Raw genomic sequence first — 69,641 nt, forward strand, 5'->3', positions numbered from 1 at the left:
CCCCAACTGCAACTCTGTCTGCGTTCATTCCGTTGGCTTTTGAGAGTGTGTACAGAACTTTACAGCCCTCCCAGGAAGGCAAGTGTGTATTTGTGTGTTTGTTATGATACACTATGAATCCAAATTTATCTCCATTCTCTCAGAACTGATAAGTTAGCCTTCAGCATCTTGGCATCTTTATTCAAAGTCACTGGTGAAAAAGATTAGATTGATAAGGACTTCCCTGATGGTCCAATGGTTGGGATTTCCCCTTCCAGTGCAGGAGATGTGGATTCAATCTCTGACTGCTAGGATCTCACATGCTTCCTTGCCAGGGGACCAAAACATGGAACAGAGGCAATATTGTAACAAATTCAATAAAGACTTTCTAAATGGCCCACATCAAAAAAAAAAATCTTTAAAAATTAGATAGATACTGCTTAGATAAGTGTAAAAACATAGACACACACACATATATATGACATGTTGAAGTCCTAACTTCCAGTACCTTAGAGGGAGAGTTTATTTGCAGATAAGGTAGTTGAAGATGTAATTAGTTAACACAAGATCATGCTGGAGCAGAGTGGACCCCTAATCCAATGTGACCACTGACCTTACAAGAAGGGGACATTTGGACAGATACAGATGACCACAGAGGGGAGATGACCTTAAGGGACCTGGGGGAAGCCAGCAACTTGCAAGCCAGGGGAAGCCTGAGGCTACTGGAAGGAAACCAGGAGAAAGGTCTGCAACTGATCCTTCCCGCAGAGCCTTCAGAGGGAGAATGGCCCTGCCCACAACTCACCTCTGGGCTCCTGGCCTCCAGGACAGAAAGGGAATATATTTCTGCTGTTCCCAGCCACCCAGTTTGTAGTCCTTTGTTACAGAAGGTCTGTTGTTGTTCAGTTGCCCAGTCTTGTCCGACTCTCTGAGACCCCATGGACTGCAGCACACCAGGCTTCCCGGTCCTTCACTATCTCCCAGAGTTTGCTAAAACTCATGTCCATTGAGTCAATGATGCCATCCAACCATCTCATCCTCTGTCATCCTGTTCTCCTCCTGCCTTCAATCTTTCCCAGCATCAGGGTCTTTTCCAATGAGTTGATTGTTCGCAGCAGGTGGCCAAAGTATTGGAGCTTCAGCTTCAGCATCAGTCCTTCCGGTGAATATTCAGGGTTGATTTCCTTTAGGATTGATTGGATTGATCAGCAAAAAGATGTAACACAGAAGCTGTAGAAAACGAATTTATGTACATATTTCATAGGGTCCTTATAAGAGGGAGTTACAAAGGTCGGTCAGAGAGAAATGAGAGGATGTCAAGCTGCTGGTTTTGAAGATGAAAAAAGAGATCATGAGCCTTTAAAAAATAAACATAGGGGGACTTGCCTGGTGGTCCAGTGGCTAAGACTCCAAGCTCCCAATGCAGAGGGCCTGAGTTCAGTCCCTGGTCAGGGAACTAGGTCTCTCATGCTGCAACTAAGATCTGGCGCAGCCAAATGAGTAAATAAATAAATGTTGTAAAACATAAGTGTGGGGACTTCCCTGGTGGTCCAGTGGTTAGGACTCCAAGCTTCCACTGCAGGGGGCACGAGTTCCATCCCTAGTTGGGAAACTAAGACCCCACATACCTCATCACATGGTTGAGAAAAAAAAAAAAAAAAAGACCTTGTCTACCTTCCCCTACTGTGGTCTCCATCTGTATAGGCCGGGTTGCCCATACCAGCATCCCAACTGGCCTAGCCCTGCCCAGGGCTCTTACACAGTCATCAGTGTGATTAACAAAACATAAAGCAGGGCACAGGTCTGCTCAAACCCAAGCTGATGTCTTTCCATCAATATTTTTGGGGTAGGAGGAACATTTTAATTTTTTTTTTTTTTTTGCTGTGCCATGAGGAATGTGGGATCTTAGTTCACTGACCTGGGATCAAAACCGTGCTCCCTGCATTGGGAAGGGAAGTCCCTCAACTTTTTTAATTTTAATTTTTTGAAAAGAAAAACATTTGGGAATTCCCTAGTGTCCAGTGGTTAGGACTCTTCATTGTCACTGCTGAGGGCCTGGGTTCAATCCCTGATTGGGGAACTAAGATCCCACAAGCCATGTGTCGTGGCTAAAACAAAGAGAAAGAAAGGAAAAACATTTAGTTTTACTCATAAATGACCACAGTTCATAAAAATGGGATGTGAGAAATCACTAGGGACCACAGGAGTATCCAGACTTTGGAATGAGATTGAGCCCAGCCACTCCCATCTCTTGTTCCAGGCCTACTTTTCTTTACAACCTAAAGAAAAAAACTTGGGGCAACATACATGAGACATAAATTTTACCAATTTAACCATTTTTAAGTGTTTATTTAGTGACACTTAAGTATATTCACACTGTTGTGCAACCATCCCCACCATCATCTGCAGAACTTTCTCATCTTCTCAAACTGAAACTCTGTCCCAGTGAAACACTGACTCCCTATCCCTTCCCCCAGCCCCTGGCCCCACCATCTCCTTCCTGTCTCTGTGGATCTGACTTCTCTAGGGACCTCCAGTGAGTGGAATCAGACAGTGTGTGTCCTTCTGGTTTATTTCACTGAGCATCACGTCCTCAAAGTCCATCCAGGTTGTAGCAGGTGTCAGAATCTCCTTCCTTTTGAAGGCTGAGTAATATTCCACTGCGTGGACGGACCACATTTTGCTTATTCATTCATCCATCAATAGACATTTGGGTTGTTGCCACATTTTAGCTATTGTGGATACAGCTGTTGTTAAACATGCATGTTGCTTTGCTTTTTAAAACTGATGTCGTTCACATACCAGAATATTCACTCTTTAATATGTACAATTCAGTGGTTTTCACAGAATCGTGAAATCATCACTACTACATAATTTTCAAACACTTCCATCACCCCAAAGAACAACCTCATCCCCCTTAGCAGTCACTCCCCTCCACCAGGTCCTGGCACCCACAAATCCACGCCCTGTGTCTGTAAATCTGCCTGTTCTGGACGTTTCCCATCAGTGGAATCACAACTGTGTCCTCCTTCTGTGTCTGCTCCTCTCACTGAGCATCGTGTCCCCAGGGTCCATCCATGTAGTAGTCAGTGTCAGGGCTTCACTCCTTCTTATGCCTGAATCCATGACCTGCAGGTGCCCGGGTCACTGCCCTAGAATCTATTGCTCCAGCCTCACTGGTTTCCTGCCTGATCCTCCATCATGAATCCAAGCCCCACACTTTACCCTTTACCCTCACACCTGGGAACCTGCCCATCCTTATTCAGATCTCGGTTCTCTACCACCTCCTTGGAATAATTCTCCCTGATGATCATTTCAATAAAAGAACTGACCCCTTAGACAAACCTAGTCTTGGTCTGATTCTATGGGGTTTCTTGGGGTTTCATGCCTTTTGCCATTTGGGGGCTATTTTACAACTATGGAGAAGGCAATGGCACCCCACTCCAGTACTCTTGCTTGGAAAATCCCATGTACGGAGGAGCCTGGTAGGCTGCAGTCCATGGGGTCGCTAAAAGTCAGACATGACTGAACGACTTCACTTTCGCATTTCACTTTCATGCATTGGAGAAGGAAATGGCAACCCACTCTGGTGTTCTTGCCTGGAGAATCCCAGGGATGGCAGAGCCTGGCGGGCTGCTGTCTATGGGGTCGCACAGAGTCAGACACGACTGAAGCGACTTAGCAGCAGCAGCAGCATGTTGTAGAAAATGGATGCTTATGGCAATGATTCTTTTTGTTTTTGTTATTTATTTATTAATATTTTTGGTCACATTACACGGCTTTTGGGATCTCAGTTCCCTGACCAGGGATTGAACCCGGGACCATGGCAGTGAAAGTGCAGAGTCCTAACCACTACACTACCAGGAAATTCCTTGGCAATCATTCATTAAAAAAAAAATTTGTTGTTATTCAGTCACTAAGTCATGTCCGACTCTTTGCAACCACATAGACTACAGTACACCAGGCTTCCCTGTCCTTCACCATCTCCTGGAGTTTGCTCAAACTCATGTTCATTGAGCCAGTGATGCTATCCAATCATCTCATCCTCTGCTGCCCACTTCTCCTGTCCTCAACGTTTCCCAGAATCAGGGTCTTTTCCAATGAGTTGGCTCTTAGTATCACGTGGCCAAAGTATTAGAACTTTAGCTTCAACATCAGTCCTTCCAATGAATATTCAGGGTTGATTTCCTTTAGGATTGACTGGTTTGATCTCCTTGCTGTCCAGGGGACTCTCAATAGTCTTCTCCAGCACCACAGTTCGAAAGTATAAATTCTTTGGCTCTCAGCCTTCTTTAAGGTCCAACTTTCACATCTATACATGACTACTAGAAAAATCATAATTTGACTATATGGACCTTTGTCGGCATATTTTTAAATTTTTCTTCCCCAATTCATTTATTTTCTTATTTTTATTAATTTACTCTTTGGCCACACAGCATGTGGGATCTTAGTTCCCAGACCAGGGATCAAACCCGTACCCCTTACAGTGGAAGCACAGAGTCTTAATCACTGCACTGCCAGGAAAGTCCCTGGGAATGATTCTTGTCAAGAGAGATACAAATTAATTGTGCTCAATCATGTCTTGCTTCTGTCTGTAATTCATCCAAGCGTTGCTCACCTGTCTCTATGTGAGTGTTCTTTGGATTTTCCTTTGAACCCATTGTAACACCTTGCTGGTTCCCTCATTAATGAATGAATGAAATAAAATCTTTTGACCTGTGTTCATTTAAAAAAAAAAAAAAAGGGGCCCCAGGCCCCCATCACTGTCTATTCAGTTTCTCTGGTAACTGTCTTCAGTGAATCACTGATAATTTTCTGAAATTCTTTATGTATGTGTCTATTTGCTTATTATCAGTATTCTCCACTTGAATGTGAGCTGGAGATTGGGAACTTGGCCCATGGGAGGCGCCAAGGGCTAGCTAAGTGGGTTTCCAGGCAGACCAACCACTGAGCAGAACATTCTAGAATTGTCAGGGTGTCCACATTAGGCTCAGTGACACCCCTGGGTTTTAGGACCTGCCTACAACCCCGCCATTTTCAAAAGAGAAATGCTTACCCTAGCTTTCTTTCCCAGAACTTCTTCTAGAAATATCAGCTAGGATTCCCAAGGCTTGTGTGCAAACTTCTTCAACACCTCAATCTGTGAGCTTCCTGGGCCCAGTGACAGACCCCAGTGACATCCCCAACAGCCAGGGAATGCCCCTCATCCACTCCCTCTTGGATCTTGGTTGAGAGAACAGTCAATGCCTAAAAACATAATCTAACTCGGAAAAGAATTTGACAAAGAATATATACATGTATATGTATGGGCTTCCCCGGTGGCTCAGTGGTAAAGAATCCACCTGCAATGAAGGAGACACAGGAGACGTAAGTTTGATCACTGGGTCAGGAAGATCCCCTGGAGGAGGGCATAACAACCCACTCCAATATTCTTGCCTGGAGAATCCCATAGACAGGGGAGCCTAGTGGACCAAGTCCACAGGGTCACAAAGAATTGGACACAACTGAAGCAACTGAGCATGCATACATGTGTGTAACTGAGTTACTTTATTGTACACTTGAAACTAACACAATATCGTTAAGCAACTGTGCTCCAACATTAAAAAACAAACAAACAAACAAAAACAACTAAAGACATTTGATCCAAGTTGCCAAGTGCCTTCCTTGTTTGCTGGCTGCTTTGTAAGCCTGTGAAAGAGATATGGTGCTTGCCACCATTGGTGTATTGAGGCCCAGGGGATGGAAGCAGATATTCATGTAAATGGAAATTAAAAGAAAGCTAGAGCAGCAATACTCATATCAGACAAAAATAGACTTTAAAATAAGGGCCGTTGTAAAAGACAAAGAAGGACAGTATATAGTGATCAAGGAATCAATCAAGAAGAAAATATAACAATTGTAAATATATATGCATTCAACATAGGAGCGCTTCAGTATATATTTGCCATATGTATGGCAAATATCAACAACCATAAAGGGAGAAATGACAGTAACATAATAGTAGTTAGTAGTGGGGGACTTTAACATCCCACTTTCATCAATGGACAGGTCATCCAGACAGAAAATTAATAAGGAAACACAGGCCTTAAACAACACACTAGACCAGGTGGACTTAATTAATATTAATAGAGTGTTCCATCCAAAAGTAGCAGAAAACACATTCTTCTCAAGTGCACATGGAACATTCTCCAGGATTGACCACATGCTGGGTCACAAAGCAAGCCTTGGTAAATTTAAGAAAATTGATATATCAAGCATCTTTTCTGATCACAACACTATGAAATTAGAAATAAGTTACAAGGAAAAAAAATATCAAAAAAACACAAACATGTGGAAATTAACAATATGTTACTAAACTGAGCCCCAGAGTGGGAGGGTTCAACCTGGGCTGCAGAATCAGAACAAGAGGATTGGTCTTAAGAAATGCCAGCTTTGGGACTTCCCTGGTGGTCCAGTGGTTAAGAATCTGCCTTGTAATGCAGAGGACACTGGTATGATCCTTGGTCTGGGAAGATCCCATATGCCTCAGGGTCACGAAACCCATGCACCACAGCTACTGAGCCAGCTCTCTAGAGCCCATGAACTGCAACTACTGAGCCCATGTGCTGCAACTACTGAAGCCTGAGCACCTAGAACCTATGTGTCCCAACAAGTGGAGCCACTACAATGAGAAGCCCACACACTGCAACAAAGAGTAGCCCCTGCTTGCCACAACTAGAGGAAGCCCAGGTGCAGCAGTGCAAACCCACCATGCCCTCCCCCCAGATAAGAATTATAAATAAATAAATCTTTTTTTAAAAGAATTCTGTCAGCTTCAAAATACTCCTCTATCAAAAAATAAAGCCATTGTAAACCAACTCTACTTCCATAAAAAAGTAATTATATATATACATATATATATAATATTTACTGAGATATAATTCACATGCTAAACAATTCACCCTTTTAAAGTACATAATTCAGTGGTTTCCAGCATAGTCACAGAGTTGTAAAATCATGGCCACTCTACTTCCAGAACATTTTCATCACCCCCAAAAGAAACTTCATTTCTATTGGTATTCGTTCCCCACCCAATTCTCCCCAACACCTCCCAGCTCCAGGCATCCACTAACCCATATTCTGTCTCTGTATTTGCCTGTTCTGGATATTTTGTATAAATGGAATTATACACTGTGTGGCCTTTTGTGTCTGGTTTGTTTCACTGAGCATTCTATTTTCAAGGTTCATTCACACTGTAGCCTATGTCAGTGCTTCACTCCTTTTTAAGGCTGAATAATATTCTATTGTATGGATGGACCACATTTGATTTATCCATTCATCAGTTGATGGACATCTGGACTGTTTCTACCTTTGGCTATTAGCAATAATGCTGTTATAGATATTCTCATTTTTCTTGGATAGAGACACCTAGGAGTGGAATTGTTGAATGGTATGGTGGCTGTCTCTTTCACCACTTGAGAAACTGCCAAACTCTTTTCCACAGCAGCTGTAATATTTTACGTCCCCACCAGCTACAAATGAGGGTTCCAGTTTCTCCCCCATCCTCATCAATGCTTGTTCTGGTCTGTCTTTTTGATTCAAGCCACCCTAGCAGGGGCGAAGTGGTGTCTCCCTGTGGTTTTCATTTGCATTTCCCTGATGACTAGTGATGTTGGGTAACTTTTCATGAGCTTGATTGGTTGTTTATATATATATATATATATATATATATATATATTTTTTTTTAGAAATGTCTATTTAAATCCTTTACCTATTAAAAAAATGGTAGTGTTTTTATTGTTGAGTTTAAGAGTTCTTTATATATCATATAAATAGTAGACCCTTATCAGATCTACGATTTGCAAATGTTTTCTCCCATTCTGTGGGTTTTTCTTTCACTTTCTCGATGGTGTTCTTTCAAACACATAGGTTCAAAATACTTTAGACATAATTTTTGTTTTATTATAAGTCATAAGTGCAGGATACAAAATTCAAAAGATCAAAGAGAGTAAACAGGAGCTGTCTCAGTCTGCTCCCCATCCCAAAGGCAACCGGTGTTGATGGTCAAAAGAATTATCTGTTCAAATGTTATATAACTTTGCAGCCTAGCCATTGTAACTGTAATTCAAGCTCCTCTGCTCAAATGCTGTGTGTATTTGGTAAGTTTGCCAAGTTTACCCTCTCTGGGTCTTCAATGTCTTCATCGTGTACATCAGGGATGATAATTCCGGGGTCCACAGATGGACTAAAATTGCACACAAAAGTGGAATTCAGAAAAGGAGAGCTGGTATTACAACTCACCCTAGACCAAATCTATTTTGAGGCAAGTTTCAAGTATTTAACAATTTTTATATTGCTTTATTGCTATGATGGAGTTGGTCCTGATACATTCCAAGAATCCTTTAGCCAAGCATCTTAAGTAGGGGTCTGCCAATGAGATTAAAAAAAAAAATGCCTTGAGTGTGTGTGAAGTTTTCACCTTGGGAGATGTGGGTCTCACCTCTATCCTGGCCAAGAACAGGGCATGAGGGGTCAGGGTATGGCCCAAATAAAAGTAATAATAACAACAATAACAACATAATCCCATCTGTCCTGTGTTGAGGACCTCCCACCAGCAGGTACCATGCTGTTTAAGTATGTTACATGTACCATCTTGATTCTCCTTTGTTACAACCCCAGGAAGTCTCTACCATTACTTTTTTTTTTTTTTTACCATTACTTTTTAAATTTTTAAAATAAAATTTCTTTTTAAGTTTTATTATTATTTTTGGCCATGTTGTGGCATTTGAGGGAATCTTAGTTCCCTGACCAGGGATCAAACTTGTGCCCCACTGTAGTGGAAGCTTGAAGTCTTAACCACTGGACCACCAGGGAAGTCTCTCTATGATTATTCTTTACAGATGACTCTGAGGATCAGAGAGGTTAAGTAGTCTGCCCAAGGTCACACAGCAACTCAATCTTTTATACTTTATTAGGTTTTTCAACTAGTATCTGATTGGGTATCTTTTTGGCGGGCAGGGGAGGGGTGGGACTGAGGAGTGGGGGTTAGGACAAAGCTTTACCCACCTTCCTCTCTTTTCATTGCAGGGGTAGGAATGGGCACAGGGTACGCCATCCTGGCATCTCCTCAAGGACTTGCCTGCAGACCCTCTGGCAGGGTCCAGAGCCAGATGAAGCTGGATCCAACATCCTTGGGCTCTCTCCCTCTCTGGGTCTCAATTTCCTCAAATGTAAAATGGAAATCACATAATCCCTGCTCTTTCCTGGGGCCTGATAAGGATTAGATTCAATGCCAATCTTACATGTAAGTTCTCTTGCCCCTTCTGAGTCAGGTTATCAACTGCTGAGAAGAGTACCAGATATCTGAGGCTGGGTGGTACAGAAGGGACACTGAGTCACCCTTCTCTGGCTGAGTGGGTGGAGCTTGCAGGATGGCAAATAAGACCATTTAGGACGAAGGTCTGAGCTTCGAGTATCTACAGAGCCCAGGTACTATCCTGAGACCTGCAAATTGTGTTTCTGCTTGGCCCTTTTCCTCGCAGGGTGGATGAGAGGGTGGTTTAAAGAAGGAAGAGGGCTTATTCCCAGGCAGGGTCGTTAGAGCAAAGTCCCTGGGTTCCGCCCTCACTCTGGATGGTTGTGGCCCCTCCCTCAGTCCCTTTCCACCTACCCAGGGGCTGGTTTCAGGCTGCAAGTCCTGGGACTGTCACTTCCCTTCTGGGGACCTCCAGGGTTTCCCCTTAAAGACAAAGTATTATTACAAAAGCCCATTCACCCCGTTTGGGAGTGGAGAAGCAGTGAGGTGCAGAAAGTTGGGGTGGAGAAGGGGAAAGCTTTGAAGTCAGAGAAGGACAGATGTGCGTTTCACTAACGGCAGTGGAAGTTTCCTGCCTGTAAGGTAATGGTGGTAAAAAATTATAATAACAAGAATAATGACCATGGTCATGGCATTAGATGTTGGAATGGAAGTAAACAGGACCCCGGACAGAGCCAGCCACCTGAGAAGCGCTCAGTAAACGACCGCTGTGGAGCAGGTGCCAGCCCTCTCCGACCGAGGCAATGAGGAAGGGGGAAACTGAGGCGCAGAGCCCCCGCCAGGCGGCTGATCGCACCAGCCAGCCCTCCTCGGGTGCCTACTGTGTGCAGCGGGCAGCCGGCCTGGCCGGGTCAGTCTGTTCTCACCGCTCGTCCCCCTCCTCCCCCTCCCCCGTCCCCCCGCCGGACCTCTCCCACGACGGGGGAGGAAGTGGGAGAAATGGACAGGGGAAAAAAAAAAAAAGTTGGGCTGAGCCAATGCCTCCCCACTCTCCACCTCCGCCCCTCCGGAGCCACGCAGACCCTTGCGGGAGCGGACCGCAGAACCCAGGCGTCCGGGGCCGGGGCCGCGTCCCGCCCAGTGGCCCGCAGTTGGGTGGGGGAACTTGGAAAGCCGGGAAAACAACAGCCCAGCCCGCCCCTCGCCAACCCCTTCCCCCGCTACGCCCCTTGGCGCAGCGGGCGGAGGCGACTCCTTTATATAATCGCGGGCGAGCAGGTTGGCTGTTTCATTTAGGGACCCGGGAGCCCAGCGGACCCGAGCCATCAGCCGAAAGCCCGCCCCCGGGTCCCCTTCCGCAGCTGGGCAAACTGAGGCCCCCGGAGAGAGCGGGCGCCAGGCCCGCCGTCCCCACCCCTTCGCCCCCTACCCACCCCCAGCAGCCAGGGCAGGCGCGACCCACGCCCGCGTCGGTCCTCGCAGTGCGCACAGCCCTCCCCGCCCCCGCTGCCATCCTGCCACGCCCCAGGCGTCGGGGGCAAAGCCCGCGCCCCCCCGCACCCGCCTCCGCGCAGAGGCTGGGGGCCTGTTTATCTGGAGGCCCCCACCCCCCCTCCACCCCGGGGGGCCCGCTCCCCCCGCGCCCCGGGGAGCTCTGGGGCCAGATAAGCTGGCAGGCTGGCACGGCGCCGCGCAGCGGGGCGGAGAGGTCAGAGGAGGGGGGGGGGCGCGCCGGGGGCGGGCTGGACCCCCCCCCAACTTGACAAAACCTAATAACAGCCCGGTCTCCCCGGCGCAGCGGGCGAAGCCCCACGGGAGGGCAGAGACGTGGCAAGAGGGGACCTGCCGAGCCTGTTCTGGCCTCTGAGGCCGGGGTGGGGGGGGCGGGCTGGGCGTGGGGGGGGCCGGCGGCTGCGGCACCTTTAAGACAAGGGAGGACCCCTCTTGCCCTCGGAGAAACCAGGAAGGGAGTCGCGAGCATCATACGGGGCTTTGGCTGTACTGTACAGTTACTGTAGGGGCAGTGACGCCGCCGCCGGAGCGAGGGAGCGACGAGGGGAGAGCCAGCGAGGGGAGAGCGAGACGCGGACCCCAGAGGCGAGCGGCCAAGGAACCTAGTCCGAACTCCGGGCCCCGGCCCCGCGCGCCCCGGCCCCGGCCCGGCCCCGGCCCGGCCCCGCGAGGTAAGTCAGCGCCCGACGCGGCCCCCAGCGCGGGGTGCAGGGCGGGGACGGGCCGGGGGCACTGCGCCCACCGCTGCTCTCTCGGGAAGGGGCGATCCCCCGAGCCGGGGACGTTCCGCAAGTTTCAGAGGAGGGGGTGGTTGGCAGCTGCCCGGAGGCGGGAGGCGCCCTGGATCCCGAGCTCGGGGAGGGGGCGCCGCCCGGGAGGGGGTTTTGGGGGCGAAGTGCACGGGTTTGTGCGGCAGCCCCCCCGCCTCTGTGCATGATTTTTGGGGGCTCCCAGGCGCGCGGGGAGAGGGGGAGGGGAAGCGGGGCTGCATTGAGGGTGGGGGGAGCCGGCGTGGGGAGATAGGGGGCGCGTCGCGTGCTAAGTTTGCAGCTGGGTACTGGGGGCGCTCTTGCCCCCCGGGGGCCTATTCGGTGTTGCGTGCATACGTTGGAGTTGGCCAGGATTGAGCTCCATGGGGGATGGGGGGGAGGGGGCTGAAAAAACAGGGAGGGGGGCTTTGCAAAGGAGGGGGAAGGGGTGGGGTGTCCGGGTGGGCGGGCGCGGCCGCTGGGGCCTCTGGGCTTCGTAGTTCCCCCGCGCTTGTGGCTGGCAGGTGGCAGGCGGCTACGACTACTAGTTCCAGGGTGCCCTGCGCCCGCAGCCCGCCGCGGTCCGCGGGTAGGGGCGGTGCGGAGGAGGGGCGGTGAGCGGCGGGCTGGCGAGCCAATGACCGCGGGCCGATAGCGCGGCGCGGCTCGAGGGCGGGCCCTGCCGGTCCGGGGGCGGGGCCTGCAGCCGGGCTCCCCTTGCCGGGGGCCGGTGGCGGTCCCCGGCTTCCGGCTGCGCGGCCCGCGGGCCGGCCCCCTCCCCGCCCCGGGGCCCCTCCCCGCCTGGTTGTGTAACCGTCCCCAGCCCCCCTCCCCTCAGCCCCCCGCCCCCCGGGGGGGGGGTCACCCACCCGGCGCTCCCCGGGGAGGGCGGCGGCCCGGGCGGCCGCGAGGCGCAGGCGAGCCCGGGGATGCGCGGCCTAGTGCAGGCTGGGCCCGGGCGTGGGGGAGGCGGGCGGGCGGACCCAGATCCGGGGTAATTTGCATCGCCCTCCCCCCAGCCCGGGTGGGGATTGGCCGCCGGCGGCGGGGGGTGGCGCGGGGCCAGGCTCACTGCCGCCTCCCGGCCCCTCGGAGGGAGCCAGCCCAGCCGCAGCCGCCGCCACCGCCGCCGCCGGGGCCGGGCCCCCTCGCTGCTGCCCCGGGAAGGAGGTAGGAGCACCCCGCGCTGGCGGCGCGGTGGGGGCCGACGGGCCGGGGCGGGGGCTGCGCGCTGCGGCCGGGGCGGGGGAGGGGGCCGCTTCCTGCCCCCGCCCGGGCCTGACTCAGCCTTGGGCGGGGGGACCGGCCTGGCCCCTTGCCCTGCCCGCGCGGCCGTCCGGCCCTGGCCTCGGGTGAGGGGACAGAGAGCACCCCTCTCCCCCGCCCGCGCCCCCAAAGCGCGTGACCCCGTCTCCTCTGGCCCGGACACCCCTCCTTCCCCTTGACGCCACCACCACGTGCGAACCCTGAGCTCGAGCAGAGGAGGGGGTAAGCTGGTGGGATCCGGCCCCCTCCCTCGCCCTCCCTACCTCCCTCCGTGGCCTAAGAACTGGCCCCCTCCCCCAGCCCCGGGCCTGGGAACCAGGCAGGGGCCAAAGCTGAGCGCTGGGGCCGGTGCACCCCCCTGGGCCCAGGCCTTTGCGGGTCCTGGGAGGCACTGTCCGCGCCGGCTGGCCGGTGGTGGGGGAGTCCAGTGGCCCGCAGCAAGATACTGCTGTCCAACCGGGCCTGGGCACCCAGTGGGCGCCTGCTGAATGTTTGGGGAAGGTAGCCAGCACTTGGCGGGGTGGCAGGGGGAGGCAGGCAACTCCTCTCTTCCCCTAGCCAGGCGGCGGAAGTGAGAGAGGTGTTGGTGCCCCTCCACCGGGTGTGCCCACCTGGCTCACCCATGGGTGGCGAGCTTGGTTTGCACCCCCCCACCCACCCACTGCCTCCCAGAGCAGGGCTGGAGCAGGCCCGGCCGGAGAGGGCGTCCAGGATTCCGTGTCAGCGCCCCCCCACCCCAAACAGGGCCAGGGCGTAACCCCGAGTGCGCCGCTCCCACACTGGGGGGGCCCTCCCCAGGGTCAGTGGATCATTTCCTACTGGGGAGTCCAGGCTGGGCTCTGCTGCTGCCCAGACCCCCAAGGCTCCAGGCTGTGGGCATTCTCCCCCGTGGGCCACCCGCAGTGGGGCCCTTAGATCACCCAGGCCTGGCACTTATCGGCTGGGCTCGGGGCTCTGTTTACCGCCAGCCATCGCTGTGGAGACGGGAGCCTGGGGGAGAAGGGGGGGGGCAGGAGCTGGTGGCTGGAAGAGCGAAGCCCTGGGATCCGCATGCCTAATGAAGGAAAGAGGAGCCATCGGGGACACTGAAATTTTAATTCGTGGGTCACTTTGGGGGGGTATTTATTATTCAGTCCTGATTGGCTGCGTTGTGGCCAGTCAGCACCCTGGCCCCGGGCGGGGAGCCACACAACCCTTAGCACAGGCCTTCAGCAACGGGTGAGCAGCTGCAGGGAGCCCCTGCACCCTTTTCTTTGTGTGGCAGACTGAGGCCTCGCCGTGCTCAAGCCCCATCCACTGGGGAGAGTTCTCCAGGCAAGAGCTAGTCCTTCTGTGGGCTTTTTTCCTTCCTTCCTTTTCCCTGGACCCTTGTGATTGACCCAGAGTCGGTTGGGCTGGAGGTGGTCCCTGATGCCATGTGAGGGAAACTGAGGCCAGGAAGGAAGGCCCAATACAAGTGTGGGGCCACAGGGGCTTAGACAAGCCTCAGAACGGTGCTGAATGGGTCAGGAGTGACTGAGGCCCAGGGGAAGCAGAGAGCAGGCCAAGGTCACCCAACCAGGGCTGGGTCTCACTCTTGTGGTCCTGCCTCCCAGCTCAGGTGGTGTCTAGAGTTCTTTGCATGTCGCAGCCAAGGGGCACCTGCTCACCTGTCTTACAGAGGGCCTGGAGGTTGACTTTAGGCACCTGTCAGCCAAATGGAGCCTCTGCCCCAAGAGGATAGTGAGGCTCAGAGAGGGGAGGCAAGGTGTCCAAGGTCACACAGCAGGAGCCTCAGTGTCCCAGCGTCCCAGGACCTTCCCACCCTGTCTGAGCTGCAGCCCCACCCCTTGGCACCTTCGTCCCTGGAGACTGTGCGTGTTTTACAACCCATTATTCCTGAGGAGACCCAGGTTGCCTCACAGAGCCAAGACTTGGGGCCAGGCCCTCTGAAGCAGAGCTAGCCCAAGAAGGGGGTCCACTGGGGTTTCAGATTCCGGCCCACTTGCTCTGTGACCTTGGACAGGTCCCATGGTCTCTCAGAGCCTGAGCATCCTTCTCTGTGAAATGAGGTTACTGTGAATTCCCCCACTTACTGCCTGCAGGCCCACCTGTGTTCGCTTTCCTTCCCTCCCTCGTGGAGGAAGCACCTGGGTCAGCTTGGGGTACAGCAGAGATCCTGTTGGGGGGTATGTGTGACTATGACACCCCCCCACCTGTCACCTTGTGCTCCAGGCACCTGATAGACCATAAACTGAGCTGCCACAGCCCTGGGCAGTGGAGACCAGAGGAACAGCCTTGGGTGGGGGCCAGTGTGGTCCAGTCTCAGCCCGGCCCTCCCTTACCTCCATCTGAGGTCCACTTAGGAAGGTTGCCTCCCCTCTGCCAGCCTCAGTGTGGCCATCACTACAATGGGGAGATTACCTTTAGCCCCAAAGCGTTGTCCTGAGGATGTACTCCGTGATTCTCCAGGGATGTTTGTCTAGTGACTGCTGGGTGGTGTCAGGGCCCAGGAGAGCCCCTCCTGCGTCTCTGTTCTGAAGCCCGCCCCCGCCCCGATTTCACAGGTGTCAGCTGGACTCCAGCCCAGCCCCAGGCTCCCTGAGTGACCTTAGGCAGACCTCTCCCTTTTTTTCCTGGGCTGTCATAAGGCAATTCTGAGGGGGTGTGAGAATAAGCTATCCTCAGCCCCCAAGGCCCCCAGGGTGGGGGGATTTAGTCCCCTGCTGGCACCTGGGGCAGTGTGTGTGTGGGGGCAGGTGGGTGGAGCCCTGGAAGGACTAGTTCGGCGAGATGGAGCCAGACAGATGACCTGTGTTCGAATCCTGCTCTGCCGTGCGACCTGGGCAGGTTGCCTCAGTGACCTGGCCCATGAAGTGGGGTGGTGATCACAGGTGCCACTTCCCAGAGCTGTGAGGGTTGATGCTGAGGCGACTGAGACCTGTTGGGGGAACAGCCCCGGCCCTGGGGGGCCTGAGGCCCAAGTTTCTGAAGCAACAGAGTGCGGAAGGCGCCCTTTGGAGAATCTGGCCAGAGAAGCAGGCCCTCCATCTGTCCCCCAGCAGGCCGGGAACGGCCATGGGGTGGAAGCGTCCCCACCCACGCCTTTCTGGTTCGACTGGAAAACAGGGCCCTGTCCCACCTCCTGTCAGGATGTGTTTGGTAGCCGGGAAGGGCTGGATCTGTAAGCACAGGAGCCTGGGGCCTGCATGGGCCATGTGCCCCTCTGTGCGTTTCCAGGCTGCGCCCTCCACCTGCTCAGGCTGCAGGTGGGGGCCGGGTGGTGCCTCCAGGTGACAAGCCAGCCTCTGGGGAGGGCATGAGGGAGCGATCTGGATGAAGAGAGGGGCAAGGCTCCTAGAAGTCACCCAGGCCTTTCCTGGGTATCTTGGATAAGCACGTGCAACCTGAGCTAAGGGCAGGGTAGACACTGGTGGGCTTCCATGAAGCCCAGCTTTGGTTACCCCCAGTGACAGGAAGCTTACTCCTTCCACCTCCACTGAGAACAGATCTGTCTTCTCACGGCTTCCTCTTGAAACCTGGGCTTGGTGTCAGGGCTGCACTTCCTGGCCCACTACGGCGCTCAGAGCGTGGGAACAGGGTGGGCCTTGGCCCCACCCATGAGCTGGGGGTCAGATAGGAGCCCCATGACCTCCTAATCCCCACCCCCTCCGGTCTACACACACACACTTCCCAGTGGGCCCACAGCCTTCCTGCCTCTGGCCCTTTAAGGCCCGGGCAGGAAGCCCCTCCCCATTTAGGGCAATAAATGGACACATAAAATGGCCGAGGGCCTGTTTGCTGGTGTCTGGCCCAGAGGGAGGCCTGTGAGGACAGGCGGGCAGGGGGCCGGCCGACAGCTGGCAGCCACAGTCACCCTGAGCCGTTGGTGCCCCCCACCCCCAGACCAGGACGCTGCATTCCTGTCCCATTAAACCCCAGGCCGGGGACCGGGCCAGGCAGGGATTGGCACCAGGTCAGGGCGGGGTAACCCGTCAGGACCAACCTTGCAACACAGGCTGCCAGGCTGGGAGGGGGTGGGGGCGGCCAGGCGCTGGCCTGGCAGCCGCACCTGGGTGCCAGGCTTGCTGTGTGACCTTGGGCCAGTTGCCTACCCTCTCTGGGCCCGTGTTTTTCCCTCTAGATGATGGCTCAGCTTCCTCCTGGGGCCTACCTGGCACTTCCTCGGCACATAGGAGATGGAGAGGGAGACGGATTCCCTCTGGTATAATGTTCAGGAGTGAAGTTGAAAGCCCCACCCCCATCCACAAGAGAGGAGGCGAACCACCTCATCAGGCCTTTGGGGACTGTCACTGGCACATAGTAGGTCCTAGGCCTAGGCTTGCTGAGTGGACTAGAGTGGAACCCTTTGCTACCGTCACAACTCCCAGGGAAACTGAGGTGCTTTTCTTGGCCCAAGGTCACCCAGCTTGGAGGTGGACAGACCAGGATGTGCTCCTGGGCTGCCGTGGCACATAGTAGGTGTCAGAGGTCCCTGAAGGAGTTCTCTTTTGTTCTCTCCCTGGGTGGGTGTGGGAGCCTGTAAACCCCATTAAGCTGCCCTCCTCCCTGACTCTCCTCCAGAAAGGCATCAGCTGATGGTTACCTACCTACCTGCTGCTGGCCACCCCCTTCCTGGGGGGTGTGGGTAGGAGGGGGAGGCCCGGCCCCAGCCCTCACCTTGCAACTGACCTTGGGGACTCCTCGGCCTCCTCCCCCTGCCTGTCCTGGGGCGCTACCCTGGGCTTTGCCCCCTGATGTTCTGGGGACCAGGTTTGGACGCTCCCAGCCTCACCGTGCATCCCCAGTGGATGAGTGCTGGCAGCTCAGGTCAGAGCATCTGCGTCCCAGCCTGGCCACTGCTCTGCTGTGTGACCTTGCCCTGGGTTTAGCACCCCTCTGAGCTCCTCATCTCTACAGCCTAGGCTCCAGTTAGGTCTTGAAAGTTAGGGCACCGAGGAGGGCCCAAAGCTGGCTCAGCTCCTAGCTTCCTGCTGCAGCAAATGACCCTAGGTTGGATTGGAGGTGGGACTGGCACTGGCCCCTGGTACTGGGTGTGCCTGCCAGCCAGGTGGGCAGGGCTGGGCGTGGGCTCACTCGAGTGCATAGCTCTTTGGTCTTTGGTTCCTCCTGCTGTTTGCTGCACCCCTACTGTGTGCTGCCCAGGGGAGGGCTGGGTGTAGGGGCCTGGGAGCAGCCCAAGGGGGAGGAGGGTGCCCCACCTCCAGCCCAGGAGGAGCCTGCCGAGGCCTGCCCCTCGGCCGGCCGCCGAGTCAGCACCAAACGGCCCCGGAAATCCCATGGAGGCAAGTGTGGGGGTGGAGCTGTGATGAAAGACCGTGCCTTGGGTGGGTGTGGGCCTGAGCTCAGGGACCCTGGCCGTTGAGGGTGTGGACACGGCCAGCGTGGGGGGGTGGGGCTTCCTGGAGGAGAGCGGTTTCGTTGGCTCATCATTACCGAGGAAACCGCCAATGCAGGAGCACCTACTAAGTGTCAGGTGCCGCCAGTAGGGCCTCTTAGAGCAAGGAAGGGCTCTCCCGGCGAGACCCTGCCGTGGCGCACAGTGGGTGCTTAGTCATCAGTGCTTTCTGCCACCAGGACCCCACCTGACCTCCCTCTGCCATCTCACAGGGACTTCCTCCCCTTTCTTAGAGGGAGGGCCCCGAGAGGCCCCTGTGGGGACAGCGGCCTGGGGCGTGGCAGGCAGGTGGCATGAGTTCTTGGAGAGAGGGTTAAGCCAGGTGGCCAGTTTAGTTTCCAGGCCGAGAAAAGAGGCTGTGGCTTGCTGGGAAGTGTGTAGGGGAGGGTTGGGGGACCACCAGCCTCTCGCCTCTGTGGGTTCCTGGGTCAGCCTCGCTGGGTGCTCTCGGCCTGGCTTCTTTCTAGCTGTCTCTGGGCCTCAGTGTTCTCATCTGTGAATGGGGCTCATGCTGCTTTCTTGGGGGCTTCCCTTGACCTGCATCACCCCAGGCCTTGCCCTTGGGAGGAAGGTCTCACGTGATTTGTTGTTGTTCAGTTGCCAAGTTGTGTCTGACTCTTTGCGACCCCAGAGACTGCAGCACACCAGGCTCCTCTGTCCTCCACTATTTCCCAGAGTTTGCCCAAATTCATATCAGATGATTAGCTGGGGAAATAAGAGGCCCCAGCTGGGAAAGGGGAGGGACTCGGACCCCCAGACCCAACCCAGACCCAAGGACTGACCCACACAGCAGGCTGTGTGCGCTTGGCCCGGGTCTTCCAGCTGGTGGAGACCCAGGCCCAAGGCTTGATCCATCTCCCCAGGATGGGTTCAAGGACGGAGCCTGCTCCTTTCCAACTGGGTGACTTTGCACTTGAAGTAGGTCTGCACCAGCGCCTGGCCTGGTGGGGAGGTGGGGGTGGAGTGGCCATGGCAGGGGTGAGTCACTTGGACCAATTCAGGTCTCGACCTAGAGGCCCCAGGAGGCACCTGAAGGGACACTGGCAGGCAGGGCAAGGGTGGCCATCTTGGCGTGTTGGTGGCCTGGATCAGAGGAGGGGCTGAGGCCGGTCTGATCCGGAGGCCCATCTGCCCACTTGCTCCCAGGGGCCCGGGGCCAGACGGCAGATGGTGGCAGGGGGTGGGAGCCGCCACAGGGGGCTCTGCTGAGGCCTCCTGTGGCCGAGCCTTGGATGGGGTCGCGCCCCCCACCCCCCATCCTCCTGCTCCCAACAGCCACATCTGAGCCTCCCCCCGCACCCACCGCGGACTGGCGGAACAGAGGGGGGAGCTGAGCAGCTGGTGCGGTCGGCGGGAAAGAGGGCGGGCCGTGGAGAGAGGCGTCCCGGGAAGTGTACTGGCTGCCTGCGCGCCACACAAAGGCCTCTGTGTCGGCCTCAAGGCCCGGACCCTGCTCCCAGGCCGGCCCTGGGTCCTTGGGACTGGCTGGGCCAGCCGCCTGCATCCCGCAAGAGGCCTACCTAGCAGGAGGGATCGGGTTAGACCTGAGCTGGGTCACTCGGCTGGGGGTCCCGGGGAGGCTGAGGACGGCTGGATTCAGGCTCTCTCCCCAGGGACAAGCGGGGGCTCAGTCCTGAAAGCAGGCCAGCTGGGCCCAAGGAATGTGGGTTTTGTTGGGTGGCTCTGGGCAGCCAGGGGTTCCCCGGAGAGGGTGGAGGATGGGAACAGGAGCCAGGGGGTTGCACAAGCGCCCGAGTGGGTGGATGAGTCACAGCCCAGGGGAAGGCGGAAAAAAGGAGGGGGGGAGAGGGGCGAGATGAGTCCCCCTCTGGCCGTGCTCTGCCAAAGGCTTCTGCCCATTTGACAGATGGGGAGACTGAGGCCTTAAAAGCGGCAGAGTCTTGTCCTAGGCTAACAGTGCAGACAGGGTGGCCAAAAGGAGAGGAACTGGCTGGGCAGGAGGTGGGCAGGAGGCCCCTGGCCCCCCATTACTCCTTGACAGGGTCAGCTCAAGTAGGCAGGGAGGAGCATCTGACAGTGGCCTCGTTCCCCCCAGTTATTCACTGCAAGGGCTGAGCCACGTCCTGGGGGTCCACATGGCAGGAAGGGGTTCCTCCTGCAGAGTCGTGGCCCCACCCCACCAGGGCACACCCGTGGCCCCCATGGTTCTGGCCAGGTCCCCAGGTCTTGGCCTCACCCCTTCCTGCTGACTCAGAGCCCCCCCAAGAGAACTGGGCCTGACCAAGCAGCAGGAGGGAGGGTTAGGGAGGCCAAGGGGTCGGGCAGGGTTGGACAGCCACACCGTTTGGGTAATGGCTCTTGGGTCAGGCACCCTGGGTTTGAATTGAGGAGCAGCCACGGGGCCCTGGGACTCCCTGAGCCTCACTTTCTCACCTCTGCAGGAGAGACCACGCTGCCTATGGGACTGCTGGGCGCTCAGCCAGGACGGCACACAGTGGGTGCCTTATGTCACCATCCCCGCCTCCTAGAGAGCGGGTGGGCAGAAGCCTGTGCTCAGATTCACTAGGATGCAACTCATGCTGGGCATTTATTGAGCACCTTCTGTGCGCTCCCACACCACTTCAAACTGTCCCTCAGCTGGGCTCTCCCATCCATTAAAGAGGGGAGGGGCCTCGTGTTCATCTCTGAAGCACCGGGCTGGGTTTCGCCAGTGTCATCTCATAGTGATGACCACGGACCACAGACCATCCTAATGCAGAGCCAGGGAAACTGAGGCTGGGGTGGGGGCACTACTCTCCAAGGGTCCTGCTGCCCGGCCAGTTGGCCCCATCCATACCCCCCCACTCTCCACCTCCGACCCTCACGACCGCTCCTTCCTTCCTGGTGCTGCAGGTCTCGGCGCGGAAGATGGCTGGCGGCGTGGACGGCCCCATTGGGATCCCGTTCCCCGACCACAGCAGTGAAATCCTGAGTGGACTCAACGAGCAGCGGACACAGGGCCTGCTGTGTGACGTGGTGATCCTGGTAGAGGGCCGCGAGTTCCCCACGCACCGCTCGGTGCTAGCCGCCTGCAGCCAGTACTTCAAGAAGTTGTTCACATCAGGCGCCGTGGTGGACCAGCAGAACGTGTACGAGATCGACTTCGTCAGCGCTGAGGCGCTCACGGCCCTCATGGACTTCGCCTACACGGCCACGCTCACTGTCAGCACGGCCAACGTGGGCGACATCCTCAGCGCTGCCCGCCTGCTCGAGATCCCCGCTGTGAGCCACGTGTGCGCTGACCTCCTCGACCGGCAGATCCTGGCAGCCGACGCAGGCGCCGATGCCGGGCAGCTGGACCTCGTAGATCAAATTGATCAGCGAAACCTCCTTCGCGCCAAGGAGTACCTCGAGTTCTTCCAGACCAATCCCATGAACAGCCTGCCCGCCACCGCGGCCGCCTCCTTCCCATGGTCTACCTTTGGCGCATCCGACGATGACCTGGATGCCACCAAGGAGGCCGTGGCTGCCGCCGTGGCCGCCGTGGCTGCTGGCGACTGCAATGGCTTGGATTTCTACGGGCCTGGCCCCCCGGCTGAGCGGCCCCCAGCCGGGGATGGGGATGAGGGCGACAGCAACCCAGGTCTGTGGCCAGAGCGGGATGAGGATGCCCCAGCAGGGGGCCTCTTCCCAACCCCTGTGGTCCCGCCATCCACCGCCACACAGAACGGCCACTACGGCCGGGGCGGGGAGGAGGAGGCGGCCTCACTGTCGGAGGCAGCCCCAGAGCCAGGTGACTCTCCAGGTTTCCTGTCAGGCGCGGCTGAGGGCGAGGATGCGGATGGGGCTGATGCGGACGGGCTGGCGGCCAGCACGCTGCTGCAGCAGATGATGTCGTCGGTGGGCCGGGCGGGGGCGACCACAGCGGGGGACAGCGACGAGGAGTCACGGGCGGACGACAAGGGCGTTGTGGACTACTACCTGAAGTACTTCAGCGGCGCCCACGACGGGGACGTCTACCCGGCCTGGTCACAGAAGGTGGAGAAGAAGATCCGGGCCAAGGCCTTCCAGAAGTGCCCCATCTGCGAGAAGGTCATCCAGGGTGCCGGCAAGCTGCCGCGCCACATCCGGACCCACACGGGCGAGAAGCCCTACGAGTGTAACATCTGCAAGGTCCGATTCACCAGGTGAGTTGGCGCCTCCGTGGTGGGGAGTTGGGGTGCTTCCTGGGGGCTCCTGGTCCAGTGGCCGCACACGGCCCCCACGCCATCATGTGTGCACACACACGTTCACATCCTGCCTCCATGTGCAAAAACACACTACAAGGGTGCCTACTCCATTGGTGCACCCCCCACCCCTGTGTGCCTGTCAAGAGAGCCTATGACGGGAGTGGGCACACAGCGCCTAAACAGGCTGACCCCTTAAACCTAAAGTGTGCCAGGTGGTGCCAAAATGTGTGAGGCTGGAAGGAAGAGCCCAAGGAGCAGCTCTTCTTTCTTTTCTAAAATATTTTTATTTATTGCATCGGGTATTAATTGCATCATTCAAATCTTTCTTTTTGGCGCACGGATTCTCTAGCTGTGGTGCTCATGGCCTCAGGAGTTCTGAGGCATGTGGGATCCTAGTTCCCCAACCAGGGACCAAACCCACGTCCCGGGCATTGCAAGGCAGATTCTTTTTTTTTTTTGCAAGGCAGATTCTTAACCACTGGACCACCAGGGACATCCCTGGCATAGCTCTTCTTCTTTTTCCCTGTGGTGGTTCTTCTCCAGACTGGAGAATCTGGGCCTTGGGAGAACACCACAGCCCTACTGGGAGCAGGGCGCTCTGGTTGTTGTGTTTAACTTACAAGCCTTCCATGAGCCCAGGGAACCTGCTTCATTCAGCCAACATGTATGAGTGCCTGCTGGGTGCCAGGTCCTGTTCTCAAAGTAGAGACATACCAAAATCCCCATGGGGGTGATGGGCATATGCAAGATATGACCACAGAATTGATAACATGAGTTGGTGGAAAATTCTAGGGAGGAAAAGAGCAGAGAACCGGGCAAGAGGGCAGCTGTGGGTGCTGCCCACCACAGGGAGGCTTCCCCGAGGACTGAGACCTAAAGGAGGAGAAGGCAGGAGTCACAGGGAGAGGGGAAGGGAAAGGCAGAGAGGGAAGCGCCAGTGCAAAGGCCCTGAGGCTGGTTCAGCTTACAGAATGGGCTACAGCCAGTGGAGGAAGAAGGGCACAGGGGTCACTGGGCTTGGTCCCTGGAGAGGAGGTGTCTGAGGCCAGGTTTTAGGAGTCCAGAGGTGACAGGCTGGGCTTTGTGGGTCAGCCCAATGGAGGCGGGGGACTGGCTGGTGTGCAGGGGCCTTGCCAGGCTGGGTGACTCAGCATCACCCCCTACCCTCATCCGCGCTGGGGTTCCCCCAGCCACGCCCACCCAGGCTGAAGAAAGAGGCTATTGTCCCAGCTTCCCAACCCCACCCCATGGGGGTAGAATCTGGGGGCTGACCCCTGGCCCAGTACCCGGGCCCCCTCCCCAGCAGGCCAGGAGAGGAGGGTGTGGCTGGGACTCCAGGACCCAGGAGTGCCAGGCAGGGGCAAAGGGCACTGGCTGGGAGGCAAGCCACCTGGATGGTGGCTTGGCTTCCCCTTTTGGTGAGATTGGGGTGCTGGTGGTCTTGGGGTCCTTCCTCTCCCTCCAGACATGGGGAGGGTGGACTGGGATAGCTGGGGTCCTGCCCTCAGGATCTCTGAGCCTGGGAGGAACAGCTTGGAGGAGACCTAGCAAGCCCGAGTCTGTAGAGGTAATACCCCCACCCCACCACCCATCCCGCCAAGGCTCAGTTTCATCTAATCTGGAGTTCTCCGGGCCGCCCCACATTCAGCATGGGGCTGATTCTGTTTACTGATTCCCTCAGTCAGGGAAACTGAGGCATGGAGCATCTTCCTCCCGTATGCCCACCTGGCTCCTCTCTGCCCGCCCCCAGGGCCCCAGCTCCCACCCCTCCCTCCAGGCCGGGGAGCCTAGGGGCCCCTCTGAGTCACACTAGAGAGTTGAGTAAGCGGGGCCTGTGGCGGCCGGGGCTATAATTACCCGGGCCGGGGCTTGAAGTGATGAAACCCAGGCTGCCTCCACCGCCCACTGCACCTTGGCGCAGCCCCCAACCCTCTGTGCAACTCAGGGCAATTCACTTCCCCTCTCTGAGCTTCTAAGCCTCAGTTGGAGAAATCTCTGTGTGGTGCTAGAATAGTCTGAGTCCCTCCTGTTCCCTCCATGACGTGGCCCCAGGATGTGAGCAGGGCACCTGGGAGGCCATGTTAGTGGGCTCTGAGCAGGCAGAATGGGGAGCACCTGGCAACTGCCATCGTCTTCCTGGTGACAGCCTCAGTTAATCTAGGGAGCACTGAGTTCATTATGGCCCAAATTCTGTTGGCTCATGTGAGGGTAACAGGCCAGAGAGTAGTCAAGGGTCTGGTTGCATAGGGCCAGGATTTGATCCTCAGGACAGCAAGGAGCCTAGAAGAGTTAGAACAAGCAGGGACATCAGCTCTCTGAGTGATGCCAGAGGAAGAGACTTGGGACTGAAAGAGGCCAGGTGGCGGCAGGGGATGGGTGCAGGCCCTTTGTCTTGGGGTTGGGAAAGACTTCCTGGAGGCAAAGGGGCATTTCATGTGGGGTTTTGAAGGATGAGTAGGAGTCTGTTAGTCCTGGCACTAAAGAAGTTCTCAGTCTGGTAGACATCAGAAGGGAGAGACCCAGAGGGACTCCATAGAGTGCAAGAGTCTGCAGCAAGGAGCAGGTCAGATGCTTGCCGGAGCTCTGGAGATCCAGGTACCCTGCCCTTGCCTTGTGGATTCCTGCCTGGAATCCACCCCCATCAGTATGAACCAGCATAGTGCAATAGAAATACCATGTGAGCCACCTCTGTGACTTTGCATTCTCTGGCAGCCACGTTTTCAAAGAGTAAAAGGAATAGGTGAAAGTAATCTTAATCATATTTTGCATAGTCTGTTAGTTCCATTTCAACATATGATTAATAAGCAAAATTATAAATGAGATATTTCATATCACTTTGAGTAAAGGAAGTCTTCAGAATCTGGGGTGCCTTTTGCACTTCTTGTACACCTTACTTTGGACCAGTCACATTTCAAGAGCTCAGCAGGACAGAGCAACACTTGCACCATGGTAACCCCAGAACTAATGAGATGATCAGTTTTGTAGGCCAGAGGTCCCAGGCTGAGCCTAGTCCACACTGCTGTTTGTGGGGTGAGAGGGGCAGGGAGGGACCCTGGAATCATACCCTGCTCTCATGGCTCACAGTTCAGACAGGGAGACAGACGAGAAACAAGATGGTAGCGTGAGGGAGCAAGAGTGAAGGAGTCTGGTTGGGCCTCTCTGAGAAGGTCACATTTGGGCCAAAATTCAGTTGTGAGGATCTGAGAGGAAAAACAGTGCTCTGGTCGTGAGAGCAGCATGTGTGAGGGCCCTGATGTAGGCTCGTGGTTCTTGGTGTGCTGGGGTCATAGCCAGGAAGCCAGCATGGCCAGAGTGGAGTGAGGCAGGGGAGGGGGGATTTGGCCGGAACTGGGGGGTTGGGGGACTTGGTTACTGCTATGACCAACTGCCCTGGATTTCCAGTGACCCAGGGGTTTCCCAGGACAGAGATCTTTCAGAGCTAAAACCAGGACTATTTAGCCCTCTCAGTCACCAATCCCTCCAGCACCCACGGCATTCTGTCTTGTTCTCTGGAGCATTTTCAGCACCTGGAACAGGGCTTCCCTGGTGGCTCAGATGGTAAAGAATCCACCTGCAATGCAGGAAACCCTGGTTTAATCCCTGGGTGGGGAAGATCCCCTGGAGGAGGGCATGGCAACCCACCCCACTATTCTTGCCTGGAGAGTCCCATGGACACAGGAGCCTGGCGGGCTACAGTCTATAGGATCACAAAGAGTCAGACACGACTGAGTGATTAAGCATGCACGCACTCAGCAGGCTTAAATACCTGTAGTGTGAAGCTATGCGTCTGCCACTGGGCAGAACCCTAGGCAGGAGAGAGGCGTCTTCCCTTCCTTCTTCTATGGATAAGAAAGGGGTTTCAGTGGGACTTCCCTGGTGGTCCAGTGGTTAAGACTCCAAGCTTCCACTGCAGGGGGGCACAGGTTTGATTCCTGGTTGAGTAGCTAAGATCTTGCAGTGCAGCCAAAAACAAAAGGTGAGGGGTTTCAGTGGGACTTTCCTGATGGTCCAGTGGTTAAGAATGCTCTTGCCATCTTGCCATCTCTGGTGAGTGAGCTGATCCAGCAGTGTTGACAAAAAAAGAAAAAGGGTTTTAGAGGTTCGGCTGTTGTCCCAAGGCCACACAGCCAGCAGGGTTGAGGCCCTTTTTACACCTTCGTGGGTTCCTCAGTGCTGTTCTCAGAATGAGGACCTAAACCTGCTCACCGTGTTCCGCTGGGGTGCCCTCCCCGCCCCCCCAACCCAGGGTGCAGCCCATCTTTTCATGAAGGTCCCAGTTTCCCGCTGCAAGGCTAGTGGGGCGGGCTGGGCAGGGCTGCCATCCCGGGAGGGGGTCTGCCCTCCGGCGCCCCTGCTGACCCTCGGCCCGTCCACAGGCAGGACAAGCTCAAGGTGCACATGAGGAAGCACACGGGCGAGAAGCCGTACCTGTGCCAACAGTGCGGGGCGGCCTTCGCGCACAACTACGACCTGAAGAACCACATGCGCGTGCACACCGGCCTGCGGCCTTACCAGTGCGACAGCTGCTGCAAGACGTTCGTGCGCTCCGACCACCTGCACAGACACCTCAAGAAGGACGGCTGCAATGGCGTGCCCTCGCGCCGTGGCCGCAAGCCCCGAGTGCGGGGCGGGGCGCTCGGGGGGCCCGACCCCGCTCCAGCCGCGGGGGCCCCCGCGCCCCCACCACCTGGCGCCCCCGCCCCGCCGGGCTCGCCCGAAGATGACACCGCCACCGCCGCGCGGCGCAATGGCCAGGAGAAGCACTTTAAGGACGAGGACGAGGAGGAGGACGAGGCCAGCCCCGATGGCCTGGGCAGGTTGAATGTAGCGAGCGCCGCAGGGGGAGGCGACGGGGGCTCCAGGGCCACCACCGCCGACGGCAGCTTCGCGGCTGGACTCGCTTGAAAAACCAAAAAAAAAAAAGCAAAACAGAAACCCGAGAAAGAGAGAGAGAGCAAATCACCCACCACCCCCCAAAAACACAAAAAAAGAAAATCTATCTATATACAGATATCTATATCTATATATATATATATATATATACAGATATATATATATGAAGCGTCACAGAATCTAGGGTAGTGCTTTTCTCCGATTTTCTTCTTCATGACCGTTCTCCCCCTCCATGGGGACCCTTGCCCCACCCGCACCCCACCCTCAGCCCCCAGCCCCGCTTCTCCCCCACCCCATCGATGGCTTTTGGGGCTTGGTTTGGGGTTTTTGTGGGACACAAGGATTCTGAACTCCCTGGGTGACCCCCCCCCACCACCACCACTGCCACCAGGTTTGGGGTCTGGGGTCCCATCTGAGGCCTGATCAGGATCCCAGGTCCCGGCAGGGGTGAGGGTGGTCTCGGGAGAAGCCGGGGACCCAGGTGGTCTTTTCTTTTCCTTCCCTCACTGGTTTCTAGAGTCTTTGAGACAAGACCTTAAAAAATGATTTCTGTCCGCTGTGAGTGGACGTTAAAATGGCCCCATCCCCACCCCCACCCTCCTTCCTCAGGGCACTTCCTAAGTGGGGGTCTCCCCCTCCATCTCTCCGACTGCCTCCCTGCCTCCCATTCCTGCCTGTGGGCCCCCATTATGTCCTGGCCACTGCAACACAAATCTATTTCCAGGCATGGAGAAAGGGAAGAAGATGGGAAATGGGGGGATGCCAGGGTGACTCCCCAAGGGCCCCCGCCGCCTTCCTTCACGGCACTTACAACCTGGCGGGACCCAATGGGCCACCACTCAGGGCGTCCCTGCCACCCCCTGTCTTCATCCCCCTAACCCCATGAGATGCTTGGAGATTGGAAACTATTTGTCTTCACCCACTCCCCTCCCCAGCCCTCTCCCAGTTTTTAAAAGCACTTTTTATTAGATTTTTTTTCCCTCTTTTCCTCCTCAAAGACAAAATTTATATATAGATATATATATATATATAAAATATACTTTTCCTCAGAGGAGTGGACGATAGTGAGGGGGTGAAGGAGCCAAGAGCAGGAACCCAGGGTCTCACAGTGTCAGGGATGGGGGAGCTAGAGTGTCCAGAAGTTCCAGTGTCACAAAAAGCAATAAAAACAAGATTTTACAAAAACGAAAGAAAAAAAACAACAAGACAACCAACCACAAATAGGAGTCTTGGCACTTTGTAACAGAACGGGTACTACACTTTATCTTAATTTAAAAAAAAAATGTTTACAAGTTGCAACCAACTTCTATGAAAAGTCAAAAAGACAAAAAAAAAAAAAAAAAAACGAGCGAGAGAGAGAGCGAGCGAGCGAGAGAGAGAGCAAACAAATTCCTAAAAGTCGATTTATTTTTGTACAAAATAATAAAAAGACAAACCCACCACAGACGTAGAATCCACTTCTGTTCCCCGAGTTGAGCAAAGGGGGTCAGGAAGTCACGGGCGAGCGAGGGCAAAGCCTTCTAAGGCATTTGTGCTTTACCACAGGGGCTTGCCTTCAGGCAGGACTGTGGGGTTTTTGTGTTTCTGCCGTGTCCCCCCACCCCCACCCCACCAACCCGCCCCCTCCCCCTTCTGTCCCTTTTTTGGGTTCTGATTTTGAGATGTCTCATCAACTGCTAGCCATACAGTGGCCACCGTTGTCCGCGGGGACCCTCCTTACCGACTCCCCAGCTCAGGGATGGGCCCGAGAGAGGGCTGGCCTTCCAACCAGCCAGAGCATTCCTGTCTCCCTGCCCTTGCCCCCCACACACATACACACCCCCGCCCTTGCTGTGCCCCAACCTCCAACATGGCCGCCCTTCCTGTGGCCACCGGGGAGCTGCCATCTTGGATCAACAATCCCCGTCGAGGTGGGCAGCAGGGGGCCCCACCTCCAGGGCCTTAGATTTCCCCCTGCACCCCTCTTTTTACTCAAAGGCACTGACTGTAATTGGGGACTGGCACCTGCCTCCCCCCAGCCTCTGGCCCCCACCCTCCCAAAGGCCCGGTGTTGACCGAGCCACAGGCCACGGACTGGGGCCAGGGCTGGGGAGACCATGTTGCCAGAGGCCAGGGCACCCTTCCCCCAAACCCCTAACTCCCTGTCGCATATGCAACCCTAGCGTGGGACCCTGTAAATAGACACTGCTGAGCTGAGACCCTTCCTAGTCAAAGCCCGAGGTGCAGGGGCATCCCTGCCCCGCCCCCCCCCCCACCTTCCAGCCACTGGCCCGTCATCCCTCACCCCTCTGTTCTGTGACAAACCCCATCTTGTTCTTGTTTTTAAAGGGAAGCTTTTAAAGAAGGCAACTTTCATCATTGTTTCTACAGGATAGTTTTTGTTTCCTCCTGCTCCCCCTAACCCCCGAGCCCATCAGCCCCCCAAATGTCTCAGGACACCCCCTCCTGAGGGGGGTGGCAGGGGAGCCCAGGGCCGGGTGGCCCCGTCCACACCCCAGTGTCCTGAGGCGAGCTCGAGTGCCCAGGCCAGGGACCCCCACCCCACCCCACCCCAGCTCCCAGAGAGGTTCCCTGAGGGGCTCAGCCCTCTCCAACACACCCCCTCGCAATAAAACCAACTGAAAAATCACAGCTGTCATCCTGGCCAGGGGGGTGACCTGACTTAGGGGAATACTGGCCTCTAGGACTACGGGGTGGGGAGGAGGGGCCAAGGGCTGAACCCCCTGCCGAGCACACTTTAACACAAACCTCCTTGGGAATTGCACTAAATCCTTGCCCCTAGCTCTGCGCTCAGCTTCCGCCAGCCCTGCCCACCCACTCCGCCTTAACCCCCCCTCTTGCCGCCCGCCCGCTAGCCTGTCTCGGGGGGCCACAGCATCTGCATGGGCCCAAAGCCGGGACCCCACCCCCACCCCCCCAGCTCAGCCCCCTACCCCCAACTCCGCGCAATCACATACTGTATATAGACGTGGATCAATTTTATTTTTATTCTTTAAATTAAGGTCGTGATAAAGTGTTGCCAAAGATAACTGCTGAATTCTCGCGTTTCAGGAAAACAAACAAACAAAAAACTATTTGAGGGGGAACGTGCTGACTGTTCAGAAAGGACACAGCAAAAAGTTTTTTTGTTTGGTTGTTTTTTTTTTTTGTGGTTTCTTTTTTTGGGGTGTTTTTTTTTTTTTTTTAACTGCCTGGTACAAAAAAAAAAAAAGAAAAAAAGAAAAACAGCGAAATTGTTATTTCCATCATCTTGGTGAAGCTGAGTGGATGTGTGTGTGTGCGTGTGTGTGTGAGAGTGAGGTCCGGGCACAGGGAGAGCTCCAGGCGGGGGCTCTGGGGGCACCCCGGGGTTGGGGGCAGCGGTGGGCCTGGCAGGATGGTGGGGGCCAGAACCCTCACCTGGAGCAGTCTCGAGCCTGCAGGACCAGAGAGAGAGAGAGAGAGAATTAGCATACTTGCTGCTGCTCCCTGGCTAGCCCCTCACCTTGATCCCCACCCCGCCTTTTGAGATTAAGAGAAAAAAATAAAAAAGAAAAAAAAAACTTAAAAACCAGTGAATGTAAAGTGCCGGACCAGGCCCAGCCTGGCAAGGGTGTGGGTCTGGGCCTGTACCCAGGCAGGCTCCCCCGGGGCCATACCAAAGTCTGCCCCCCCACCATGACCGGCTCGCCCAGGAGACCCCTCATGGCCCTCCTGTCTTGTCACCCTGTTTGTACCTGGCTGTCCCTTTCCTTTATTCTAAGGGAGTGGGGTCTTGGGTGGGGGGAGGAGCGAGCCCCCAGCCCCTTAGAGGGTCTTCTGGGGGAGTCTTTGCACTACTGAGATCCATCTCATCCCATGTGGTGGGACAGAGGCAGGGGCCCCTCCAGGACCAAGGCAGTTCAGGAAGCCAGGATTGTAGGAGGTGAGAAACGGAGAGACTGAAAGGAAGAGCAGGAGAAAAAAATAAAAATCCACACAAAAAAAGCAAAAATCCTATTTTTTGAGAAAGAAAGATATTTATATTTGCAGTTTTATTTTAAAAAGTTATTTAAGCTGAGGAAGCAGCCTTCCTGGAGCGGGAGTAGGGGGATGTTGGCTGGTGCAGGACGGGTCAGGGCCTGGGGCACCCCAGGAGTGATAACCTCAGAGTAAGACTAGCTCGCACTAAATATATAGATTTACAGGGGGATGGGGGCAGGGCTGGGGAGGGAGGGGTCTGGGGAGACCCCCATCCCGCAGCTGGAGCTGCCTGAAGGCTGTGGCCACGGGTTTCCCCTGCCCCACCCGGGCCCACAGACATGAGGTGCCTTGGACTTTGGGGGGCCAGGCCTGGTGGAGCAGGGCGGGGTGGCGCCCTCGGGGGGCACAGAGCACAGAGCAGACATTCCAGAGACTGTATTTGAGAGTCTTTATAAAGTGTGGGAGATTAAAAAAAAAAATCAATTGATAAAAATGCACTTTTTGGGGGTGGGGAGGGAGAAGCTTTAAAAGTAATAATAATAAAAAAACAAAAAGACAAAAGATGATGAAAAACTAGACAAAAAAATCATTTTTCTTGTACATAAAAAAAACCACTAAACGCAGCCTGTTATGACCGCTGCTGTCTCAGTTGCCTGATTTTGATGTTCTTTGTGTTTTGTTGCGGGCCGGGGAGTGGGGAGGGAGACAGGGGAGTGGGGCTGGGGGCTGGGGGGCCCCTTCCCTAGGGCCTGGGCCCCTTGTCCACACTCCTTGGGGGATCTGCCTATTCGAGTTCCTTAAGCTCAACCTGACCCTTCCTGCCAGGCCTGGGTGCAGTGACCTGGATGCAGTGACCCCATCTCTGGGCTCCTAGGGAGGGGTAGGTGTCACCAGCAGTGCCAGACCCGGGAACCCCTACAGAGGAGGTGACATGTACCCCCCAGGCACGGGTGGGTGGCACCAGGAAGGGACCTGAGGGATGGTGAGGGCAGGGGTGTACAGGGAGAACTGGCTAGGCAGGCTCCTTGGTCACCTGCAGGGTTTCTGGAGGCCCTGGGTGGGGTGGCCTTGGCCAGGGAATCCCAAGTCTTCCAGAGGGCCCTGCTGACATGCTCCAAGATCTCAGCTGACCGCTCCCCCTACATTTCATGGTGGGGGAGTCAGGCCAGGGCCCACTCACTGGGGAGGGGGCCGTCAAAAGGCTTCAGCCCCCACCTCTGGTTCAGGGCCCTGGGAGGGTCCTTCCCACTCCTGTCTCCTAGACTCACTGGAGCCAGCAGGGCTGGGGTGGGGGTAGGGTGATGGAGGGGCCACCATGACCTGGGAGGCCCTGGCTGGGAGGTTGCAGAGTGATGATTCCAGGGGTCTTCCACCAGTAGTGAGGTCACTTACCTATCTGTGCTCACGTGGACCCAGGCCTCCAACTTGGGCTGGGTGGGGTTGGGGGTTAGGGGTTCCATGGCCAGATCCCACAGGGACCTGAGCCAGCCATGAGAGACCGGAGGCCTCTGATGAGGACGGTGAAGGACGATGGCTCTATAGCTCCTCGGCCCAGGAGGGCATCTTCACTCAGGCTCCCCTGCCTCCCATGCTGCGAGAAGTCTTGCCGTGTTCAGAGAACTGTGCAACCATCCCCTCCATCTAGTTCCAGAACATTCTCACCACCCCATCAAGACACCCCTCCCCACTTGACCACTCACTACATATGCCCCTCTCCCACCCCGGGTGCCCACCCTGTCTTTGTGGATCTGCCTGTTCTGGATGTTTTATGTAAATGGAATCACACACTACATGGTCTTGTGTGTCTGGCTTCTCTCACTGACCATCCTGTCCTCAAGGTTCATCCGCATTGTGGCGAGTGTCAGTGCTTCGCTCCTTTTTAAGGTCGGATCATTTTCCACTGGGCTTCCCTGCTGTCTCAGTGGTAAAGAATCTGCCTGTAGCATAGGAGACTCAGATGTGGGTTTTGGTCCCTGGGTCTGGAGGATTCCCTGGAGACCGTGGCAACCCACTCCAGTATTCTTGCCTGGAGAATCCCTTGACAGAGGAGCCTGGCGGGCTACCGTCCATGGGGTTGCAAAGAGTCATACACGACTGAAGTGACTTAGCACCCGCATAATCCACTGTGGATGGAGTGCATGGTGTGTGTCTGTCCATCTGTTGACAGACATCTGGGTTGTTTCCCAACCACCTTTTGGCTGTTGTGAATCATGCTGCTATGACCACACAAACACTTATGTACCAGTGTTTATGTGAACCTGTTTTCATTTACCTTTCGGGAAGACACCTGAGCAGAGCCATTGGGCCAAATGGCAACCCTGGCCGGGGCTCTCCCACTGCGGCTGCTCCAGGGCCTCACTTCTCCCTGATCCTTGCTGACTAGCCATCTTAGTGGGGACGAGGAGCACATATTCCCGTTGACTGGTGATATCTTTCTATGAGCTTATTAGCCATGTGCGTATCTTCTTGGCCCCTCAGAGTGAGCAGGGACCCTCCTTGTATTTTGGTGGCTCTTCTGAACTGGCCCGGCCCAGCAGACACACACTGAACCTCGAAGTTCAAGGTAGAACCTTTCTGACTGGACTGGATACTGTGCCTCCTGAAGCCAGAAGGTCCCTTGGCACAGCCAGGAGCATGGAGTGTGGATGGGCTTCTGGCTTTGTCCTCTGCTCCCGGCCATGGCCCCCGACCCACAGAGAGGCGGACACTATGGTAGCTTCACCTTGACTTTTTTATTTGCGTTTTTAAAAAACAATTAAATTAGAATACAAATATTAGAAAACAGTGGCCCTCAGCTGCCGGTGCAGACAGAGGGGGGGCCGAACTGCGCAACCGAGTTTATACAGCAAAACTGAATTTGCCCTCGACCAGATTTACGTCCCTTTCTTCTCTAGACCTGAAATGATATTGCTTCCTGACTAGGAGAGTTCTGTTCATACAAAGAAAAATTATTCTGGGGTCTGAGGGTGAGGGGTGCAGGGAAGAATAAAAGCAAAAAAAGAACGGCGGGCACAGGCGGTCTTGGAGAACCAGGTGCGGCCTCCAGGGGACAAGGGTGTTGGGCGGGGGGCTGGGCACCCAGTGGAGGCGTCTGGGGCCGCTGCGGGAGCCCCCATGGTCGTTGAACCAGCCCCCAGGCTGGGAGCCACTGGGGGGCGGGTAGAGCCGGGCGGGGAGCTGACGCCCAGTCCTGTTGGAAGACCAGAGTGAGGCTCCCGGGGGAGGGGGGAGCCGGGCAGGCCTTGTACCCGTCGGAAAACCCAAGAGCAAGAAGATGGGGGAGGAACCACCCCAAATGGAGAGGCCAGGCAGGTCCGTTCCACCCCTCCGAAGTGGCAGCCCCCACCCCACCGAGGAGGCGGTGTCCGTGGACACCTGCACTGTTCCCTAGGGAAGTTAACCTGAATTGGAGTTACCGAGGTAGCTGGCTAGAAAACTGAGACCCACCCCCCCACCACGCCACACGGTGCCGCGCCCTGGGGCCCCCGCCTGCTGCCAGGGGGGTGGGGGGGGCCCTGGCCACATGCCGAGTCTTCAAAATACCAAGTTATTGCACTTTCAAAAAATACAACACATCTGTGGCTAAACCCTCCCTGGCCCCCCACGTCCCCCCATTGCCCACCCCTGCCCCCCCAAGGCCCCATCCCAACCCCCACCCACTCCATGGCTTCTTGGCTAAGAGGCTCCCTGCTCTGGGCTCTCATGAGAGCATGTTAGCAGGGAGAGAGAAAGCAAAGGAACAGATGAATGTCAAGACTTGTGGCCACTGCTGCCACCGCTGCCAGGGAGAGGCCACTTGGCTGCCAGTCCTCCCTGAACTCCCACCACCCGGTCCCTCGCACCAGCTGGAATGGTCGTCCGGGGTCAAGGCGTCCTGGGCCTCCCCTCAGGGTCGGCTCCGACTCTGGGCTCCGACACTGGCTGGGGAAGCGGCTGTGTGGGTGGCTTGCCTTGTTTTTCAGTTTGCTTTTTGTTTTCTTTTTCTTTTTTTATACTTTTTTTTTGTCATTTTCCTTTTTTTTAATCCTCCGATGGGAGAGTCCAGAGGTACAGGTGCCAGGAGCCAGGGAAAGGGGTGGAAAAAACAAAATGAACAACAATGAAAAGAAAAAAAAATCACTCCTCCCTCTGTGCCCAAGGCCCGCCTGTGCCCCTCCAAGTGGTGAGCACCAGGAAAGTCGAGAGTCCGGCTGGCGCGGCAGCGGCCAGCAGTCAGCAGGCCGACACCAGACCCTTTTGGAAGGGGCAGCGGCGCTTTGGCCGGGGGCCCTCCTCGTCCTCGTCCTCCTCATCCTCCTCTTCTTCCTCTTCCTCCTCTGAGGACGACGAGCTGTCCAGCGTTAGGTCCACCACATCAGCTCCCGGCTTCCCATTCTCCACGCTGCCCACTGGGCCGCCTCCGCTGCCCGCACCCCCAAGCACGCTGCCGCCCCCGCCGTTGACGCTGGGGGTAGAGAGGAGCCCATTGGCGTCCGAGGTGCCTGCAGGGGAGAGGGGACAGATGCTCGGGGGTGCTGCTAACCTGTAGGGCAGGGGAATCAAGGCCAGAGAGGGGCAGGGGCAGCCTGGCCGTGCGGCCCACTTTGAAGGACAGGGCGAGGGGCCTGATGCCCCCAGGCCCCTTGCACTCTGGATGGGGCTGCACTTGGACCATCTCTGACTGCTCACTGACCCTTGGATGCCCCTCTCTAGAGGGACTGACTCCACCGGGACAGTCGTGTTTCAGATAAACAGGCGGTGGGGCGGAAGACAAGCCCCAGGAAGAGGTTGGTGGCCTCACCGAGCACAAGGATAGGGCACTGGGGGCTGCAGCTGCGCTCCTTCTCGGCGCGAATCGGGCACCACGAGCCATCCACCAGGTACTCAATCTCGTCCGCGTCCTCGCACTCGCTCAGGATCTTGGAGAGGAGCCTAGGGGTAGGAAGAGGGGTGCTGACTCCAGGGTTGCACTGTGCTCCCCAGGAGCCATCTCCTTCTCCAGAACAGTGCTTCAGGGCATGATGCTGAAGAGAAGCTAGAGGCTCTGGTGTGTGCCTTGCTCCTGGCCTGGGCACTTGGCCCCTCCCCAGACCCTTGTAGCTACTGCGGAGGGTGGGCCCTGGGTCTGCCTCACCCTGCAGGCAGGGAGATCCAGGCCAGGAAGCAGCAGGGGTGAGTACACAGCACTGGCCACACCTGGTAGCCTGAGGTTCTGTGAGGGCCACACACAGTGAGCCCTCCAGTCACCACCTCCACCCCCATGGCAAGATGACGGCGGAGCTGCTCTGGAGCATGAGGCCTGGGGAAGCCACAGGAGGGCCCCCTACCTGGCCTCCACCCTCCCATCCTGACACTGCCTGCGTTTACAGATGAGGAATCTGGGGCTCAGAAAGGAGACACACGGGGCTCAAAGGCCCTGAGAGGCTCTGGGCTCACTGGGGAGGAGGAGGGGCCCAGGTCACTTGCAGCCAGCAGCACCCCCCAAGGGCGGCTGCGGGAAGCACCCCCAGGTGCTGCTCCTAATGGACCGCCAGCAAGTCTTACTTTATAGCTGGAGATGCAGAGGCGGGGGGGTAGGGTGGGGGAGTGAGTCCCCCTAGGCATGAGGCCATGTGACAGCAGGCCTGAATTCTGGTCCTGCCACAGCTGCTCCTGGGCCTCGGTCTCCCCACCTGCACAGTGATGCGGGCCCAGCACCCACACTTTACAGCAGCTGCAAGGGTCTGGGGAGGGGCCGAGAGCAGGGCACACCCACCAGAGCCCTCAGCGTTTGTTCAACATCCACACTGCACCTGCCTAGAGGTGGCTTTGATCCCCTCCATCATGATCACACAGGAGGGAGGCCTTGTCCAGTACACCCTCTGTGGCTGAAGGGGCCCCTCCAAACCCCATCACCCCCTGGTCACCACAGTATGAGCACAGCTCTGGCTGCCGTATGTCACACCTGGAAAACTCCTACTCATCCCCCAAAGCCCTACTCTATGCTCCTCTTCTCCTCTAAGCAGAGCATAAGTAACAGTGTCTGTGTCTGGCTCAGTCCTCCCATCTCACATGCCCACAGGGGAGTTCCTTGAAGGATGGAGTTCTTTGGGGACCCCCTAAATCACCCAGCTAAGGGCCAGAAACAAAACAGCAAAGTCTTGAGGAAGAACTGTATGACTCAAGGGCCCTTCCTCCAAGAAGCCTCCCTGGCTACACTCAGGCCCTGCAGGCTGATGGAATCACAGTCTGTGTGGGACATCATCACACTACCCAGCCCTAGGCCTGTGTGTCCCTAGAGCTGTCAGAGTTACCAGCACTTGGGCCCAAGTGACCTGCTCCAGGCCTGTAGGGGGAGGCGGGCCCAGGCTGCACAGCTGCCAGGCCGGGAACAGAGCTGCCATTCAGGCCCAGCCTGGTGCCCGGCCCCAGGGGCCTCCTCACCCCACCCCAGGCTGGACACTGTGGGAGTGGCGGCTTGGTCCTTGCTGGGAGGGGACCCAGGCTCATAGTTGGCCTGACTGGACTTGCTTCTTCAAGTCCTTGCCTGGCCCCCTGGGAGCTGGGGCCTGGGCTGTGGGACGCCCCTCCTGAGACTCAGTCTCCTCATCTGTAACATGGGGATGATCAAAGCCCACCTCCCTGAGCAGATGAGAGGGAGGGCTTGCAAGACATCTAACGCAGTGAGCGGACTGAGACAAGTGTCTGATGGTGACGACCAGCAACGTGCGGCCACTGCGGGTCAGGGCTACCCCATTCCTCACAGCATTGGCCCCAGCTGCACCTCGACCATCGGATGTGGGTGGGGCCGTCATGCAGTCAGCTGTCCAGAGCTTCCCCATGGCCCCTCCTGCTTGGGCCACCCAGCCCCCAACCCCACCAGCCCCAGCTCTGGGGTCAGAAGTGGGTGTGGCCAGCACCTGGCAGGAGCCTGGTAGTCAGGTGCTGGACTTCTGGAAACTTAAGCCCAGAGTGAAGTTTCCCTTTGGGGAGAATGGCCTCGTTCCCCATGTTCCCCTCAGTGTGGGGAGGGCCTGCTGGCTAGGCTCAGGGGACAGTCTGATCGCACACTGCTGCCCCCTAGGAAAGGGACAACAGAACTGGGCAGAGTGCTGGGGAGACGCGTGTCCGCCTCATTCTTCCACATGAAAGATGCGACTAAGCCTCTGTTGAGCACCGCTGGAGAAGCCGCTCCCCAAGCTGTGCAGGTTCCCGGGGGAAGAAACAGGCTCAGAAAATGCAAGGTCACGGGCGGGCAACAGCAGACCTGCGGGTCTGGAGCTCCTCTTCTGAACCCGAAGCTACACTATCGCCAAGCAGACAGCAAAGACCCTGACAGATCCTCCAGGGCTGACATTGGCCTCTCTTTCTTGCCCGGGGCCATCGGAGCTGCCACAGGATGAGAGGCACCGGGAGGGACCATGAAGGCCTCAGGGGTCACAGGGCCCCGCTCCTCTTTCCAAAGGCCCAGGGAGGCAAGGGGTCCCCACGCCCCTGGGACTCACCCGTCGATGATGAGCTGGTCATAAGGGGCCGGCTTGTCACACACCGGGCACATCCAGGTGGGCTTCTTCTCGTTCATCTGGAGGTAGAAGACTGCGTCGAAGCACTGCAAGTGCGCGCAGGTCTCCGCGCGGCAGGGCACCGACAGACGCATCTTCACCAGCTGCAGGGGCAGAGGGATGGGTGTGAACAGCTGCCCAGCCAGCGCCACCCACCACTGGCTGCCCCTATGACCTCATGCGCTGACTCACCGGGCAGATGAGGGAGACCCGCACGCCCGTGGTGGCGATCTCACTGTCAGGGTCCAGGCGCAGCTTCTCTTTGACTGTGGGAAGGGGTGACCGATGTCAGCGGGGAGGAACAGGGGTGCCTGCAGGCCCAGGGCTGAGCAGCGGGTTCCCTCAGCGCACAGAGATGCTTGGGAGGGCAGCAGCTAACAGCTCAGTGCCCCCACTTCAGAAGGTCCACATGGCAAGTCCATCACACCCACCTCCTCCAGTGATGGGACACATGTCTGAGCTCCAGGGCCCAGGACTATGAGGAGCAGCTAATGTTAAAGAGCCCTGGGCAGTGCCGCTCAATTCTGACAACAATCTGAGTGCACACAAGGGGGCCCCCTGACAAGCCTACCCTTTCTGGAAAGACCCAGATGAGCTGACAAAGGTCACCTGCCGTGACTGTTCTTTCTGATAAAAATTAAGGCCTCCAAGAGCTGGGAAGCCCCAAGGCCAGAAGCACCCTCTGGGGGCCCTCTAGGGGCTCACAGGAGCGAGCCCATGAGATAGCTTCCTTGCACCGCTCAAGCCTGCTTCTCTCACAAATCAGAAGACAGTGGGCGCCAACCACAAAGCTACCTGACTATGAGTACACGAGGTGTAGAGGGAAAAAAGCCTGGAAGGAAATGGCGCACTGCAGCCCTGGGGGTGGGCCTGCAGGGGGCGCAGGGAGCTGGAGGACACTGGAGGGCACTCTGCTCTTCCCTCCTCCTCCTCCCACATGGGGCTGAGGGCGACCTGCCAGTTTGTCCCCACCCTGGAGTGCCCTGCTGTTCTCAGCCACCCTGTGGCCCCTCTCTCTGGCTGAGAAGTACTAACGAAGGATAGACCCCGAGGCCCTGGCCCCCTCAAAAAGACCCAGAGCAGCTGAGAATGGATCCAGCGCACACCATGCTTCATAGCGAGGCCCTGGTCCCCCTCCACACGACAGAGGGAGGGCGCGTGCAGCGGAGAGGTTCTGTTGAGACGCACAACAGGACTTCCGCGCTGCGAGCAGAGAGCAAGCCCAGCTGCCCGAGCAGGCGGTCAGCTGGCCCACACACTGCTGCCATACTGCTGCTCCTGGCCGTTCAGTGAGGAGTCAACCTGGGGCCCGCAGTGCCTGGATAACCCTGCCCAGCCCCATGCCAAGCCCAATGTGGGGAGCCCACCTCCTCTGGTCACGTTGGCCATTGCCCCCACAGGTAAACAGGCAGGTGGGGGTAGGGTTGAAGAAAGGGCCCTTTGAAGAAAATGAGGGGAGGCAGAGGGTTGCTTAGGCTGAGGCCCTGGGGTCACAGAGCCCTAACTCTGCCACGCTGGCCTCAGTGTCTCCACTGGTCAGACTGGGACGTGGCCAGGCCCTGCTGCCCAGAACTGCATGAGGATGGAGTTGGAAGCCAGCCCACCAGGGCCTCCAGGTGACCAGAGAGGGAATTCCCAAGCCACTGCCATACAGGGCTGCCCCAGGGTAGGATGAAGGAAGGTTCTATCTGCCTATCTAAGCTATCACTTTGGGCTTTTAATGCTCTATGTATCCCCACTCCCTTTAATTGGTTTAGAAAAAAGAAAAAAATACAACCCAAACTGAATGGTCTCAGCATCCCTGGTCAGACCCTCATCCTCAGCCTCTGAGTGCTGACCCCATGCACCCTGTCTCTGCACATCAGCCCAGAACCACGTGCCTGGACCACTGATCACAGGGGTCCTCCCCTCCCCCACAAGCCCTCCAAGGCCCCTTGCCCCATGGACCTCAGTGGCCCTCACCCTGCCTCTCTGTGCCCACTCACTGAGCTCTGGCTCGTCCCTCCTCAGGGCCTCTGCACTGATGGTTCCCGGTCTGACTCCCCACTTCCTTCTGCACTCTCTAGAGACCTTCCAGAGCACCCCAACCCCAGGGTGACAGCTGGACCCTGGGAAGTCCAGGTTCCTCCATGGAGGGCCCGCCCACAACAACAAGCCCCAGCAAATTTGGAGGTCAGCACCAGAGACTGAGGGGAGCCCCACCCAGCAGTGCCAAAAGCCCCGGGGCTCACCCAGTGCCTTGCACAGCTCCGGGTGCTTGACCCCGATGGTCTTCAACCTCTGCAGCAGCTCCGAGGAGGTCAGCTGCCGCACCAGGTACAAGGCCACGGAATAACTCTGGGGGTGGCGGGGCGGGAAGGGGCGGTTTAGTCAGGGCCAGGCTGCGGGGGCAGGCTGGGCAGAGGCGCTCGGGCAGGCAGGCGGGTCCGGCCGCTCACCTTGCCGTAGTTGCCCCAGGTGACAGTGATGCGGTTGGTGGCCGAGGACAGGTACATGAGGTGGGTGAGGTTGATGGGGCGGCACGGCCTCTTGGGCTCCACTCCAGGCTTGTTTGAGGGGTAGTAGCCCTGGGGGCAGATGCGCCGGCTGCGACCACCTCTAGGTGCTGTGCCCACCGCCCCCCAGCACTCGGCCCCACCCCGCAGCACACCCGGCTGCTGGGCATCCACTCACCGGCACCGAGCAGTAGCTGTGGTTGACCTTCACGGCGATGTTGGGTGGGTACTGGTCTTCCTGAGGGCTGCTGGTGTCTGAATAGCAGATTCTGCAAGGACAATGGGGACCATGGGGTCACGAGCACCGTGGGCAGGGGTGGGCCCGCTGGGAGAGGTGGGGAGGACAGACAGGGGCCTAGGGGGAGACGACATGACCTGTGTCTATTCTGGCCTGCCAGGGGGATCTCAATGCTAGACTGTACGGGTGTGGGGAGGTCCTCAGGGACCCAGTGTCTGGCCTGAGGCAGGGGGGCGGGGGGCGGGGTGGCAGCATGATGGTGCATCCAGGGACAAGGCCAGAGAGCAGAAAGGGAGGATCAGGTAGGGGCAGAGGCAGTCTGAAAGGGTCCTGGGGTGCGGCGAGGCAGGACTTCAGCCATCCAGGATGGTGGAGGGGAAGGTGGGCAAGGGTCGTGTCCCCACCCGCCCCTGTGACCAGGCACACCTGGGCTTACCTTAGGACAACCTGCACGGCCTTGACCCCAGGCTGCAGTTCTCTGTATGGGGAGCAGAGGAGGGTCAGTGAGAGGGCCTGTGCCCAGCAGCCAGTTTGAGCCTTCGCCAGGGACCAGCCAAGTGGACTAACCCGCGACCTCCCACGGCAACCAAAGGCCTCAGGGCACTGCCTAGAACATTCTGCCCCACTGTCTTCTTGCTGGTGACTTGGGCAAATGATCTCTCTCTGGAGAATGGGGGCCGGTATGGATGCTAAGAGGGCTAGTAGGTGTGGGCCCTGTGCCCACCGGGCGGCCGCCCTGGTGGTGACTTGTCCCAGCTGGAAACTGAAGGCCTCGAGAGGCAGAGTCAGAGCCTGGGACCAGCCTGCCTCCCTTGTCTGCTCACCCAGGGTGGTCCTGCCCCCAGGGGACACAGGTGGTCACCACTGGGGGTCTCCTGGCCTTAAGGGGGTGGGGGCAGGATGTTGCCCCACACCCCACAGAGAACACCCCCATCCTGGATGTTGGGAGCAGTGAGGCTCCCAGTGAGGGGGACCCTGTGAAAGGGGGACGACTGGCCCACCTGGGGCCTGTGGGTCAAAGGTGCTGAGAGCGTGTGGTGGGGGCCACCCTTCCTGGTGGAGGCTCCCTGGGCTGCCTGGTGGCAGGCACAGCGCACCTGGAGTTCCGGATCAGCTCCACCTGTCTGGGGGTCAAGGCGAAGATGCAGGGGCTCTCCTGAAGCTTCTCGTTATTCTGTGGAACTAACAACAAACGTGGGGTCAAGGTCAGGCCTGGGCCCTGGCAAGGGTGCCAACCACCATCATCCCTCCAGGCCTGACCCTCTTCAGATTGGGCCCACCCAGGTGGGATGGATGCAGGGCCCACCGGGGATGGTGGGGGGTTGGATCCTGCCCCTTCCTGGGGCCACTCATCACAGCCTATGGTCCAGGGAACACTCACACCCCCTGTGTCCCCCACTGAGGGCCTCTCGGGGAGTAGCAGCCTCTATAGCCCCTCTGTTCAAGAGGGCTGAGAACTGGACTTCCCTGGTGGTCCAGTGGTTGAGAATCCACCTGCCAATGCAGAAGGCCCAGGTTCCATCCCTAGTTAGGGGACTGGATCCCACAGGCTGCAACTTAAGAGTTCACACACTACAACTAAAGATCCCACTTCACAACTAAGGCCTGGCACAGCCCAATAAAGAAATAAATAAATGTGTGTGTTTTTTAAATCAAATGGGTTTAAGATGCAAAAAAAAGAAAAGGATTTAAAAATGAAAGCTGTATGCTTCCTCCACAAGAGGCTAGAAAAAAAAAGCACAAACTGAAAGCCAAAGCCATTAGAAGGAAGGAAACTAAAGATAAAGATGAAAGTCAATGAACTAGAAAGCCAACAACAGAGAAAACCAACAAAGCCAAAGTTCTTTGATAAACACTGAGCTAGACTGAACAGTAAGACTGTGAGAATACAGACTGTCAGGAACGAGAGGTGGCCAACAGTACAGACCCTCGGGCCTTTGACCAGGGTGGGAGGGCGGGGGAAGCGGGAGAGGGGGCTGTAGCTTCACACCAATAAATCCAACAATGTAGAGGGTACGAACAAACTCTTCCAAACACACAGATTATCAAGACTAGCATTGAAACATACAGAAGTTTGAAAAGCTTTTTATCAGTTAAAAAAAAAAATGAACTCATGATTCCATCAGATGTTTAAGGAAGAAATCATATGAACTACATATAAACTCTTCCAGGGAATTCCCTGGTGGCCTAGTGGTTATGATTCCAGGCTTTCATTACCGGGGCCAGGGTTCAATCCCTGGTTGGGGAACTGAGATTCCACAAGCCTCTCAGCAAGGACATAAATAAAACAGACAAACTCTTTCAGAAAGTAGAGGAGGAAGGACACTTCTTGACTCATTTTAATGAGGCCAACATAACCCTGCTTCCAAAACCTGACAGAACTGCATGAAGAAGGGGAAAACACAGTTGACCATCTCTCATGAATGTAAAATATCTTTAACAAAACATGAGCAAACAGCCAGGCCCCCTGGGATCTGGCCCAGGAATGCAAGGTTCGTTTAAAAACCTCTACACAGGGACCTTCCCGATGGTCCATTGGTTGAGGCTCTGCACTTCCACTGCAGGGGGGCTCAGGTCTGGTCCCTGGTCAGGGCACTAAGATCTGGCATGCCACTCAAGGCGTGGCTAATAAATACACAAACAGATGAAACCTACGAAACTTCTACTTACAACGGCTAAAATGACAAGGCCAGCCATTCCAAGTGCTGCCAAGGATGTGGAGCAACCAGAACTCTCTGCTGAGGTAACAGGGAACATAGTTGTAACATGGAACAACCATCCTGGACAACTGTTAGCCAATGGCTAATAAATACACCTGGCCCTGTAACCAGCAACCCACTGTTAAAGGTATTTCCCAAATAAGCAGAAGTAAGTCTACAAAAAGACTTGTGCAAGAATGCCTGGCTAATCTATTCCGGTGGCTCTGAACTGGAAGCAACCCGAGTGACCAGCAATAGAAGAACACGTGGACAAGCTGTGGTCGCTCATACAATAAAACCTGTAATCCATTCATCGACATGAACGGACGTGAAGCCGTACAGCTGAAACAAAGAAGGCAGATGCGGAGATGGCCATGCTGTGTGTGTTACGTCACCTTCCTGAAGAGGCAAAACTAATCCATGGTGACAGAACTCAGAACGGAGGCGGCCTCTGGGGGCTGTGGGGCGGTGGGGCGACTCAGCAGTGATGGAAATGTTCTGTATTTGGTGGCACTGGGGTTACTCAGCACATGCCTCTGCTACAACTCAAATGACAAGCTAAGTATCTGTGGATTTCACTGTATGGGAACTGGATTTTAAAGTTTAAAAATTTAAAACTACCCTGAGGAGTGGTGATCATTCTGTGATGAATCAAAACATGAAGTCACTTTATACCAGAAGCTCGTATCAGGTTATTGCATGTCAATCATATCTCAATTTAAACATAAATTTGAAGAAGCAAGAAAAAAAACACCACCCCTCAAAACCAAAAACAAACCAAAAAATCCTCTACACTGAGAAGTCATCTGACTGCAGACTGGAAGGGATTGAAAAGTTTGATTAAAAACTGATGAGGCTGGAACTCCCCTAGCAGTCCAGTGGTTAGGGCTCTGCACTTCCACTGCAGGGGGGCCTGGGTTCAATTCCCGATCCAGGAGCTGGGATCCCACAAGTTGTGTGGCAAGGCCAAAAAACACCAACACCACGGACAAGCTGAGGAGGCTATGGCTGGTAGGAGTGACAACCTCCAGGGAGGGCAAGCTAGCACTGTCTACCAAAATGACTAACATCTCAGAAGCAGCCACTGCAGGTGGCGCATACACAGGGGGACCAAGGACCACTGTCAGACGGGATGCGGAACGGTTTTTAGCAGCAACAGACGGTAAGGACCTAAACGCCCGCCTATGTGCTGTGGCCCCACGTGGAGGAACACTAAGCCCCATGAATACGGTAGGTCCCATCAGGTGGCTCTCTGTGCTCCGACAAAAGGCCAACCCCCAGGACAGCTTAAGTGGGAAGAGCAGGTGCAGAGCAGCGTGCAGCTCAGGCTGCCAGGTGCGGAAACAAACTCGAGGAGGGGGTCTGCGCTACAGCTGCCCCTGGGGAGGGGGCGCCAGAACTGGCTTTGACCACAGCCTTGGCAACAAGCCTTGGGGAGGCAAGGTGTCGGCTCTCTTCCCACGGCAAACCCTTTAGGACACTGGTGGGCAGACTGTCTCTAGAAGGAGCTGGAGTATAAATATTATCGGCTTCGCGAGCCACACGTCCCCACTCTGCCCCGTAATGCAAAAGCCTCAGCACACACCTGGAGCAGGAGCCCACCCCTGCTTCAGAACCTTCTGAATTCCAAAATTTAAAAAGCAAACAATGTGAATGTTAAAGCTGCTGGGGCCCAGAAGCCAGACCTTGTGGGGAGGGATCCCACCCCAGCTTCACTGAGCCCAAGCCCCGTTCCCACTTAAGCTTGGGCACCCCTTATGCCCGAGACCACCAGGACTGGACTGTTACTGGGGGTGTTCAGTGAGCAGTAAGCTGCCAGCTCCTGTCTGCATGGAGGGCTGGTCCCTCTGGAGTCCCTGCTGGGCACCTGAGAAGGCTGCCTAATTGGAGGGCTGGGCTGAGCAGGCTACCTGCAGATGCGCCCAGACCTGCCCAAAGAGCCTGGGGCAATTATTTATGGGGTGGGGGGAGGAGCCTCAAAGCACCTGAGTTGGGCTGCGAGGCAGAGTTGAGGGTCAAACACACTCCCCCAACCCCACACAATCTCCTGGAAGGCAAGGGAAGGGCCCGCCCACCGGCCAGCCACAGAGCAGAAATGGAGAGAAAGGTCACTGGCGGCTGGGTCCTGAGTCCATGCAGCAGGGGCAGGTGGCGCTTTCCAGAGCCGTCAGCCCAGACTGGCTGACTCTTACTCCAGGAAGCCAAGTGGCCAGGAGAGGCCAGTTGCCACCTAGGCTGGGACACAGCACACGCTGCACTGCTGGGAGAGGGCGGGTGTCCCCCAAACCCAGGCCTCTGCCGTCCACCTCCAGGGGTGGCCCCACCCTTCCAGTTGTTCAAGGCCAAGATTCCATGACTCTCACCCCCACCTTCGATCTTGGCTCCTCTTTTTTTTTTTATATATATATATTTTTTGATCTTGGCTCCTCTTGACCAATTCTGTTGGCACAGGCTTCCAAAGGCACCCCTTTCCCACCGGGGCTCATCTGATCAACGTGCAGACCCCTCCTGGCTCCCCCCAGCTCAGGGGTCAGGGGCAGTGATAGCGGCAGTGATGGGGGCAGGGCTCTGTCCCCAGCCCTGGTGGCCCTGATTCCACCGCAGCCACCCTGGCTTCCTCCTCCTGCTCGCCACCTGCCAAGAACATCCCGCCTTGGGGCCTCTGCACGCGTGCCATCCCCTCTTCCAGAACACTCCTCCCCCGACAATCTACACAGCTCTGATGTCTTTTAAGTCTGTGCAAATGCCACTGGGACGAAAGCCTTCCCCAGTGGCTTTATTTAAAATCTGCAACCCCCACCCCACCCCAGCCCACCAGCAGCTCCGGCAACCCCCACTTCCCTCCCAGCTTCCTTTTTCTCCAAAACCTCTGTCCTGAGAATTAGCACTGTTTCCCCATGTCTTCGGTTCACTGTGGACACTGAACCAAAAGTACCTCTGCTGTCACCCATGCCGCACAGCCGGGGGTGGGGGAGGCCCTGCCAGGTGGTGTGGGGGCTTGGAGGAGGTACACGCCCTCCCAGCCCCAAGCACACCCACAGGCCTCAGAGCCTCTCCGGGGCTAAAGGGAGAACCCTGCCCCAGGGTTCACGGCAGGCGGAGCAAGTGAACCAGGGAAACCTCCCCTGGGACCCTGACAGAGAGCCAGGCAGCCCTGCAAAGCACCGCCAGCAAAGCATATGTAATGGTCTCAGCAGGTACTCGACGTATACTGGGAGGGTGGAGGTAGTGGCTACGGGTAGACCAGCAGCAGGGGCACACTGCACAGAGAGAAGACAGCAGCAGCAGGAGCAAGCACCTGGCTGCTTTGCTGTTAACCTGCCTTTTCTCAGATAAATATCTATTTTTACAAAAGTTTAAACAGAAAGAGACTTCAAGAAGTCAATTGGCTGGGACTTCCCTGGTGGTTCAGTGGCTAAGCTCCCAATGCAGGGAGCCAGAGTTCGATCCCCAGTTGGAGCACTAGATCCCACATGCTGGAACTAAAGATCCATTGTGCTGTATCCCTGGGATTTCCCAGGCCAGAATACTGGAGTGGGCTGCCATTCCCTTCTCCAGGAGATCTTCCCAAACCAGGGTTCAAATCCCGGTCTCCTGCATTGCAAGCAGATTCTGTACTGTCTGACCCACAAGAGAAGTCCCGAGACTCGGCAGAACCAGATAAATAAATAAATAAATATATATATATATTTATTATATATATAAAATATATATATTTCATATATATAAAAGAATTCGATTGGCTATGACTGGTCATCCTCCTACTTCCATCTTTGGCTGGTAGGCCCCTGCCCCTGGGCTCCCAAGGACACTCCTCCCAGCCAAGGCCTATCCCCAGTGGTAACAGGATGGCAGGTGCAGTCACAGAGGAGGTAAAAGAGGTGCTCAGGACTGGGAGCAGAGCAGGGGGTTCACAATGGAGGGGGGCGGGTGGGTACAACAAGCCCCAATTAGGGGCTCTGGGTTCAAACCCCAGCTCCTCCACCTGGGGTGAACACCCCTGACTTCCTGCTGGTGGGATTAGCAGAGGAATGAATGCAGAAGTGGGGGATCACCATTCTCCCTGCAGCCTGTGGTTGCTTCTCAGCTCCAAGCCTTTGCTCACACTGCTTGCACCCACTCTGACCCGTGGATGTGGTGGGGACAAGCCAGCCCCAGGCCTCGGAGGATGAGAGAGTGATGAGGAAGAGAGGGAGGTGAGCTTTAGATCAGGCTGTGCAGCAGGGAGGACCATGTTGGGAAGAGCATGTGCAAAGGCCCCAGGGCAGGACCTGCTGGAGATGGGGAGCAAGTGAGGGCAAGGAGGGGATCTGCAGACAAGCCAGCAGATCAGGAGAGTGCTTGGAGTAGAGGAGGAATGGGATCAGCCTGCTGTCTAAAAGCTTCCTCTGGGTGTAGCGGCAGGGCGGCGGAGGTGGTGCGGGGGTGGGGGTGGGGTGCGTTAGTATGTGGAGAAAACAGGAGGGAGGAGGGATGTTGGGCAGGTAGAAACCAGGGCTGTGCAGAAAGTTGGGAGGTGAGGGGATCATGGGCAATGGAGGTGAGCCTCCTCCGGCAGGACTGATGCCTGTGGGCAGGAGGCCTTGTGAGGAAAACCACCTCCACCCAAGGAGCCCTTCACAGGCCGTGTTGGGCGCTCCCCAGGGCAACCACGTGCTGCAGAGCTGGCGGAGACCCTCCCACCACCACAGAGAAGGAAGGCCAAGGCAGCCCAGGGGCTCAGGCCACCTGCCCCTGGAGCTGGGACACAGGACACAGGATGCCTTCTGACCATCCAGGCTCCCATGGCATGGGGTGGCCAAGAAGGCCACGGAGGGCCTGTGGGCGGGGTGGGTCCCACACCAGGCTGTGGGGCAGCAGGCAGGTGACTCTGTCTCTCTGCACCTTAGGGGTATTTTCTGCCTCAGAGCAGAGGTAAAATACAGCCCAGAAAAGCTGGGAAGCCCTCAGGACACGCCAGCCGGTCCCCCCCCACCCCACAAGGCACCCACGTCCAAGCCGCTCTCCTGCCCCTGGCCTGCGCCACACCGTGCTCCGGTCACAACGGCCTCCATTCACGAGCTCTCTCACCACTGGGCCTCCACCTGGATCACACCCACACACCTGCTTATGTCCAGCTTAACTACTACTTATCTCTCAGGTCTGAGTGGGATTGTGACCTCCTCCAGGAAGCCTTCCTGACTGCTGCTGCTGCTAAGTCGCTTCAGTCGTGTCCGACTCTGTGGGACCCCAGAGATGGCAGCCCACCAGGCTCTGCCGTCCCTGGGATTCTCCAGGAAAGAACACTGGAGTGGGTTGCCATTGCCTTCTCCATTGTGTGAAAGTGAAAAGTGAAAGTGAAGTCGCTCAGTCTCGTCCGACTCGTAGTGACCCCATGGACTGCAGCCTACCAGGCTCCTCCATCCATGGGATTTTCCAGGCAGGAGTACTGGAGTGGGGTGCCATTGCCTTCTCCTGACTGCTACCTCCCAACAAATGCACAGTACAGGGCTCCTGGTACTAACAACCCCCACTGCTGCTCAGAGCATTCCTTGCCAGTCAGGGACCCCACTGCCTTGCTTATCAGTTGGGCAATACCAGCCAAAGGGCTTAGACCTTGAATGAGGTACCTATGCAGGCTCTGCCCAATGGGGCGGGCGCTAGACTGGTGGCTCTCCACCAGAGTCAGCCGACCACCTCCTGGGGCACAAGGAGACCTGGGCAGGGCAGCTCGATCACCCGGCCAGGCCGCTTGAGTGGTCCCACCCCACAAGGCACTGCCCACAGGATGCTAGGAGCCCCAAGGGGCAGTGCAGGGCCAGGTCGTGCCTCCTTCCTTCTGCCAGCGCATCTCATGACAGCACCTCCTCTCGCCCACACACCGTGGCCCTGAGGTCTGGCCCTCCCCAGTTAGCCTCTGCTCACTGACAGCCCAAGTGGCCAGGCCTGGGGGACCCTCAGGCCATCAGGGGGTTAAGACCCAAGCAACAGCACTGGAAGTAAGACTGCATTCCCGGCCCCCTGTAAGTGCCTCTGACTTGGATGCTTGGCCCTGACGGCTGGGCTCCCAGTCCTGAAATGAGGCCCGGAGTCCAGAGTGGCTCAGAGACGGTGCTTCCCCACAGGAGAGCAAGGCAGCCATGACGCAGGGAGGGCTCAGAGCAGGGAAGCTGGCCGAGCACAGGGCTCCAGGGGCCCGTCCTCAGGATGCTGTGTGACCTTGGGCTAGTCTCCTGACCTTTCTGGAAGCCATCCCCACCCCTGCGGAGTGGATCATCTGCCTCCTAAGGTCCTTCCAGCTCCGGGTCTGTGGCTCCATTATTCCCCTCCCCTCCCCCAACCCGAACATTCCTCTATGCGTGATTTATGTCTCCTGTCGGCCAGGCACGGGCTCCATCCCGGAGCCAGCCAGTGGCTGCTCTGGGAAACAGAACCAGGCTGTTTGGGCCTCCTTTCAGGTGGCAGGTCAGGACCTGGGGTGCAGGAGAAGGGGAAGCTAGCTTGAGCCTCCTGAGGGGGCTCCTGGGCTGTGCCAGACACAGAAGGCACTGTGGGGAGGCACCCAGAATGGCTGGTCCCAGAGCAGAGGGGGCCAGCTGGCTCAGGGCCGGTGTATGTGCTCACTCTATCAAGCCTTCCCGTAGGACCGCGGGCAGCCCCTGGGGGTCCTGGAGACTCGGGAAAAGGGTGCATCCTGGGGGAGGGGCAGGGGAATGGGTGGGAGCACAGGCAGGGTGGGGTCGGCCTCTTTGTTCTGAGCGGAGCCGAGTGATTCCTGGTGCAGACAGGGGAGCAGACTCTCCCGGAGATCAGGTGACCGGGGTCCCCGGGGGCTCAGGGCAAAGTGATGCATTGTGGGCCGGGAGTGACTGCACATTTGAGTGCAGGAAGGAAGCCCACGGTCCAGGCCAGGGAAGGAGGCTGCCGCCCCGAGTTCAAAGTCACCTCCAGTCCTGGCCCTGGCCCCTACCAAGTGCCGAACCTGCTGCACAGCCTCCGGGTAAAAACCCAGCCTCCCTGTTGCAAAGATGGTGATTGAGTCCTTAAGAAAGAGTCTGAATTGTCAGCTCAGTCTTCAGAACAGCCAGCCAGCCAGGGCTGATGCCCCACAGTCTACAGGGATCATGCTGGGGGTTGTTGGGGAATGAGTCCTGACATCAAGAGAGGCCAGGGTGGGGGGAGCAGAGACAGAGAAACTCAGGGAAGGGCCTTGGGTCCCCTGTGCTGTCACGTCACCTCCATGACAGGTGCGGCTGGGCCAACCTGCCCCCACCTGGGGGCTGGTGAGAAACACCTCCTGATGCCAGACAGAAGGCAGTGGAGGGCACAGCCCTGGGCTGCACTGCGGGCCTCAGACCCCAGGACCACCCATCAGTGGCACCTTTCTTTACCTCTGATCCGACCCCACCCTCCCCAAGTCCAAGGGTGGCCGGGAGAAGGAGAGAGGTAGCCGCCAGTCCTCCCCTCCCTTCCCACTCTCAACTAGGGCAGGACAGAGGGGCCAGCAGGTGGGGGCTGGAATTAAAGCCTGTGGGCAGAGAGGGGGCCCCCGCCGAACAAGGCAGGGTGCTGGGTCAGCAGAGTTGGGAGGGACTGAGCCACAAGGCCAGGGGCATGGTGGGTGGGGGCGTGGAGTGGCCACGATCTCTGGCACAGCGTGCTGGGACTGACTCGTGACCAGGGCCCACCATGTTGGGCTTCAGGACACACAGCACCAGGTTAGGCTAGGGTACCTGGAGGCCCCAAGCAAAGGGTGCTAGCAGGGAGCCTCTACAAGCATGATGGGCTCTGTCTGCATCCCCCACCCTGCAGGTCCTCAGAGATACACTGTGATTTGAGTGTGTGGGTGAGGGGGAAGAGGAGTGTGTGGGTGAATAGGAACACTCAGGGACCTGGGAAAACTGGAGGGACCACAAGCACCCCATTGCATTCTACTCGCTCTCTGGAGCCTTGGAGGCCCAGGAAGCTGTGGCTCAGGGGTGGGGGGCTCAGGGCAGCTTCTGAAGCTGAGTCCAAGCTGATACCCACTCCCAGCCCAGTCAACCGGCTGCATGGAAGCGGTGGGAGCCTATTCACGTGCCACCCTATAGGCCTGACACACAGCGGGTCCTCAGTCAACAGAAGGGATAAAGAAAGGAGAACAAGGTTCTGCGACATCATCTCCACCACCTGTGGCTGCGCCCGCCTCTTGTAGACACACCTACCCACACCCTGATGGCCTGCCTGTGTGGACAGGTCTGATCCTGCTGACCAGGGTCACTCCTACAGGCTGCCTACTAGGAAACAGCCTTCTGCTAGCGGGGCAGGGATGGTGGGGCAATCAGGTTGAACCTCAGATCAAACCTCCAGCTCCTTTACCACCAGGACTAAGAGCAGAGCGGCCACCCCTCCAGGTGGCCTCCAGTGATCCCTGCCTCCCAGTGGTCCAGCCTGGCGAAGGCCCTGCCCACAGCACAGCAGAATTGGTCCATGTGACCAGTGGGATACGGCAGAAGCAAAAACATGCTACTTCCAAGCTGAGGTTGCAGGGGAGCCCTTGGCTTCCAGTGGGGTCACATGCTCACACGTGTGACCATGTTCACTTTCTCTCTCCCTTTCTGCAGCCCCCTCCCCCTGCCCCATCACAGTCAGGGGGAAAACAAGCCACCACTCCACACCATGCTGGGAGAACACTCAATCAGCCCACAGAGGCCCACGTGGCAAGAGCTGGTGTCTCCAGCCAACAGCTGGTGTTTCGGTCCCATGAATAAGCATGCCACCCGTGCCCCAGTCAAGCCTTCAGATTAGGCAGCCCCTGGCAACAGCTGGACCATGACCCCCTGAGCGACCCCAAGCGAAAACAACCCAGCTAGGCCACTCCCAAGTTGTGACCTTCAGAAACTGAAGTGTCGGCTACTCCAAGCTGTTGGGATCTAAGGTAACTTGTTACACAGCTATAGCTCACTAATTCAAGGACCCAAGAGTGGGTCCCTGTGTCTTCTGGGAGGGGCAAGCCCCCCGCACGCAGCCCCTTAGCTCTTGATGCACCCCCAGAAAATGCTCCTGATTGGCCACTTGGTGGGCCTTGGATGCCGGGAGAACCTGGGAGGCGGGGCCACCCTGGGGTGGGGCAGGGACTCACCCAGCTCGGTAGGCTTTAGCAACTCATCCAACATGTTGAAGAAGGGCAGCTTCACCAGGCGCACTTCTGGCTTGAGAGTCTTGGCAGGCAACCGTCCAAGTCCGTTTAAGTACTTCCCGTAGAGCACGGGATAGTCAATGTTGGGGCCTGTGAGGGGAGTCCTGGGTACCGAGCTGGCCCGCTCATAGGTGGAGTGCATGGTCAGGGGGTCCAGGGGCCGGTGGGGTTGGGGTACAGGCTCTGAGCTCTTCTTGGCGTAGCGTGTCTCATAGAGCTCCTTGATTTTCTTGAACAGCTCGGGGCTACAGTCAAACTGGACCAGCTGGAGGGCCCGAGTGACAAGTTCATGTTTAAGTCCACTCTTACTCCGGCCGACAAAACCCAGGAGCATCTGAAGGTCGGAGACTCGGAAACTCATCACCATGTTCTGGGGAAGAGCAACCACAGACACACACACTCAGATGGAGATGCTGCCAGGGTGAGGGGCCACCCGGGCCAACTGGGAGGGTGGCAGGGAAGACCGAGCCCCCCAGCCTGGGCTCAGTCCCACCTCCATGCCTGCGCTCACCCTTCCCTGTGAGGCCCCGTCCCAGCTCAGCCCTGCTCCCCTCCTCCAGACTTTCTCAGCATCACCAACGCAGCAAAATCTTCTCTGACTGCCCCCCACCCCCACCCCACCCCCACACCACGAATGCTTCTGTTTTAGGTCCTCTTTTCCCATCTTCAAGCCTGAAAGCAGTCCCAGGGCAGAAGCTGGGAATCTTGCTTCCTGGTCAACAGTCTCAGCCATTCCTTAGCTGGGAATACTGATGGCCTCTCTTCATCAGGGAGGATGACAGGTCTACCCCATTAGCATGTGGAAAGGGCCAGAGAAGATGACGCACAGAAGCAGAATGAGTACTCAACCAACGTCGGCAACATCGGCCACAAACACATCTTCCCTTCAATCCAGAGGACAGTAGCCACCACTTGCTCAGTACAACTCATCTGCTGGGGACTGAGCTGGGTAAGTGATTACATACTTAATTCTGGTCCTTCAAATACCCCTGCCAGGCTGGGTTGAGCTCCAGTTACAGACAAGATCCAAACCTGACTCTGAACTGGGGTGGTTCCTCCCTACCAGGCTGCCCCTGCACCGGCTTATTTCAGCTGAGCACTGCTAAGGCCATCAAAGAATCTGCAGGTCACCCCGGCAGATGTCCTCCCCTCGGCACCGTGGGCCTCGGGACTGGATCGTTCTCTGAGGTGTGGCTGTCCTAGGCATGGTGGGGTATGGAGCAGCATTCCTGGTCCCACCCACTTGATGCCAGAAGCCCTCCCAAATCCCAGTCATGACCACCACAAACGTCTCACAGACATCAGCAAGTGACCCTAGGGGCAAAATCCCCCCCAAAAGAGAAGCACAGGGACCCAACAGTCAGAGGTTGTAACTGAGCTGTGGCAAAGCGATGACTGAGGTCTCGTGAGTATCACCTGGTGGTGTCCCTCCAACGAAATCTGATCAAACACAAGAGCACAGTGGACCCTGATGCTTTCTGTGGGACTGACCAGCAGTGGCCTGCCCTCCATGATACTGTGGACTTCCTAATATGCTCCATAAGCAAAGTATCCCGAAGGATGGGTCAGCCAGGTTTGGGGGCCACCTGTGCAGAGCCCTGAAGCTGGCCTGTGCTAAATGAAATCTGGTGGGAAAGAGAAACTTCCAGGGGAAATGGAAAAAAGAAAAAGTACAGGCGACAAGTGTGGACGTGGAAAGCTGGTGAGCCCAGGGCAGGACAGCAGCCAAAGAAATCAAGAAATCACTTAAAAGCAACTAGAAAAAGTCTGGCGGTCTGAGGTGGGCAGGACCCCTGCCAGGCTGTTTACAGCAGTGGCCTCAAAGCCAGAAGGCGCTGGTGCTTCCTGGCTATCAAAGAGTGAGTGAGATGTGCCATGTGACGGTGGCCCCAGGACTCAGGAGCCTGAGGCTCAAGTGTAAGCTCTGTCCCAGGTTCCCAGAGGAGCCTGGGTCCCTGTCAGCCTCACAATTGTGAGGGGGGCCCAGTCCTGCCTGCAAAGCCTTGAAGGGGGAACCTTTTGCTGCTGCAGGATCTTCCTCTTCCCATGCTGCAGATGGGGCACGCCCACCATGCCAAGCTCTCCGGCCTTCGCACTCATTAATCTCACTGGGACTGGCGCCCACTATACAGGTGAGAAAACTGAGGCTCCAAGACGGAAGCAGCTGGTGCCAGGCCTCCCCATGTGTCCACAGCAGCGTTGGCGGTATCTGGACTCCTGAGGCTGTCTACCTCCAGCTCCGAGAAGCCCCTCACTCCCCAGCATGCCCCCTGGGTGGGGGACCCAGCGGTCTGCAGGCCCCCACAGAATCCGAAAACTCTGCAAACAAAGAGGCTTTGCCTCCCTCAGCCTGACTTTCTACCTTGAACAGAGGAGAAAGGCTTGCAGACAAGATGTTTCTTCTGGAAGAGGCCCAAGGCACTCAAGGGGAGAGGCGAAGTCATGTGGAAGAGCTGACCGCCAGCCACTGAGCCTGAAGCAGGTGGGCCTGGCCTTTAAGAGTCTGACCACGACAGGGCACCCCGCCCTGGGGAGCCCCTGCCCCCACCTGCCCCTTCCACCAGGTTGGGGACATCCGGAAGCCGCCTGTGCACGCGCAGCCTGGGGCACACCTCTTGAGCTGCCATATGTTCAGGACTCGGATTTCTCAGCAGCTGCCACTACCCAGGAGCCTGCTCTTGACACTGGGCGGAGGTGGGAGGGGGGGAATGAGCGGGGCGCAAACATTCAGGAAGAAGCCCCAAGCACTACATAGATCACTTCCTGCCTGGCTTTATCCTGACCCGCCTGCCCCTCAGATCTGTGTTTATAAACAGCGCCAGGCCCGCAACAGCTTCCAGAGCCTCAACTCTGGGCCCCTCAGGAGCCGCATGGAGAAACAGTGGCCTGGATACAACAGCCACACTCAACTGAACACGGGCTCCTCACTGCAGGAACTCAGAACTCAGGGCATATGGCTACACACCCTCTAGGGGAGTGCCCAGCCCAACCCTTCCCCCCAACCCCTCTCAGGGGCCTCAGGTGAAGAGTCTCAGATTTCCAAGTATATGAATAAGTCCCCCTTGCTCTCCTCTCAGATCAGCCCATTTTGCATCCTAAAAGATAAGTCTCTGGCTATCACTATGAAAGGTTTAAGAAAGTGCTCAAAGAGCGGGTCATTTCAATGACATGTAAAGCACTCCATGGGACAGCAAGGCGCTGAAGATGTAGGAAGGTTCCAGAGGATCAGAGAAGGCTGGGTGGCAGTCCTGAGAGCCTCTAGGACAGAGGCTCATGGTTTAGAGAACTTGAAAAAGGATCAACCTGATCTAATTGGGAAGGGGGCCCCAGTCATGGAAGGGTCAAGTAGAGTTCATCAGATCATATTTCAAGGCCCTAGATGGTATAATAGTTCAGATCCTACTCTCTGGCTGGAGTGGCAGGCCTGCATCTAGAGCCACAGACCCACAGTGCCCTGAGGAGGTTAAATTTCAGGGCTCCAGGGGACTTCAGGCCACAGGCTGCCACCTTGGGCTGGCAGGGTTTGGACCCCTGCGTCTCTAGGGCAAGTCTCAATTTCTCAAAACAGAGCGGTGGCCGCGTGTGTGATGCAGGTATAGGCGGAGGGCACTCGGGTGGAGGGAGAGTAATACCCGATAATCACAGAACCGTGAGGGCTGTATTTCAGATCCCCGTGGGAAGCGAAGGGAGACGGAGGGAGAGGGAGGAGCGAGAGAGAAAACATTTACAGGTCAGGACCCCTGGGAGGGGAGATCAGCCGGGGAGGGGGCGGGGCCTCAGTCTTGCTAGGTCCCGTCCCCCACCTCCGAAAGATGAGCGGCCTTGAATAAACTTCTCAGGCAAGAACCTAGCCTAGTCAGGGGCAAGGGTTCTGGAGCCTCACCTCGCAGGGGCATCTGACAGTAAATACTTCCTAGGAGAGGGATGCTCCCAACTTAGTCCCAAGACGGTTAAAAGGGGCCTCAAGCTAGAAGGAGTAACATTCGTGGGATGTAGAATGTGGACCCCAGACAGCAATACAGGGGAGACAGACTAGGACCCATTTTAAAGAAGCCTACCTTGCAACCAACTGGGGACACTTCAAGGATCAACGTAAGAGACCCGCAGAAAGAGCGGGGCTTCAGACGCCAGAGCTGGGGTGTCTAAACAGATCTAAAGAGGGGCTGTGTGGGGAGTATGGTCTGAGCAGTAGACTCGTGATGGCGTGAGTATAAGGGAAGCAGCTGGGGTTGGAAATGGGGTCTGATCCTGTGAGTGTGGAGTCTAGGGCTCCCAGGAGCAGAGTTCAAAGCTGCACAAATGCTGTCGGGAGGGGAAAGAGAAGGAACGCAAAACCCAGGACCTATGACTGAGAGAAAAGAGTTAGGAAGGAGTCGACACTAGGACCAAGGCTCCATCACACCGGGAAGGCAAGCTCAGTTAACACCGCGCCCACTCCGGGGTGAGAAGGATGTCAGGAGGGGGCGGGGCTCTGGGACCAGAGCGGGCGCTGAATAAGGGCTCTAAACCCCAGCCTGGGGTACAGACCCCCAAGAGACACCCTGTGTTTGGGGGCGGTTCAGGATCCTCAGTTCATCACCCAGGATGGTGGAAGTGGTGGCAGAAGTCAGAGGACCCTTCCGAGCAGAGAGCCGCCAAGCGCAGCCTGATCAGCTGGTTGAGGAGACTTGAGACCCAGATGCCAGCCCACTATACCATGGGAAGCGGTGAGAGGCAGACACTCCCCCAAGCCAAAGAGCGCCGACCTCGAGGAAGGGACGAGCAGCCCAACCCGTCATGCTGTCCGGGGGGAATGTGCCTCAAGCTGGAGGCGCGGCCCTGTGCCTGTGTTCAGCGCGATCTGGACCCTAGTCGCTCGGGTTGGAGAGGGGAGGACCCAACCTCACGCCTGGGGGGCTGAACCCCCTGCTCGGAGACTGGGGTGAGGTTTTGGGGGCCCCGCCCCCGGCCTCCCCGCGCCCCGCCCGCAACCGGAGCCCCCAGGCCAGGGGCGGGCGAGGGGGCAGGACGCCGAGCCGCAGGCGGGCTGCGCCGTGGGGCCCCGAGCGGAAGGCACAGACCTCGGCCTGCCGCCCGGCCCCCGACCCCCGCCCGCCCTGGCCGGCGCCGCCGCCGCTCACTCACTTTGGCCTCCACCAGTTCCGCCGCCATCTTGGCCACCAGCGTCCCCCGCGCCGGGAGCCCCCAGCCGTCGCGTCACGTGATCGCCCTCCATTCGCGGGCGGGGCCCGCGCCGCGGCCAATTATCACCCTCGCGCTCTCCTCCCCTCTGGCGCGCGCGACCGCGCACTGCGCAAGCGCGCGTGGCCACCGCCCGGGCCTCGGGCCAATCAGGGCTGCCCGACTACGCACCCCCTCCCCGTTTCACTCACGGTGACCACGCCCACCCCTGGCCGTGTCTGGTTTCTTAAAGGGGTACAAGGCCGGCACAGGTTGGGGCGGGTGCTGGGTCCTGTCTGAGGAGAGAGTAGACAGTTGAGGCGACAACAATGCAGCCAGGTGTCGCGAGGCAGCCTCCAGGTGCGTGACCGGACGCCTAGCTGCCTGGGGGGAGGAAATGGTTGGCCCGCGCAGCGGCCGCCAGTGCGTTCAGTGAGGCGCCTTCGAGCGCAGCGCGGTTCATTCTCAGCGAGCCGGGAGCCCCGCGCGCTGTACATCCGGGTCCTGGGGTGGCTGAGAGGGCGCGGGCGCCACACCCCCTTGGTGCGCCGCCGGCGGAGAAATGCTGTACCCCTTACCCAATTCCCGCGGTGCAGGTGACCACCATCCCGCCCACTCCCGCCCCGCGAGTTCCGCCTCTCCACCCACGGTAAACCTTTGGAATCTGCGCTAATCGGAAATTTACCAGCTTTAGCTTTGGCTCCCCATTGCCGGTGAGCTGCTAAGCCCAAACTTTCTTGTGTCAAAGAAAGTAAGAGGATAAAAACGTATTTCGGGGCCCATCCCTTGAGAAAATGAAGCGCCCCAAATGACTCAGTTATCAACTTACTAATTTTTATATATAAATGCAAAAATATCCATAATGAAGAAAATACTAAAATTTAAGACGATATCAGTTCAGTCGCTCAGTCGTGTCCAACTCTTTGCAACCCCATGAATCGCAGCACGCCAGGCCTCCCTGTCCATCACCAACTCCCGGGGTGCACCCAAACTCATGTCCATCGAGTCGGTGATGCCATCCAGCTATCTCATCCTCTGTCGTCCCCTTCTGCCCCCAATCCCTCCCGGCATCAGGGTCTTTCCAATGAGTCAACTCTTAGCATGAGGTGGCCAAAGTACTGGAGTTTCAGCTTCAGCATCAGTCCTTCCAGTGAACATCCAGGACTGATCTCCTTTAGGATGGACCAGTTGGATCTCCTTGCAGTCCAAGGGACTCTCAAGAGTCTTCTCCAACACCACAGTTCAAAAGCATCAATTCTGCGGCGCTCAGCTTTCTTCACAGTCCAACTCTCACATCCATACATGACCACTGGAAAAACCATAGCCTTGACTAGACGGACCTTTGTTGGCAAAGTAATGGCTCTGCTTTTTAATATGCTATAAGAGTGTTCTTAGGAGAAGGCAATGGCACCCCACTCCAGTACTCTTGCCTGGAAAATCCCATGGACGGAGGAGCCTGGAAGGTTGCAGTCCATGAGGTCGCTGAGGGTCGGACAGGACTGAGTGACTTCACTTTCACTTTTCACTTTCATGTACTGGAGAAGGAAATGGCAACCCACTCTAGTGTTCTTGCCTGGAGAATTCCTGGGATGGGGGAGCCTGGTGGGCTGCCGTCTATGGGGTCGCACAGAGTGGGACACGACTGAAGTGACTTAGCAGCAGCAAGAGGGTATACAACTTTGTAATTGTATAAGTGACTTCCTCACCTCACCAGAACTCTGACTCAACAGGGTTTTGTTTTACTTTTCTTACAGTTATTATTTTTTTAAGGGTGTGAGAACTTCCCTAGGGGTCCAGTTGATAAGACTTTGCCTTCCAATGCAGGGGGATGAGTTTGATCCTTGGTAGGGGTGGGGAGGAAACAAAACATAGAATGTTATAACAAATTCAGTAAAAACTTCAAAAATGATCCATATCAAATAAATTTTAAATAAACTAAAGCCATTAAAAAAAGAAGAAAAGGTGCAAAACTGGCACCCTTGACTCTTAGGTACCCTTCATCTAGTTTCTCCCAATGATAATATCTTACATAACCAACCACAGTGTGTTGTCAAAACCAGGAAATTGATGTTGATACCACACAGCCAATTCAGGTACAAAGACTTGGATTGCACTGGGTTTTTTATGCACTTTTCCTTTGATGGTAAATTTCCTGATAGCTCAGTCAGTAAAGAATCTGCCTGCAATGCAGGAGACCTGGGTTCGATCCCTGGGTCGGGAAGATTCCCTGGAGAAGGAAATGGCAACCCACTCCAGTATTCTTGCCTGGAGAATTCCGTGGACAGAGTAGCCTGGCAGGCTACAGTCCATGGGAGTCGCAAGAGTTGGACATGATTTAGCAACTAAACCACCACCACCTTTTGTGGTGGTAATGTATAGTTTTAGGAACTTTGATCACATAATAAGATTCTTGCAGCCATCAAGAACAGTTGAAGATCTGATAATGGTATTATGGCTATGTTTTGAAAAAAGTATTTAGTCAGATGAATGGATAGAGAAAATTTGGTTTATATATACAATGGAATACTACTCAGCCATAACAAAGAATGAAATAATGCCATTTACAATAACATGGATGTACCTAGAGAGTATCATACTAAATGAAATCAGAAAGAGAAAGGCAAACATTGTATGGTATCATTTATATGTGGAATCTAAAATATGATACAAATAAACTTATTTATAAAACAGAAAAAGACTCATAGACATAGAAAGGAAACATGATTACCAAAGGGGTAAGGTGGGGGCAAGGGGTGATAAATTAGGAGTTTGAGATTAACAGATACACACCATTATATACAAAATAGATAAGCAACATAGTTTCATTGTATCTTGCAGGGAACAATACTCAATATCCTCTAAAAAACCATAACGAAAAGAATCTGAAAGAGAATATACATATGTATATATATGTAACTGAATCACTTTGCTGCACACCAGAAATTAACACATTGTAAATCAACTATGCTGCTGCTGCTGCTGCTAAGTTGCTTCAGTCATGTCCGACTCTGTGTGACCTCCTAGACGGCAGCCCACCAGGCTCCCCTGTCCCTGGGATTCTCCAGGCAAGAACCCTGGAGTGGGTTGCCATTTCCGTCTCCAGTGCATGAAAGTGAAAAGTGAAAGTGAAGTCGCTCAGTGGTGTCCGACTCTTCACTACCCCATGGACTGCAGCCTACCAGGCTCCTCCATCCATGGGGTTTTCCAGGCAAGAGTACTGGAGTGGGGTGCCATCACCTTCTCCGAAATCAACTATACCTAAATACAAAATAATAAAATACAAGAGGATAAAGAATACATGAGGGCATGTATACAGGAGAAATGCTACAGGATTTGCCTTGGACTAAGGAGGCGGGAATTGACTGACAGTCCAATGGTTAGGACATCTATTTCTGCTTTATTGACTATGCCAAAGCCTTTGTGTGGATCACAATAAACTGTGGAAAATTCTGAAAGAGATGGGAATACCAGACCACCTGATCTGCCTCTTGAGAAATTTGTATGCAGGTCAGGAAGCAACAGTTAGAACTGGACATGGAACAACAGACTGGTTCCAAATAGAAAAAGGAGTACGTCAAGGCTGTATATTGTCACCCTGTTTATTTAACTTCTATGCAGAGTACATCATGAGAAACGCTGGACTGGAAGAAACACAAGCTGGAATCAAGATTGCCGGGAGAAATATCAATAACCTCAGATATGCAGATGACACCACCCTTATGGCAGAAAGTGAAGAGGAACTCAAAAGCCTCTTGATGAAAGTGAAAGTGGAGAGTGAAAAAGTTGGCTTAAAGCTCAACATTCAGAAAAGGAAGATCATAGCATCTGGTCCCATCATTTCATGGGAAATAGATGGGGAAACAGTGGAAACAGTATCAGACTTTATTTTTCTGGGCTCCAAAATCACTGCAGATGGTGACTGCAGCCATGAAATTAAAAGATGCTTACTCCTTGGAAGGAAAGTTATGACCAACCTAGATAGCATATTCAAAAGCAGAGACATTACTTTGCCAACAAAGGTCCATCTAGTCAAGGCTATGGTTTTTCCAGTGGTCATGTATGGATGTGAGAGTTGGACTGTGAAGAAAGCTGAGCGCCGCAGAATTGATGCTTTTGAACTGTGGTGTTGGAGAAGACTCTTGAGAGTCCCTTGGACTGCAAGGAGATCCAACCAGTCCATTTTGAAGGAGATCAGCCTGGGATTTCTTTGGAAGGAATGATGCTAAAGTTGAAACTCCAATACTTTGGCCACCTCATGAGAAGAGTTGACTCATTGGAAAAGACTCTGATGCTGGGAGGGATTGGGGGCAAGAGGAGAAGGGGACGACAGAGGATGAGATGGCTGGATGGCATCACTGACTCGATGGATGTGAGTCTGAGTGAACTCCGGGAGTTGGTGATGGACAGGGAGGCCTGGCATGCTGCGATTCATGAGGTCGCAAAGAGTCGGATGTGACTGAGCAACTGATCTGATCTGATCTGATCTGAAGGAGGAGGGAATTGCCTGATAGTCCAATGGTTAGGACTCCAGTCTTTCACTGCCAAGGGCCTGGGTTCAGTCCCTGTTTAGGGAACTTAGATTGCCAAAAAAAAAAAAAACTAGTGAGAAGGGCCGGAGAAGGAAATGGCAACCCACTCCAGTACTCTTGCCTGGAAAATCCCATGGATGGAGGAGCCTGGTAGGCTGCAGTCCATGAGGTCGCTGAGGGTCGGACAGGACTGAGCAACTTCACTTTCACTTTTCACTTTCACGAATTGGAGAAGGAAATGGCAACCCACTCCAGGGTTCTTGCCTGGAGAATCCCAGGGACAGGGGGGCCTGGTGGGCTGCGGTCTATGGGGTCGCACAGAGTCGGACACGACTGAAGTGACTTAGCAGCAGCAGCAGCAGTGAGAAGGGCATGGGGCTAGATCAGTGAAACTAAGTGGACTGTGAGCTGCTGATTGTTAACACCAGGGGTTTGGACTCATGAGGCAGTCATGATATTCAGTAACTAAGGCTGCTGATTCTCCCAGGACTGCCACATCAAGATCTCTGTGTGTGATCAACATTCTGGTTGATCCCTGTTTTTGATAATGAAACCCAGGCTCAGACATGGGAAGCAACCCGCCCAGACGTTGCCAGAGCCAAAGTCTTAATCCAGGCCTGACCCTCTCCAAAGACCAGAGTGCAGTTGTAAACTGCATCAGACTCTTCCATTTGATATTCAGTAATAATTTCTCCAAGTATCGAATACCTACTATATGCCAGACACTGTTTTTTATTTCTTTCTTTATTTGGCTGCGCTGGGTCTTAGTTGCAGCGTGTGGGACCAGGGATCGAACCTGGGCTCTCTGCACTGGGAGCACATAGTCTTAGCCACTGGACCACCAGGGAAGTCCCTGCGAGACCTATTTTGAAGAAGAGGCGGGCAGACATTTTCTGCAAAGGTCAAGATAATAAATATTTTCAAATTTGCAGGCTGTACACGGCCTCTGTAGCTTGACTCTACCCAATGGACATGGCTGTGTGCCAGTAAAATTTTATTTCTTAACATTGAATTTGAGTTATATATAATTTTTACATATTATGAAATAGTATTCTTTGCCTCAAACATTGAGAAGAGAAAAACATTTTTAGCTCAAGGGCTGTACAGAGGAAGTTGTCAGGCTAAATTTGGCCCTTGCTTCCTTCCTCCTTCCCTTTCCTTTTTCCTTCCATCCTGCTTTAAAAAAAATTAAAATTAATTCTGATAAAATACACATAACATAAAACTTATCATTTTAACCATTTCTAAGTGCACAGCTCAGTGGCATAAGCACATTATATTGTTGAGCAACCATCCCCACCGTCATCTCCAGAACTTTCTCAACTCCCCAAACTGAAACTCTGTCCCCATGAAACACTGACTCCCCGTCTGGTCCCTCAATTCCTGGCCCCACCATCTACTTCCTGTCTCTGTGAATCTGACTCCTCTAGGAATCTTATCGGAGAAGGCAGTGGCACCCCACTCCAGTACTCTTGCCTGGAAAATCCCATGGATGGAGCAGCCTGGTAGGCTGCAGTCCATGGGGTTGCTAAGAGTCCGACACGGCTGAGCGACTTCACTTTCACTTTTCACTTTCATGCATTGGAGAAGGAAATGGCAACCCACTCCAGTGTTCTTGCCTGGAGAATCCCAGGGACAGGGGAGCCTGGTGGGCTGCCATCTCTGGGGTCACACAGAGTCGGACACGACTGAAGCGACTTAGCAGCAGCAGCAGCAGCAGCAGGAATCTTATGTGAGTGGAATCACATAGTATGTCTTTTTGTGTCTGGCTTATATCACTGAGCATCACGTTCTCAGGTTCATCCACGTTGTAGCAGGTATCAGAGTCTCCTTCCTAGTTAAGGCTCAGTGATAATCCATTGTGTGGATGGGCAATTTGTTTATCCATTCATCTGTCGACGGACACCTGGGTTATTTCCATCTTTTGGCTATTGTGAACTGTGCTGCTCTGAACATGGGGGTACAAATAGCTCTTTGAAACTGCCTTCAAATCTTTGGGGTAAACACCCAGAAGTAGAATTGCTGGATCATATGGAAGTTTCTTTTTGCCTTTTTATGCAGTTCATGGGTTTCTCACAGTGAATATACTGGGGTGGTTTGCCATTCCCTCTTCCATTGGATCACGTTTTGTCAGGAACCCTCACTGTGGCCTGTCCGTCTTGGGTTGCTAAGTCGCTTCAATCGTGTCTGACGCTGTGCGACCCCATAGACAGCAGCCCACCAGGCTCCCCTGTCCCCGGGATTCTCCAGGCAAGAACACTGGAGTGGGTTGCCATTTCCTTCTCCAATGCATAAAAGTGAAAAGTGAAAGTGAAGCCGTTCAGTCGTGTCCGACTCTTCACAACCCCATGGACTGCAGCCTACCAGGCCCCTCCGTCCATGGGATTTGCCAGGCAGGAGTGCTGGAGTCAGGTGGCACAACATGGTGCATAGCCTCACTGAGTTACCCAAGCCCCTTCACCACAACAAGGCAGGGGTCCGTGAAGGGGACAAGGCATCACCAAGTCAATAGACACGAACTCGGGCAAACTCCGGGAGATGGTGAGGGACAGACGTGCTACAGTCTATGGGGTTGCAAAGAGTCGGACACAACTTGGCAATTGAACAACAACAACAGCAACAAATGGTAGTTCTATTTTTAATTTCTTGAGGAATCTCCACACCATTTTCCATTTCCATTGACAGGGCACAAGGTTTCCAGTTTCTCTACGTCACTTCTTATGTTGTTTTCTTTATTAGTTTTTAATACTAACCATCCTAATAGGTATGCAGTGGTATCTCACTGGGGTTTAATTTTAACTCCCTCTGGGATTTCTTTGGAATGACTGATGCTAAAGCTGAAACTCCAGTACTCTGGCCACCTCATGCGAAGAGTTGACTCATTGGAAAAGACTCTGATGCTGGGACGGATTGGGGGCAGGAGGAGAAGGGGGACGACAGAGAATGAGATGGCTGGATGGCATCACCGACTCGATGGATGTGAGTTTGAGTGAACTCCGGGAGATGGTGATGCACAGGGAGGCCTGTCGTGCTGCAATTCATGGGGTTGCAAAGAATCAGACACGACTGAGCGACTGAACTGAACTGAACTGAACTGAAGGGTTAGTAATTAGAATTCGCAGTTTTTATGTGCTTATTGACCGTTTGTATATCTTCTTGAGGAAAAAAAATGTTTATTCGAGTCTTTCACCCATTTTTAAAATTCAGGTTGTTTGAGAGGACTTCCCTGATGATCCAGTAGTCAAGAATCTGCCTTCCATTGTAGGCGACCTGGGTTCAATCCCTAGTTGGGGAATTAAGATCCCACATGCCACAGAACAACTATGCCCATGCCAAAAACAAATAAAATAATAAACTTTTTTTTAAAAAAAAGAGCACACATACTGCCACTAAGACCCTGTACGGCCACATAAATAAATACAAAAAAAAAAAAAAATCTCCACAAATTAAGTAAAAATCAGGGGGTTTTTGGTGTGCTGTTGAGCCTTAAGAGCTCCTTCTATATTCTGAACGTTAATCCCACATGATTTGCAACTATTTTCTCCTATTCCCTAGGTTGCCTGACTTAATATTATTAAGATGTCAGTGCTACCCAAACCAATCTACAGATTTGCTGCAATTCCTGTTAAAATGCCAATAAGGTTTTCGGAAATAGAAAAAGCCCTTCTAAAATTCATATGGAGGGACTTCCCTGCTGGTCCAGTGGTTAACACTTCACCTTCCAATGCAGAGGGTGCAGGTTCGATCCCTGGTCTGGGAACTAAGATCCCATATGCCCTATGGCCAAGAAACCAGGACATAAACAACATAAGCAATATTGTAACAAATTCAATAAAGACTTAATTTAAAAAAGTAAAAATAAAATTCATATGGAATATCAGGACTTCCCTGGTGATTCAGTGATTAGGACTCCAAGCTTCCACTGCCGAGGGCATGGGTTCAATCCCTGGTCCAGGAGCTAAAATCCTGCAGACCTCATGATGTGGCCCAAAAAACCACAAAAATTCATGTGGGGTCTCAGGATTCCACATCAGCAATACAATCATGAAAAGGAAGAACAAACTTAAGGCCTCACATTCCCCAATTCCAAATTTTACTATAAAGCTGTATAAGTAAAGCAGTGTGGTGCTGGCATTCTCACAGAAGCACTGTTGTTGTTTAGCTGCTAAGTCGTGCAAAAACCAATGGAATAGACGAGAACAAATTTTATGTGTATCTCAACCAGTTTTTTAAGTATAAAAAAAAGAGGGACTTCCCTAGTGGTCCAGTGGTTAGGACTCCATGTGTCCACTGCAGGGGGGCATGGGTTCAAGCCCTGGTCAGGGAACTAAGATCCAGAAAGCAGTGCATGACCAAAAAGGAAAAAAAAAAAATTTGTCCTTGGCTGCTAAACAGATACGAAGCCCCAGTCCCCTCTTCCCCCAAACCCATTGCTTCCCAAGTTGATCTTTGGGATCACTTTACCCTGGGGTCTTTCTACCAGATGATTAGTATTTTTTTTTTTTTTTTAATGAAGAGGAAGAGAAGCTGAGAACTTTTAAAAGAGCCAGTGTGGAAAATGGCTGGGTTGACTGCCTTTCCACAAAAGGAGATCAATTAACCTTTGACCCACCAGTTCCACTTTCCAGGAAATAACCATAATCTGCTCATGGTAATACTACCAGCTGATACTTACTGTCAAAGCCTTGTTTTAAGAACTTAATATGTGTTACCATTTCATCCACATACCAACCCCATGAAATAATAAGCACTATCATTGAATCCATTTTACAGGTGAGAAAACCGAGGTCTTAAGCAGTTATGTGACTTGCCAAGGTCACCTAAGAAAACAAGAACATTGAAATTTCACTTGTACATTCAGACCTAGGAAAGAGCTAAAGTCACAGCTCAAGTCTGAAAGCCCATTTCCTGGCAGAATTCCATTTTATTTGGTCAGATCAATCTGTTGCTTTCATTGTTCAGTCATTCAGTCGTGTCTGACTCTTTATGACCCCATGGACATAGCATGCTAGGCTTCCCTGTCCTTCACTATCTCCCGGAGCTTGCTCAAACTCATATCCATCGAGTCAGTGATGCCATCCAACCATCTCAAACTCTGTCACCCCCTTTTCCTTCTGCCTTCACTTTTCCCAGCATCAGGGTCTTTTCCAATGAGTCAGCTCTTCACATCAGGTGGCCAAAATCTAGTCAGGCCTTCAACTGATTGGAAGAGACTTGCCCATATTAGGGAGGAGAATCTGCTTTCCTTAATAATCCACTAACTTAAATACCAAAATCATAGACCGGGAAATGGCAACCCACTCTAGTATTCTTGACTGGGAAATCCCATGGACAGAGGAGCCTGGTGGGCTTTATAGTCCATGGGATTGCAAAGAGTCAGACACAACTTCAACAACAACAAACACACAATCAGGCAGATTGTGATTTGGGAAAATACCTTTTGATGGAAATGTGGCATAAAATGGAGAGTGAAGTGACCTAGCGATATGGAATGTATAGTTTTATAAGAAACTAAAATTTGTATAGAGTCATAGTTGCAAATATTCAAATAATAAAGTCTGTCAGTAAAGGAGAAAACAAACAAACAAAATCATCTGAAAACACCTTTAGAGAAACAGAGTAATGTTTAACCAAATATCTAGGCACCTTGGCTCAGACAAGTTGTTGTCATTCAGTCACTCTTTCCCAGCGTCAGAGTCTTTTCTAATGAGTCAGCTCTTCGTATCAGGTGGCCAAAGTATTGCAGCTCAGCCAAGTAGACATATAAAATTAACCAGTGGGATTTCCCTGGTGGTCCAAGGGTTAAGATTCTGTGCTTCCTTTGAACCCTGGTTAGGAAACTAAGATCCTGCATGCTATGTGCTTGTGGCTAAAAAAAGGCCCCCAAAATAAAAATAAGATAATAATTAACTAGCACTCAGGGTAAGATAAGATGGTGGCTGTGGGAAAATGGCTGGTGGGTAATAATAGTGGAAACCTGAAGCCAGAGAGGAGACTAGTGCAGGCACATAACCATAGGGCTGTGGACCAGGTTAGGGCCGGGGGAGTAGGGTGAAATGGTCAGAGTCAAGGGGTTTGTATTAGATGTACAGTTTAACGAGTTTTAATGCACTATGTTTTCATTTTAAAATATGGTTGGATGGCATCACTGACTCAATGGACATGAGTTTGAGCAAACTCCAGGAGATAGTGAAGGACAGGGAAGCCTGGTGTGCTGCAGTCCACGGGGTCTCAAATAGTCGGACACAAGTGAACAACAACATCACCCCAAGAGGAAACTCTGTCCCCATCAGCCGTCATTCCCGTCTCCAGCCCCTGAAAACCATTAACCTACTTTCTGTCTCTGTGGATTTGCTTGTCCTGGACATTTCATATAAATGGAATCACACCTGTGTGGCCTTTTCTGTCTGCCTTCTCTCCCTGAGTGTCACATACTCAGGGCTCATCCACACTGTAGCATGTGTCAGTGCTTCACTCCTTTTTATGGCTGAATAATACTCCACTGTATGAATGGACCATTTATCCATTTCTTTGCCCGCCCCATATCTCTCCTGCCCCAGCACAGTCCCCAAGGCCAGGCCCCGCCCCATGGTCTCTGCTCCCGGCAGAAGCCACTAGAGGGCACTGGTGAGTGCCTGAGTCAGGTCCTGCCCCTCCTCTGACAGTGATGCTCCAGGGCTCCCACCTCCCTCAGGGTAAG

At 55.1% G+C, this 69,641-nt stretch overlaps 2 protein-coding genes across 4 annotated transcripts; one reads left to right on the forward strand and one right to left on the reverse strand.

The window, feature by feature from the left end:
* Window positions 1–11,109: 11,109 nt before the first annotated feature.
* On the forward strand, window positions 11,110–31,800 carry ZBTB7A (zinc finger and BTB domain containing 7A). 3 transcript variants are annotated; one of them, XM_061422638.1, is made up of 3 exons: window positions 11,110–11,397; window positions 20,993–22,266; window positions 26,685–31,800. In XM_061422638.1, exons 2-3 carry the CDS (start codon window positions 21,008–21,010, stop codon window positions 27,211–27,213), a joined length of 1,788 nt encoding a protein of 595 aa, XP_061278622.1. In that variant the 5' UTR covers window positions 11,110–11,397; window positions 20,993–21,007; the 3' UTR covers window positions 27,214–31,800. The 3 variants fall into 3 exon arrangements, with proteins under 3 accessions (XP_061278622.1, XP_061278623.1, XP_061278624.1); XM_061422639.1 differs by lacking the exon at window positions 11,110–11,397 and adding an exon at window positions 12,403–12,645; XM_061422640.1 differs by lacking the exon at window positions 11,110–11,397 and adding an exon at window positions 12,715–12,963.
* A 2,055-nt stretch (window positions 31,801–33,855) lies between these two features.
* Window positions 33,856–58,562, reverse strand: PIAS4 (protein inhibitor of activated STAT 4). The gene is made up of 11 exons (XM_061422642.1): window positions 58,377–58,562; window positions 53,196–53,622; window positions 42,494–42,578; window positions 41,833–41,874; window positions 41,337–41,427; window positions 41,102–41,230; window positions 40,895–41,000; window positions 38,856–38,929; window positions 38,607–38,767; window positions 35,924–36,054; window positions 33,856–35,624 (listed from the first exon to the last, which is right to left on the reverse strand). The coding sequence occupies exons 1-11, from the start codon at window positions 58,401–58,403 to the stop codon at window positions 35,356–35,358; spliced, it is 1,542 nt and encodes a 513-aa protein (XP_061278626.1). The 5' UTR covers window positions 58,404–58,562; the 3' UTR covers window positions 33,856–35,355.
* Between the last annotated feature and the right edge of the window lie 11,079 nt (window positions 58,563–69,641).

This window comes from Bos javanicus, chromosome 7, assembly GCF_032452875.1.
Source record: "Bos javanicus breed banteng chromosome 7, ARS-OSU_banteng_1.0, whole genome shotgun sequence".
Classification (NCBI taxonomy): domain Eukaryota; kingdom Metazoa; phylum Chordata; class Mammalia; order Artiodactyla; family Bovidae; genus Bos; species Bos javanicus.

What these genes read in the sequence shown, in the direction of transcription:
- ZBTB7A (XM_061422638.1), top strand. Translation starts at nt 21,008, where the DNA reads ATGGCTGGCGGCGTGGACGGCCCCATTGGGATCCCGTTCCCCGACCAC. An exon ending in TGCAAGGTCCGATTCACCAG is followed by an intron (nt 22,267 to 26,684) that starts GTGAGTTGGCGC and finishes GCCCGTCCACAG; the next exon opens with GCAGGACAAGCTCAAGGTGC.
- PIAS4 (XM_061422642.1), bottom strand. Translation starts at nt 58,403, where the DNA reads ATGGCGGCGGAACTGGTGGAGGCCAAA. An exon ending in GAGCTGATCCGGAACTCCAG is followed by an intron (nt 41,875 to 42,493) that starts GTGCGCTGTGCC and finishes CTCCCCATACAG; the next exon opens with AGAACTGCAGCCTGGGGTCA. An exon ending in GTGCCCTATCCTTGTGCTCG is followed by an intron (nt 35,625 to 35,923) that starts GTGAGGCCACCA and finishes TCTCCCCTGCAG; the next exon opens with GCACCTCGGACGCCAATGGG.